Source organism: Bacillus rossius (genome assembly GCF_032445375.1).
Source record: "Bacillus rossius redtenbacheri isolate Brsri chromosome 4 unlocalized genomic scaffold, Brsri_v3 Brsri_v3_scf4_1, whole genome shotgun sequence".
In the NCBI taxonomy this organism is placed as follows: domain Eukaryota; kingdom Metazoa; phylum Arthropoda; class Insecta; order Phasmatodea; family Bacillidae; genus Bacillus; species Bacillus rossius.
The window spans coordinates 15,663,886-15,735,974 of NW_026962010.1; positions in this window are offsets into that span (position 1 = coordinate 15,663,886).

Genomic DNA, 72,089 nt, shown 5'->3' on the forward strand with positions numbered 1-72,089 from the left:
TCGTGTAATAACATGTTCTTGAGAACTCGATGGCATCTTTACCGACTTTAACGCCGAACTCGATGGACGTTGTACCATCGTCTACGGGAACCTTGACGTCAGCGACGACAATGGTGGAGCAGATCCCGTTGGCAACGACGACGACGTCGACATTGAAGGAGATTTCAACAGATGTGATACCACCAGCAGAAGATAGCTTAATGACTACTGAGCTGGATGTGCAGGAAACCACGACGATCGACGATACGACCTCGATGGAGACTTCAATGGATGCTGATTTGACAACTAGCGAACATCGGTGCTGTTACTGCGACAAGATTTTCTCAAACAACAGCAATGCCCGGCGACACGAGAGGAGCGAATGTGCCAAGAACCTATATCGTAAAATGTTTGTTTGTGAGAAATGTCATAAGCAGTTTGCCAGAAAAGATAATATGAAAACGCACATGAAGGCATGCAAAGGTCCTGCTGTGCGGCAGAAAGTAAAGGTTTCGGCGCAACAACGATGCATCGATGTGCATAAGAGAATGCCTGGAAATGGTACTACTGTTGCAACGTCTGTATCTGGATCGGGTCTGAAAGGATCGTCTTCATCACCACGGTATCCTTGCAGCTACTGTGATACGTCGTTCGCATTTTCCCATGATGCACGAAGACATGAGCGGAGCAAATGCACGAAGAATCCTTCTCGCATGAAGTTTCGATGTGATGAGTGCCTTAAATGGTTTACTCGAATTGACAGTTTGCGACATCATGCGAAAAAATGTAAAGGTGGAGTCTGTGCTCCTACTGCTGAACTACCTGCCGACATTTCGGCTCCTCGCTTTAGATTGGAGACACGAAAGCATACAACCAAAAAAACAGATGCCCAGCAACCGATTGTTATGACGTCTGAACATGGAACTAAACCTAAGACTGTGTTCGGAGCATTACAAGTGAACGATAATGGCTTCTACTTGGCGCAGTCTGCATTTCGTGGAACTTTGAAAGACTACTATTATCTAAATACGTTCGGTGAGTCGAAGGACATTTGTAATTTTCTTGACGATATCAGACAGAAGATAATCAATCAGCTTACTGATGATGTAGCAACAAACGGACCTTTGAAATATAACTTGTGGTTGGACTGTATATATGGAAAGCCATATCCGTTCGATGACAAAGTGAAGAAGTGTGCATTCAAGACATCGGCTGCAGTAATTTACAGTTCTAACGATGTGAAGCAAACTGTTAAAAACGGTATCCAGAAACTCTGTCAAGAAGAGGTGGACTATGTCTGTAAAGGTTCTGGCTGGACTCTGTCTGGTATAAACCGATTGGAGCTAAGAATTAGTCATTTCACACCGCTGCGGAACTAAATGATTATAAGATTGCTGGCTTTCGTAAGTGATCCTGTAGTAGAATAGAAATTATGTAATAAATATTATGTTTGTAAAAGAACTTGCGGTGTTTAATTCCTCGAACCTTACACTTTAGTGGTGCTTTTTTAAAATATTAAAGTTGTTTTGTATCGGCCTGGGATCGTACCAAGGACCTTAGTCGATCTAATTAATCAGTTTATTGATCGGAAATTTATTTAATGATTTCTGAACTTTTTCCCGGATCTCTAGCATTAAAATTACGCATTTCCAATATGGTGGTCTTGATGTCTGATAGGATAGTGGTCGTAGAGGATTTAGAGTCTCTTTACGAATGTTGAACATGGTTTATTGAAATTATTATTTTTTACATAAAATTAAACATTATTGCATCGATCGGGTATCGAACCAAGGACAGGAGCGGATCGAATCAATATGTAAATTAATGAGTGATTTATTTAACGAATTTAGAAATTTTTCCCGAATTTCTAGCTAAATAATTACGGATTTTCAATATGGCGTCCAAATTTCAAGATGGCGGGCACCTTAGTAATAAATGATTACTGCACTCTAGCGGATAAGAACTAAGCTAACATGGCGTCAGCGCACTCTCGCCGACGAAAACAAGATGGTGGTCTCCAGCAACGAAGACAAGATGGCGGACATGACGTCATACTAGGTGACGATATATCTGCTTTAAGAAAAGTGGTGGGAGTCAGTCTGCCTGCAGCCACCATTAAGGAAGGAGCCTGTCGCCATTTTTAATTTTTTTTTGCCCTCACCGGTTTCGAACCGAGGACTCCGAACTCCGTGTCGTTAATGTTTGTTTTTTATAAATGTTTTATTAAAATTTTATTATTTAATTTTTTTTTATAATTTTTAAAAAATATTTTATTAAAATCGGATAATAAATAAAAAAGTTAAAGATGGCGGCCGTAACGAAAAATGCATCGGTGACGACATAATCCAAGATGGCGGTCATGGTATCCTTATTCCTAGAAATGGCTTATAAGCGGCTATCTCTTAGGAGTTTTAAGCCAGTTTTAGGAATTAGGGTTCTTTCTAGGGCAAAACGACTTTTGAGGATTTTCGAAATCCTGATTTTCGAATTGAGGAATTTTTTGCGAATTTTTGGCGGAACTTTTTTCCACAGAAATGGAAATTTTGGCGATTTTTGAGGAATTTTGGGCAAATTTTGCCCAATTTTAGAGGATTTTGGCGATTTTTGAGGATCAAATTCAAGGTCAAGGTCAAAGGTCAAGGTCACAACCATCCAAGATGGCCGCCGTGACGTCACAATCCAAGATGGCGGACGACAATTATCAATCCACAGCCAGAAGCCAGTCCCAGAACATACATTCGTATACTACTAGTGTAAAAACAGTAAAAAAACATACTGAAAAGTATCTACATAAAATATTTCAGCGGTTTGAATAATTATACGTATTTTTGTTTGTCTTCAGTAAAGATGATGAATAATTGTTGTAATGTGTTTAAATTTATCAATAAGCTTTGCTATTGAATTAAAAATTGAAATTAACACAAATTAAAAAAATATATATCAGGAAATCACATTAAAATTTTCTGAAATAAAGTGAACCTTATAAAACACAGAAATTATATTTATGATAGACCTAATGTTTTTGTTCGCCCAGAAAATCTTGCTTATAATTTAGTTTAATAAGGTATTTTTAACATTATTTTAACTATAATATCTGGAAAACCAACTTTTTTCTATTTTAAACTCTTTGAAGGCCATTTTGCCTCTCTATAAAAAAATTAGAAAAAAGTTTTTGTTTTCTATTTAAAACGTTCTTGGTAACCGCACGTATTAGCACTTCGGCTTAACAATAAGACATCCTGGGTTCGATGCTCAATCTTAATTCTCAGATTTTTTCATTTGCTAAAAGTATTACAAGTTTTAAATAAAGGCCTGTGATGATTGGTGGGACACTTCAGTTTCCCTGATCTAAGCGTGTCACGACCTTGCTGCAAGGTTAGAACCCACACTTACATTTCAGGAATCCGGATGACTTCAGGAATATGAAGAATGCACTGCGTGGTGGTACATTTTTTCTACGAATATATATATTTACTTATTCATTTATTTATTTATTATGCTGCAGTTATAATAAAAGTGTGCCGACACAGAATAAATACAAATATACCAGTTTTCTGTGTCACTAAATTATAGCTGCGCTCATATTTTTATATCTTGTTTAACATTCTATTTATACAAGACCATAACCAGCATTTCATAAACCACTGCCCATTTTGGTGTTTCTACATTAATTCACTTTCCATAAATATGACTTTAATTTGATGGGCAAATCATTTACGTTTTTATCACATACTATTACGTCGCAAAGATAAACAACTTTAATTTTTCGGCAGTTACTTTGCACGATTTGTAGAATTTTCGTACTTCAAAACTAGAAAAAAATACCCACATATGTGTGTTGTGTATCTCAAGCCGAATACAAGAGTAGAATGAAACAGTTCAAGTATGTTCTCGCGCTATTCTTTAAGTTTAAAAACGGGGCAGTGGGGCGTAAAAAATAAAAACATTAAAATTATTCACAGCACATCCACGTTATCCCAGACTTCAATATACAGACGAATTCTCCCGTGGATTTCGTAAGGAATTTTCTGCCGTGGATTTTTTTTTTTCAGAAAAATTCCTCTGAACGTGTTTACAAGGTTGAATTTTCGCCGTGCTTTCGTTGTGATGAGTAGTGGCAGGATAATATATATACATATATATATTTCCGGACCAACGAGCCGTGAGCTGAGGGCTCCGGACGTGTAAGTTGCGCTCCGGTGGGGGCTCGCACACATTACGCAGCGCCGGGTCGCGTATACCGGCAAGCCTTCTTTTCACAGCCGAGAGAGCCAAAACCCGAAGTTCCCCGAAGTTCATGTTTTTTGACGTGCCAACGTCTAATAAATCGATGATCGCCGGCTGCACGCACGAAAAAGTGTCCCGTTACGCACATTTTCCCGTTACGCTCATTGTACGCTTGCGCCGCATCTATCTCTCTTCCCCTCGATTGGAACAACCATCGATTTGACTTTTTCGAGGCACATTAAATTTGAAACACTCCCATTAGTTTCCTACTTTTCCTATCATCGTACCCAGATTGCAAGAAGTTAAATAGCAAACATGTATAAAAGTTATATTTAAAATAATCTCTTCGTTAAAGTAATAAACATATTTGAATTAATGAGTGCAAATAAAAGTAAATTTATCAATTAAATTGTATATTTCATTTCATTCCTTCTTTGTATCCATAAAAAATAGTGATAATTAATAAAAAATAAATCAATTTTATTCATAAAATTATGCAATCATTTCATCAATGTTTTTGTGACGTCACGTTAAACTATCGTCCGTAAACCGACTTTACCGACAACTAATTTTTTCCGTATCTTTATTGTTGCTATCCTAACCAAATCATTCGTCCACAATGTTTTGAAGTTTTTATAATGTAGCTAACCTAACCTAATTTACCATTAGTATCCTTTTATCAACACCGCCATATTTATTTACAATGAACAAAAAAAAACCGAAGTTGCACGACCGGGCGTTTGGCTCTCTCGTCTGTGAAAAGAAGGCTGCTCCTGAATGCAGAAGCCAGCCTGGGGGCCGGGCAAGATGGCGGCCGCCAGGCCTGGAAAGCAACGAGCGTGATACTCGTGCCCGGATAAAACTTAAGGTTGCTCGCTGTTTCAATTAAAGCCCAGTTTACTGGACTGTGACAGTGGACGAGCCCTCGTACACTAATGTATATACATAATATTTTTTTGTTACAGTTATTTAAAAAATTGTTTACATTTGCATGAAAATAACGGTATCAATACATAAAAAAAGTGCTCGCATTTATACTGGGTTCAGATTGTTACCTGGGCATTTTATGCTTTGTGTTGTCCCAGTACCTCCAATATTTAAATTTATTTGCAAAACTTTCCAGGAATTTCACATTAATAAGCATATAATAAAGCAAATTAAGTTCAGTGATTGAATATTCAATTACCTTTTCCATGGTTGAAAAAAAATAATGCTTGAATAAACATAAACTAAAGTACATATTTATGCCCCAATTTTCGTAAGAAATACTCAATATTATCTCGATAAACGTAATTCATTTATGCAAATAACATTAGCCATGTGTTGTAGTATTACAAAATATTTCTTTGAAACTGGTTTCCGAAGGTATCTTTTGTAAAGTAACAAATTATTCTGTGTATTTAGAACTAATTTAAATATATGTGCATATATGCTCAAGCAAAAACAGTGATTTGGGTCAAATTAACTATTTAAAGGTGTTAATGGGCATAAAATATTTGCGTTAATTTAAGTAAATTCCTAAGGAAGCATTAAAAAATCTCTGTATCTAAACTCCAAATAACAGAAGTCTATAAGTGAACGTTATTTAAAATGATTCTTGTAATGGGAAAGATTAATTTATCATAATATGTTGGCCATACACCTATGCTAGTTAGCGCTTTCTTATCACAAATATATTAAAGACAGAACAAATTACATTACTGCATAAACGCCCGAAAATTAAGCCAACATTATCTGTTGTCAAAGTCTACGCCCAGACAACACAGAAAATTTCGTGAAAATAATTTATTCTGGAAAAATTGATAGTTCAGAGAACACAATTGGCTGAAAAAAACGAGACAGTTCCCACCTAAACAGTAAATACAGAAAAACAACAACCAGAGAACACAGTAGGTTTAAAACAACGAGACAGTTCAGCATGAACAGTAAATACATAAAAACAACAACCAGATAACACAGTAGAGTAGTATATAATAGCCGGTACTAGATCAGGCGCCAGGCGGTGGAGCCGAGAGCCGGCTCCGCCATCTTGGATTTGTGACGTCACGGCGGCAAAAATTCCTCAAAATTCCTCAAAAATGACTCAAAATGGCTCAAAATTTCCAGTTTTAAGAAAAAAAATTCCCGTTTTCGAGGGAAAAATTCCCGTTTCAGGGAAAATTTCCCGTTTTAGTCCTTAAAAATCCCAGCGGCTAGAAATGTCCTGATAGAGGCTTAAGCATCCTTAACTCATGCCTCAGTTAAGCCTCTATCAGGATGTGACCTTGAACTTTGACCTTGACCCCGACGGCCATCTTGGATCCACCATCTTGGATGACGTCATTTCATTTTCTCGAACATTCCGGCATTGTGTTATCCGCCATTTTGAATTATGACGTCACCGTTGCAATTTCCGTTACGGCCGCCATCTTTAAATTTATTATCCGATTTTAATGAAAAAAATTTAAAAAATAAAACAATTAAATAATATAATTTTTAATAAAATATTTAAAAAACAAACATTTACGACACGGAGCTCGGAGTCCTCGGTTCAAACCCGACGAGTGCAAAAAAAATAAAAATGGCGACCGATCCTTCCCCCGCGGTAGCTGCAGGCATACTGACTCCCTCCACTTTTTTTTCAAAGCATATATATATCGTCAGGTAGTATGACGTCATGTCCGCCATCTTGTCCTCGTCTGCTGGAAGCCATCATCAGTGTATCGTCGGCGAGAGTGCGCTGACGCCATGTTAGTTTAATTCTTATCCGCTAGAGTGCAGTAATCATTTATTATTGCTGTGACACCCGACATCTTGTCATTTGGCCGCCATCTTGAAAATCCATAATTATTTAGCTAGAAATTCGGGAAAAATTCCAAAATTCATTAAATAAATTTGTAATCTATATACTGATCGATTAGGTCGACTAAGGTCCTTGGTACGATCTAGGACGATGCAAAAAAAATTAAATATAACATTAATTTAACATAATAGTAACAGGTTCGAGGAATTAAACACCACAAGTTCTTTTACAAACATAATATTTATTACATAATTTCTATTCTACTAAAGGATCATTTGCGAAAGCCAGCAATCTTATAATCATTTAGTTCCGCAGCGGTGTGAAATGACTAATTCTTAGCTCCAATCGGTTTATACTAGACAGAGTCCAGCCAGAACCTTTACAGACATAGTCCACCTCTTCTTGACAGAGTTTCTGGATACCGTTTTTAACAGTTTGCTTCACATCGTTAAACTGTAAATTACTGCAGCCGATGTCTTGAATGCACACTTCTTCACTTTGTCATCGAACGGATATGGCTTTCCATATATACAGTCCAACCACAAGTTATATTTCAAAGGTCCGTTTGTTGCTACATCATCAGTAAGCTGATTGATTATGTCCTCTCTGATATCATCAAGAAAATTACAAATGTATTTCGACTCACCAAACGTATTTAAATAATAGTAGTCCTTCAATGTTCCACGAAATGCAGACTGCGCCAAGTAGAAGCCATTATCGTTCACTTGTAATGCGCCGAACACAGTCTTAGGTTTATTTTCCTGTTCAGACGTCATACCAATCGGTTGCTGCACATCTATTTTCTTGCTTGTACGCTCACGAGTCTTCAACCTAAACCGAGGAGTCGAAATTTCTGTAGGTAGATCAGCAGTAGGCACATGGACTTCACCTTTACAGTTTTTCGCATGTCGTCGCAAATTACCAATTCTAGTAAACCATTCATGACACTCATCACATCGAAACTTCATGCGAGATGGATTCTTCGTGCATTTGTTCCGCTCATGTCTTCGTGCATCATGAGCAAATGCGAACGACGTATCACAGTAGCTGCAAGGATACCGTGGTGATGAAGACGAACCTTTCAGACCCGATCCAGATACTGACGTTGCCGCAGTTGCACCATCTCCAGGCATACTCTTATGAACATCAATGCATCGTTCTTGCGCCGAAACCTTTACTTTCTGCCGAACAGCAGGACCTTTGCATGCCTTCATGTGCGTTTTCATATTATCTTTTCTGGCAAACTGCTTATGACATTTCTCACAAACAAACATTTTACGATATAGGTTCTTGGCACATTCTCTATTCTCATGTCGTCGAGCATTGCTGTTGTTTGAGAAAACCTTGTCGCAGTAACAGCACCGATGTTTGTTAGTTGTTGTCGATTCGGCATCCATTGAAGTCTCCATTGATGGCGAACCAGCGTTCGCCGAGTTTCCCTGTGCAGCCAGCACTAGCGGCATTAAAGTCTCTTCTGCTGGCGGTACCACGTCTGTTGAAGTCTCCTCCAGTGTTGACATCGACGTTGCCAACGGGATCTGCTCCACCATCGTCGACGCTGACGTCAAGGTTCCCACAGTCGATGGTACAACCTCCATCGAGTTCGTCGTTAAAGTCGGTAAAGATGCCATCGAGTTCGCAAGAACAGGTAATTACGTGATTAATGCACCAGAAGAAACAAACTAGGTGATCCTTACACCGACGACGTCAGTAACAAACTGAGCGACCTGCTGTCAAGGACTCACTTATATACATGCACTGTATGGAATAATACGCTAGTCAAATCAAGAACCATTTACAATAATACTAGAGTCAAAACAACATTAAAAATAGAAGGACCATCAACGAAAAGGCAGCACATTTGGAAGCACCGACAACGAAAAGGCAGCACATTTGGAAGCACCGACAACGAAAAGGCAGCACATTTGGAAGCACCGACAACGAAAAGGCAGCACATTTGGAAGCACCGACAACGAAAAGGCAGCACATTTGGAAGCACCGACAACGAAAAGGCAGCACATTTGGAAGCACCGACAACGTAACGGCAGCACATTTGGAAGCACCGACAACGTAAAGGCAGCACATTTGGAAGCACCGACAACGTAAAGACAGCACATTTGGAAGCACCGACAACGAAAAGGCAGCACATTTGGAAGCACCGACAATGTAAAGGCAGCACATTTGGAAGCACCGACTACGAAAAGGCAGCACATTTGGAAGCACCGACAACGAAAAGGCAGCACATTTGGAAGCACCGACAACGAAAAGGCAGCACATTTGGAAGCACCGACAACGTAAAGGCAACACATTTGGAAGCACCGACAACGAAAAGGCAGCACATTTGGAAGCACCGACAACGAAAAGGCAGCACATTTGGAAGCACCGCCAACGAAAAGGCAGCACATTTTGGATGCATCATCGAATAAGGAAGCACATTTGGAAGCTCCATCAACTAAAAAAGGCAAAAAGGAAGCACAAGTTACGAGATCTAAGTCTTAGTAAGCAATCATAATACAAGAAATAAAAACATTACATTCTTTTCGTTGTCGGTGCTTCCAAATGTGCTGCCTTTTCGTTGTCGGTGCTTCCAAATGTGTTGCCTTTTCGTTGATGGTCCTTCTATTTTTAATGTTGTTTTGACTCTAGTATTATTGTAAATGGTTCTTGATTTGACTAGCGTATTATTCCATACGGTGCATGTATATAAGTGAGTCCTTGACAGCAGGTCGCTCAGTTTGTTACTGACGTCGTCGGTGTAAGGATCACCTAGTTTGTTTCTTCTGGTGCATTAATCACGTAATTACCTGTTCTTGCGAACTCGATGGCATCTTTACCGACTTTAACGACGACGAACTCGATGGAGGTTGTACCATCGACTGCAGGAACCTTGACGTCAGCGTCGACGATGGTGGAGCAGATCCCGTTGGCAACGTCGATGTCAACACTGGAGGAGACTTCAACAGACGTGGTACCGCCAGCAGAAGAGACTTTAATGCCGCTAGTGCTGGCTGCACAGGGAAACTCGGCGAACGCTGGTTCGCCATCAATGGAGACTTAAATGGATGCCGAATCGACAACAACTAACGAACATCGGTGCTGTTACTGCGACAAGATTTTCTCAAACAACAGCAATGCTCGACGACATGAGAATAGAGAATGTGCCAAGAACCTATATCGTAAAATGTTTGTTTGTGAGAAATGTCATAAGCAGTTTGCCAGAAAAGATAATATGAAAACGCACATGAAGGCATGCAAAGGTCCTGCTGTTCGGCAGAAAGTAAAGGTTTCGGCGCAAGAACGATGCATTGATGTTCATAAGAGTATGCCTGGAGATGGTGCAACTGCGGCAACGTCAGTATCTGGATCGGGTCTGAAAGGTTCGTCTTCATCACCACGGTATCCTTGCAGCTACTGTGATACGTCGTTCGCATTTGCTCATGATGCACGAAGACATGAGCGGAGCAAATGCACGAAGAATCCATCTCGCATGAAGTTTCGATGTGATGAGTGTCATGAATGGTTTACTAGAATTGATAATTTGCGACGACATGCGAAAAACTGTAAAGGTGAAGTCCGTGTGCCTACTGCTGAACTACCTGCAGAAATTTCGACTCCTCGGTTTAGGTTGAAGACTCGTGAGCGTACAAGCAAGAAAACCGATGTGCAGCAACCAATTGGTATGACGTCTGAACAGGAAAATAAACCTAAGACTGTGTTCGGCGCATTACAAGTGAACGATAATGGCTTCTACTTGGCGCAGTCTGCATTTCGTGGAACATTGAAGGACTACTATTATTTAAATACGTTAGGTGAGTCGAAAGACATTTGTAATTTTCTTGATGATATCAGAGAGAACATAATCAATCAGCTTACTGATGATGTAGCAACAAACGGACCTTTGAAATATAACTTGTGGTTGGACTGTATATATGGAAAGCCATATCCGTTCGATGACAAAGTGAAGAAGTGTGCATTCAAGACATCGGCTGCAGTAATTTACAGTTCTAACGATGTGAAGGAAACTGTTAAAAACGGTATCCAGAAACTCTGTCAAGAAGAGGTGGACTATGTCTGTAAAGGTTCTGGCTGGACTCTGTCTAGTATAAACCGATTGGAGCTACGAATTAGTCATTTCACACCGCTGCGGAACTAAATGATTATAAGATTGCTGGCTTTCGCAAATGATCCTGTAGTAGAATAGAAATTATGTAATAAATATTATGTTTGTAAAAGAACTTGTGGTGTTTAATTCCTCGAACCTGTTACTATTATGTTAAATTGATGTTATATTTAATTTTTTTTGCATCGTCCTAAATCGTACCAAGGACCTTAGTCGACCTAATCGATCAGTATATAGATTACAAATTTATTTAATGAATTTTGGAATTTTTCCCGAATTTCTAGCTAAATAATTATGGATTTTCAAGATGGCGGCCAAATGACAAGATGTCGGGTGTCACAGCAATAATAAATGATTACTGCACTCTAGCGGATAAGAATTAAACTAACATGGCGTCAGCGCACTCTCGCCGACGATACACTGATGATGGCTTCCAGCAGACGAGGACAAGATGGCGGACATGACGTCATACTACCTGACGATATATATATGCTTTGAAAAAAAAGTGGAGGGAGTCAGTATGCCTGCAGCTACCGCGGGGGAAGGATCGGTCGCCATTTTTATTTTTTTTGCACTCGTCGGGTTTGAACCGAGGACTCCGAGCTCCGTGTCGTAAATGTTTGTTTTTTAAATATTTTATTAAAAATTATATTATTTAATTGTTTTATTTTTTAAATTTTTTTCATTAAAATCGGATAATAAATTTAAAGATGGCGGCCGTAACGGAAATTGCAACGGTGACGTCATAATTCAAAATGGCGGATAACACAATGCCGGTATGTTCGAGAAAACGAAATGACGTCATCCAAGATGGTGGATCCAAGATGGCCGTCGGGGTCAAGGTCAAAGTTCAAGGTCACATCCTGATAGAGGCTTAACTGAGGCTTGAGTTAAGGATGCTTAAGCCTCTATCAGGACATTTCTAGCCGCTGGGATTTTTAAGGACTAAAACGGGAAATTTTCCCTCGAAACGGGAATTTTTCCCTCGAAAACGGGAAATTTTTTCTTAAAACGGGAAATTTTGAGTCATTTTTGAGGAATTTTGAGGAATTTTTGCCGCCGTGACGTCACAAATCCAAGATGGCGGAGCCGGCTCTCGGCTCCACCGCCTGGCGCCTGATCTAGTACCGGCTATTATATACTACTCAGTAGGCTGAAAACAACGAGACAGTTCCAGCCTGAACAGTAAATACATAAAAACAACCACCTGAAACAACACAGTGACAGATGGACCATGTGATAAAAATAAACAGTCAAACGGGACGACAGAACGACATCATGGAAGAATATATAGTAGGTTTTCTATGACAAACATTTGCGACGTTGGCACAAAACCAACAACTTAAGCTAGTTGGGCAGCAGCCATGTTTTGAAATTTTAATACGAGAGTGATGTTTGTTAATAGCCCCTTGAACTAGGTTTTCCCTATTAAAGTAATTAAAAATGTATTTTTATAACATCCACAGTCGCAAGGAGCCGCAAAATTCTGGAGCAACCTCAGTACTGTTCTATAAAAATTTAAGCCTTAAAACACTATAAGAAAGTTGTATGTTTATAAAAAAAGAAAATTGAATTTACTATATATAAATTATTCCCATCATAGTTTTTCTACTCTCACATCATGTTTGTGTACACAAATGCCCACACGTTTATTTATAAACGGTTCTTACATAAATATGTGCCGTCTAAAAATCTTTACAGTCTTAATCGCAATATTTCTAACCCGCGTGCATACAAATCGTTTTATGTAAAAACGTAGTACTGTAAATTCATTGCAATAAAATTTCAAAGATTTTTTTTATTAAGGCGTCTTATTATATCTGGCCTTGTTAACGGCATATTTAAGTACACTACTGTTTTACGTGTCCAGTTTATTGGATGACGCCAATGTCAGATATTTGAGATTTGTATCGGAAATCTAAATGTAAAAGTTGGCCTTAAGCTTGTGTACAAAATTTATAATTTTAAAGCTATCCGCCAAAAAAAGTGAAATAAATATATGTTAAATTAACTGCTAGACATCCGGTAAACTTTGTTTCGTACGCTGTTAAAATTCTTAAATTCAAGTAAAATAACGGCGACAATCATCCCAAGTATCTTCGAAAATATACCGATGCCTTCGTTTTTTTTTCTTCATGGAAGTGGAGTTTACTTGCTTTAAGGGGCCCGCCTAGTCAGGGGTGTATCTATGTTAGTTAGACGGGATGATAAGTGCGACGCTCTCTAATGTTACTCGCACGATGTCGCCTTTACGCGCAAGGCTGTAGACTGGTGCGAAGTCTTCTCGGCATGCATTGGACAACTATAACTTTAGATGTCAGAGAAATAAAGATAAAGGTGTAATGAAATATCCTGGATGCTCTCAAGAATCTCTACCGGGAATTTCAGTATAAATTTTTTTAGCTCTTTTCTCTCCCCTAAAAACAAAGTTTAAAAACAAAATACGGAAACATAACCATCCATCCCCCCTCAGCACATTTTCAATGCTTTTATTAAACATATGCAACTCGGTATCTTGAGAAGTTATCAAATAAAGTGGGTTCTCTGAAGCTCGCCACACCGTATGTGTACCTAGGTGATCACATTCTAGTGTTAATGTGTCCAAAATCTTTTAAAGTGTCCCATAGAAAAAAATCTCACATCTTTCTATAACGGAAGTTTTTATTCAGTTTGAACTGGAGCACGGCACATGAAATTTGGGATACACCAAAAACGAAGGTTGCTTGATTTACAAACAAAATATTGTATTTTATTGAGATGCAGTGACTTTCATTCCCAACTCTGTATAACAAGGTTTTATTGACAAAAACATATTTATTTTTATAAACTGTTTAAGTAACTTAGTGTGTATTCATGTTTATAGTATGCACACGCACATGTATTTTCTTCAAATAACTCTTGCAGAAGTTGTTTTTGACCATTGAGCTTCTAGGGCTCATTTTTGACCCTCAATTGTTTTATTTTATAATTACTGTTAGTCTCGGAAAGAAAACATTTCTTTTTTGTGAGTTAATTTGGCTGTGGATCTGTCGACGTGCCTTTTTGAAAAGGAACGTTTACTGAATTTGGTGAACTGTGAAACTCTCTGTGATAACTTTGGAGCGTGTTTTTCTACTTTGGTGTTTAATTTCTTTCACTAAGAATTAATTACAAAATCTTAGAGTGCAATAAAACCTATTCGCGACGTCTTGATTTAAAAATAATATATTTAGGGCTCCAGCCAATAGAAAACAATGTTTGCGTAAACACATTACTCCTTAATTACAACCTACAGGTATTCAACCAGCCTAATATCGAAGTATTCAACTATTTATGAGTAGAGAATTCTGCGTCTTTTTTAATTCCATGTCGATGCATTTGTAGAGGGGATTACAATTGCCAAAATTTTACTGGCGTCCTTCACTTGAAGATATTTGGTTGTTACACAACTTTTGCCTTAAACAAGTGCTTCTCAAATTTCTTCTGCAGAAGTAAAAAAAAAAGTAGTATTGTGAAAATCTGGCGTGAAAATCTTTTGAGTAACTTTGAAGTTTTTTTTTTTTTTCATTTGACATTCAGTCTGAAATAAATATTGATATGTACACTGAGAAACATGAAAGTATAAAAAATACACTTTCCTAAGCATTTAATTAAATTTATTGACCTATACAATTGTGCACAAAATTAACCTTTGAGATATTATAATTTTCCAATAATTTTTACTTATTTCCAAACTAATTTGAGGGAGATGCCAAATTTGTGTGGTGAATTTCAGATATAATAGTATAATTATTCACGAATGTTATGAGGATGAAGATCGGAGTGCGCGGGGAGAGTTGCAAGGTGGTTGAAACAAGGCGCGAGGATGGGTCCGCTGGGAACACGGACGACGCCCCTAGGCGCTCGCCAGATCATTTGCCCTATCCGTCACGCCACGTGCAGGCAGTTGCTAGAGGTGCGCGCCCGGGGATGAAAGGAGTAGGCGCGGCAGTGCCTCTCTCTCTCTCTCTCTCTCTCTCTCTCGAGGGCGAGTCGTCATTCAGGAAGGTTGATCGATGGCTGGCGAGGCCCGTCGCATTCCCTCCCACAACTCCCTCCCACACTTCCTCCAGAACCCGCTCCGCCGGTCCTCTCCACTGCGCTAACTTCGGGCGTGATCCTGTGACGGGACTTCATGATCATGATGGACCATATTACGCCGGTGAAAACTTGCGCCGCTGACCGATGCGTATCCTGCCGCCATCTTGTCTCTCTGGCTCGTTCCTCGCACACAACAGGAAAAAAATGTGTTTTAAATACTCATTACCAACAAATATTGTAAGGGCTAAAATAAGTTACCACCATTCAAAGACCCGCCGCTCAACGACAGATAGTTTTCATTGCTAGTTTTCAGGGGCCGTTCTCCGTGGTAGTCTCTGGTTCTCACACTGATTATACATGGTGCAAACGCTACTTTCTGTAGTTCTGAACACCTTTTTGGTAGTTTGTTTGACACGTTAAACTTAGTTAAATTACCATTATTACTTTAGTGGTTTGTATTTTTTTACAGGTTTTTCCCTTTTTATGAACGCTAATTTATGCCTCAAGATAATAAATAGTTATGAAGTAAGGTGTTATATTTGTTTTATTGTAGTGATTTTTTGAAACTTTGTATTAGTAGCCCGAAAAAAATCAGATAAAAATAAATCAAATCTATTGTGATATTAAATACAACCGTAGCAGTATAGGATATTAGCCGGTCCTGCGCCTGGGTTTATCGCTAGGAGCTGGGTTTGGTCAAGGATCTGCCACCATCTTGGATTCTCACATCAAGGTGGCCAACTTGTAATATCTTGACCTTTGACCGCCATCTTGAATTCTGCCATTTTGGATTATGATATCACAACCGTCATTTTGTTTTCTAGATTTTTACGCCATTTTTAATTATGATGTCACGGTTAGAATTTTCGTTACAGCAACCATCTTGAAAATCCGTAATTACTATCAGAAATAATTGGAAAAAACTTTAAAATTTATAAGAAAATAATTTATCAAAATTAAGAAAAATTTAATTAAAAATGCACTTATGTCATGGAGTCCTTGATTCAAACACAGTGAGAGTAAAAATCAAAATGGCAGTGGTTTCTTCCTCCATGGAAGCCACTGGCAGACATACCTCCCACCATTAATACCAAGGCAGATTTTACGTCAGACGGTATGAAGTCATAGTGGCCACCTTATATCGTTGGCTGGAGGCCTCCATTTTTGATCCAATATATAGTTTTCTTCTGCTATAGAGCACTGCATTATATTTGTTTATACCCGGTATATTCCAGTATTCATTTAATACTGTGGCGTCTACCATTTTGAAATTTGTCCACCACATTGAAAAATTTTAATTATTAAGTTAGAATACCAGGAAAATTCCGAAATTCATCAAAATAAAAATTTTTGAATTAATGATTGTTTCAATGGCCTTGTTCGATCTTTGATGGGTGTAAAAATTACAAAAAAAGAAAAAGTGACAAGTTCGAGAAATAAAACAACAAATTTACTAATAAAAAATTAATTAAATAATTTCTACAAAAAACCAAGATCAAACAAATTACCAAGCGTTTCTCGATACATACAGTTTTCTTAGTTAGAAGCGAGTTTTTTGCATGATTTGACTTTTTTTTTTCAGAGTAGTTCCACATGATAGTTGATTACCACATTATTTCACACTGCACAGTGTTCTCAATTTAGTTAAAATTACAATGATTTATTTCATGATGCTTTGTAAGTTTTATGCATACAAATGTTTTGCCGCAGATTGTACCGTTGGATTCTGATGAATGTTTAATCTGTCCATCACAATTCCTGATCCGTCTTTTTAATCTTCCGTAGCAAAAAAAAAATTACTACAACACCTGTTGCAATGCTATTCAATGCGTTCAGAGTTATTATTATAATTATGTATTATGTAATCACGAATTTTCAAATTTTTTATTTTGTCACAGTACGTACAGTCAGGTGATGGAACACCATCAGTTGCTGCTTACTTTAACGATGTCACTGGCAATGTTGTCATCCAAATCTGCATCGCGATCAGAGTTGCTGCAGACAGTCCCCGATGTTGATGAAGGAGTTGACATTACCTGTGTTGGTGAGAAGTAGAGGAAAAGCAAGAAAGGGTAAAAAGCAGGATATGGGAAGAGCGAGAAAGGGATAAACAACATATGGAATAGCGAGAAAGAAAGAAACAGTAGAATCCATTAGAAAGGAAGAATGGAAAACGCGAATTTTTTTGAAAGCATGTCACAAATGTTACATACGTCTACAGAACAATCGAAGATTCAAAATCAACAATTGCGAGCAGAAGTATAACAGAAGTTCGATAATTTAAAGGAATGAATTTTATTGATAGAAGACCGCGTTCCAGGTATATGATAGGAATTTAAGGAAACTACCGATAGTCAAGATAACAAAATTAATGCGTTATGTTTGAGAATGAATGAGGTGCAGAAAGGAGCACGTATTGTGCGCAGCTAGTAGTCCAACAAACAACCGAGCGTAGAAGTGTCGAAAACCATTCAGAAATTATTGTCGGAAATGTTGGTGACAAGTAAAGTAACACACGCTTAGCATCCGACCCTGTAATATCTTTATATCACCCAGCGAAACGATGGGTAAATAATATTCTTACTTATACAGGAAAGAGCACAGAAAACCCGAGGAAGTTTCTAAAACAGTTCGAAGATTACTTACTGGAGAATATTTAGCCAAACAGTTAATGAAATTCTCAAGAGTATGAGTAGTTGTCTCAAAAATTCGGCATACTTTTAGTGGGAGTTTCGGCAGGAGACCATACCCGAGTATAACTTATTTCGAAATATGTTTTTACAAACGTTTCGGAATCTTATAGTACAGAGTAAACTTAGGGCTTATTTACACACCGAAAAATTCGACAACAGAAAGGGAAGAGACATAGAAGCACATTTTATCGAAATGTATTAAAGAACTCGTTGTATGAATTTCCCGATGGAGAACGAAGAGTTCATAGCTTTAATAATATCTCGGTTACCAGTTCGGTATCAGCTACACTTAGTAGGAAGAGCATACTCTGGCATCGTAGAATTAAAGGAGCAGCTCTTGACATACGATCGGCTAGATAAATTTTATAAGGTTTCTTCTCAGAAAGAAATTACGAGAAGAATACTAATAATAATCGTACACCACCTTTGTATCAACCTTGGCATAATCGTAAGAACGACCAGAATTTCATCCACACTGGCCATACCGTGCTAATGTTTTGAGAGTACAGTATAATAAATTAGCAAATGCAAATACTACTATCGGGGAAAATTCCAGTATAGGAATAATCAGCAAAACTAACGGGATAAAAATCGCTTTTCCGAGCCAGGCCAGGCTGAATCATACAAAAAAGAAAACAAATTAATACAGTAGAAACCATTAACCCAGGGGTAAAACAACAATGAGCGTAGAGAAGTTATACAAAATCAGTCAGATACCATTCACAAATCACACGCAACAGTTAAATTCAAAATATTATTACCCTTCGTTTAAGATAGTGGGAAAATTGCTAAAACATATTTTCAGCATGAGAACAAACGAGGTGAGATATTACACGATATGAAAGACCAGTTGCAACATAACAGCATGGTGGTACCATTCCCAAACAACACGTCTTCTACTCATGGCAGCAAGGTATTTAGGTACATCCAGGTACACCTAACTGAAGTAGGATAATCCTGCGTCATTTCAAGTACATTAGACCTTGGTATGCTAACAGGATGTAACGAATCACGACCAAGGATCAGTAATTTTTTGAGAATATGTTAAGAAAAAACTTTTAATAGCTAGTATGCGACGGACTTTACAAAATCACAGCAGTAATCAGAGATGAATGTTACCAATTGTCGAACATTGAGAACGACCAAGTTATCATGAAACTATCTCTTCGCTGAATATTGATATGTACGTGAGATATAACGGAATATGTTTTGAACTGTAAATTGAGCTAAATTAATTTTGATTTAATTATAAACTACGTATCAGTAGGAGGGATGTTTTATAGTTGTTTCAATACACCAGAGAGTTAGCGAGATTAAGAGTCTATTAAATTAATTGTTGTCAAGGTAGGAGAGTTAATTTATTTATTATGGTCAATTCATTGATGCGATAAAGGCATGATTTGTAGTTATTTGTGTAGTTCCTGTGATTTGGTATTGCTCGGAGTAGCATACTATTTAATGTTGTTTCCCAGCTGAAATATGCTAGGGTTTATGTTTAAATAGTCTTAGAATTAAATATAAAACTATGGTGTACGAATTTAGCGTATAAAAAGTATTTGGCTCCAAAAAGTAATATAACACGGATCTTTTGAATGCATTTTGCAGCTAAATGGTTCTTTCTTTTGCATAAGAGCCTTTCTGTCCTGTAGGTCATATATCTCGAAATAAATCTTCCACTTTATACTCGTATAGTATTGGAACTAAAAACACCGTCATACAAATTAGAGTGCATCAAATTATTAATCTCGTCAAGAGGATTAGGTATTATTAAAAGGTTATGAAAAAGGTAAAAGAACTCTGTACAATAGAACCCTATCCCAGCCATTGACAATTTATGTCAACAGTTGTTTGATATTTTATTCTAATACCACATCAATAGTTGAAAATCAACAGTGAATATCAACTATTAATTAATATTAAAGGATTTTATTTTGTTAATTTATATTAGATTAAATTCGTTGAATTACAAAGATATTGTTATAATATAAATAAATAAATAATATGTTTTATTAAATATGTTGTTATTCACTTGAAGGCTTATTATTGATGAAGTTTACTGCTCAATTTTAGATTTGATTTCTTTGCCGAGATTTCTAAATTGACTACTCCAGACTGTAAGTGGCTTACACATGTTAAATATGTCTTAATTTTCATTATAAATCAAATCCGAAATATTGTTTTGAGTTTCCAAACAATCTTCATACGTGTATAACTAGGCCTATATCAGCCTTTATCTTAATCAATTTTGATTGCATAACTAAACGAACTGTGTACGACGACGAGCGGCATGTGTGTTTCCAAATGGTTTTAATTTTTTTTTATGGGAAAAAGGGGAGAGTAGGGTTAAAGTGAACGTAGCCGGGTTGCCACAGTTCTGGAGAGGGGATTTAAGTGCTCGTATCTCTAATGGCCTCGAAACACAATTCATTAATCAAAGGATTAGTAATTGCAATATTGCTCGCGACTCCAACGAAACAGGGTAATTAAACTGAGGTGGTTAATAGGCCCACCGCTACCCTTCCGCTCTTCTCTCCCTCGTTCGATATCACACTTTCTCTCTCTCTCTCTTTCTCTCTCTCCACCCCCTCTAGTGGGGTGGAAGGTACCCCGACGCTATCAGCGGGGGCAGTTTGAATAATTCAGGTTAACCTGGTCGCCAGAGGGGGTGGGAGGGGTGGGGTCATGACGGATAAAAGGGAGGGGGCTCTAGAAAGAGTTATGTTTTTATCCGTAATGAAACTCCAATTGTGGCAAGCGGCGATAACGTCTGTGCGAAATTTCACTGGCCACAGCGCGAAATCGGCCTTGAACTCATGGGTGGGGTAAAAATGGTTTTGGTTTTTGCGTCCGCGTTTACTCCGCTATTTCGGAGTTGCGAAATGCCTTTCTCTTCGTTGAGAGATGGGTGAAAATACTCGCGTGTTTAATTTATTAATGGCCAAAACCCAACATTTCCTAAATAGCCGAGATTTAGTACGTTTATTTGATGCCGCATTGATAAAAAATGAAGTTCACTTTTATCTGGTTAGTGAATAATGCGATCCTTTCCACGATATATAGTACTCAAATAAATTTACAACACTTTTAAACATTTCAAAATATAAACATGTTTAAGGTTAATCCTGTATCTAAAAATATTTCCCTGTCGTTCCCAAGGAGCAATATACCGCTGCTAATTAGGTTTTCAGTTGTTTTGACTTCAATAAAATGATGAAAATTCAATTTGGTTGATAATAAAATACAATCATTTATTTATGTGACATACTTTTTTTTTAAATAAAACAGTTCTCAAAAGCAGTACGAGTGGTATCACTTTTTTTTAAATTTCACATGCAAAGCAATATATGATGTTGGTTTTAGAACACTAATAATAATGTTAAGTGTTTACAAACACTATTGGGAGAACATCAGCATCGAAAACACTTGATGCGGGTGGAGTATATGGACATACGTCATTGCTGATTACAATTCATGTCATAATAATACTGAATAACAGGCAAGAAATAATAATATGTAAACACGAAAAAACAATATAACATCAGGAATTATAAAAAAAAAATTTAAACATAGAGAGCACAGAAAATCCCGTGGAAGGAATTACTCAAAATGTTACAGCGCATTCGGACACACTGGGCTTACAATGACAAGACAGAAGCTACAAAAACAATAAGTAATGACTAAAACCACCTTGGACCACACAAAAACAACGAGCATCACTAAAAGATGATACTAAACAGTTGGTTTGGTCAGCACAACGACAACAGAGGCGCACAGACGAACCCAGCGATGTGACCAAACAGATAATTTGGACACCACAACGACAACAGAGGCGCACAGACGAACCCAGCGATGTGACCAAACAGATAATTTGGACACCACAACGACAACAGAGGCGCACTGACGAACCCAGCGATGTGACCAAACAGATAATTTGGACACCACAACGACAACAGAGGCGCACAGACGAACCCAGCGATGTGACCAAACAGATAATTTGGACACCACAACGACAACAGAGGCGCACAGACGAACCCAGCGATGTGACCAAACAGATAATTTGGACACCACAACGACAACAGAGGCGCACAGACGAACCCAGCGATGTGACCAAACAGATAATTTGGACACCACAACGACAACAGAGGTGCACAGACGAACCCAGCGATGTGACCAAACAGATAATTTGGACACCACAACGACAACAGATGCGCACAGACGAACCCAGCGATGTGACCAAACAGATAATTTGGACACCACAACGACAACAGAGGCGCACAGACGAACCCAGCGATGTGACCAAACAGATAATTTGGACACCACAACGACAACAGAGGCGCACAGACGAACCCAGCGATGTGACCAAACGGATAATTTGGACACCACAACGACAACAGAGGCGCACAGACGAACCCAGCGATGTGACCAAACAGATAATTTGGACACCACAACGACAACAGAGGCGCACAGACGCACCCAGCGATGTGACCAAACAGATAATTTGGACACCACAACGACAACAGAGGCGCACAGACGAACCCAGCGATGTGACCAAACAGATAATTTGGACACCACAACGACAACAGAGGCGCACAGACGAACCCAGCGATGTGACCAAACAGATAATTTGGACACCACAACGACAACAGAGGCGCACAGACGAACCCAGCGATGTGACCAAACAGATAATTTGGACACCACAACGACAACAGAGGCGCACAGACGAACCCAGCGATGTGACCAAACAGATAATTTGGACACCACAACGACAACAGAGGCGCACAGACGAACCCAGCGATGTGACCAAACAGATAATTTGGACACCACAACGACAACAGAGGCGCACAGACGAACCCAGCGATGTGACCAAACAGATAATTTGGACACCACAACGACAACAGAGGCGCACAGACGAACCCAGCGATGTGACCAAACAGATAATTTGGACACCACAACGACAACAGAGGCGCACAGACGAACCCAGCGATGTGACCAAACAGATAATTTGGACACCACAACGACAACAGCACAGTCGAACACATTAGGCTTCCTAAGAAAATATTTGCGACGTTTCAGGAACTGATATGTTTACATCATTAGACAAAACAGGCTGATAAAGAACACTGGAAAAAGGTGGTAAACCCCCCTCGCCATCAAAAAACCAGCATACTTCTTGTGCGGCCAATGACAGACGAGTAGTCCTTCAATGTATGTGCATCAAAATTCACAGGAGATCTAAAAAAAAAAAAACAGTTGTGACATTTAATCTTATCCCTGGTTAGTTTATCTCTGGTGGCTCGTAATTGTATAGTTTGAATTGAAAACTGTTTTTAGTCCATGTTTGTTTCCCACTAGTCTTATTTAATATAATAAAAGCACAGACATAAAGAATAACTAATACCATACTTGGCTTTTCAGCAGATTTTTGTTGAATGATGGAGGACTTGTAGGTTGTCATGTGTTGTTTTGAACCATTTGCCACTCATAGACACAATCTAAACACACAATAAAATTAATGCTGGGATGCCCTACTGTGTTTTCCAATTTTTTTTATGAAAGAAAGAAATGATGTAATTATTAAACCATGCTATCTATATGACTGAAATTCAGCTACATCAATCATCACAAGTGTATGCGTACAACAGGATACAAGCTAAATAAAAATAATATTGAAATTAGCAAACACCAAGAAAAAATTTAAAGCTTCATCAAAACGTTCTGACATTTACCCAAGATTATAAAGCCATAAATTACAATGGAAGAAAAAAAGAGGCAATGCAAGTTTCCTTACAAACGATTTGCTAAATTGATTACAAATGATATATAAATAACGAAGACATTTCATATTGGCAAAAGTTATTCATAGTGTATAATGTGCTGCGAATGGAGCGTATATATGCAAATTCCAGAGAATATTACTTAATACATGAGCTTCTAAAGAATGAGCCCAGTGCAAAGTAGAATGCCTACAATTACCCTTCTGACCAGAGGCTCGATGCTTAAAATGCACTCCACGAGTAGGCGGTAGGCGTCAGTGTTGTCGGGTTCCCCGCCTGCCGGGCGGGTTGTGACTTCCACAAACACCAGAGACAAGCCACGGCCGCTCTCTACAACCAGAGCGGCATTTAACAAGCTCCCAAGTTGCGAGGCTATCCCCAGTTCTGCAGCTTGACTAGTTAATTCAAGTCACCAGTGATTGTATCCTCGTGCACAGGAAGATAGGTTGTCGGTGACGAGTTGCGGTCGAACTCCCGCCTGTGGCTTGTCGTTAGTATCTGAGAATACCACAGTGAGGGCCACAGGCGGGAGAACCCGTCATCGCTACCGCCGAACTGAAGTCGTTAACATGGTAGACCCACGTGTTGCAGCATAAACCTATATATATCCCAAATCGTAAACATTGGGGAGGCTGATAAATCGTATTGATGTGCCAAATGAAATTTTTTTTGTAGCAAAACTATTCTCAAAAACATATTTAAACGTAAAAAATCATCGAAAAGAGTAATCCCAACTTTAAAAATTACGTTAGAAATGTGGCATTATTCCTTTAACTATCAGCAATCTCTATATGTAATTTTGTAATGTGTTTTGGTAGTTTATTGGCAAAGTATGCGCCTCAAAAGCAGGAGTAATTATTTTTATTTGGGTTCAAATAATAATCACCGGAAAAAAACGTTTTTATATATAATATTACACTATACAAGTTGTAGGTACTTTAAGCAAAATTATATTGGTTCAATTTGTGGATTCTTCCCAAAAAAAAAACTATAGCATTACACTTTAAACTATGTTCTGACACATCCCACAAAAGTGCTGGCCCATTATTTACACTTCAATGCATTGCCATCTGTGTGCAATCACTCTACATAAAATTTAAAAAAAAAATGGAATTGGTAAACACCAGTTTAAGAATGATTTTATTAGGCTCAAATTAAATTTTTGGCGTGAATCTTGGTAAACTTAGAAAACTTTACGTTCTAAGGGACCAAATTAATAAACCTCCAGTCATCCATCCCATGATAAAAACGATTATCTGAATTATAGGTACTATGTAAAACTATTTCTGCAACATTCGCAATTGTTATGAAATATTGTTCTAAATGTTCTGTAAACAGATATTCTGTAAATGGTAACAAATTTTGGATATTGTTTTTGTATAAACCTATTACAAAACAGTTCTGCTATGTCTTCCCCAAGTAATTTTATTTTATTGTAAAATCACTAATTAAATAATTAGTGAGCATAAATTTAATTTTGGGTTTCAGATCAATTCTAAAACGCTTTCAACATCCTATTTCGATACACAAACATATCGGAGTAACCAATGGATTAAATTTCATGTTAGTAATTTATAACCATTCAATATTGTTTAGGTGATTTTAAACATTTATGTTATCACCTATTTGAGACTTTGCGTATAATTGGATGACATTTATAGAATAAATCGTTACATAACTTGATAAACCTTAATATACATACTGAAATGTAAAAAATAAATAAGAGTTTAAAAAAACTAAAAAAACACGCTTTTATAGATAATCCAACTAAAAAATAGAAAATAAAATTGAATAAATTTAATTTAAAAATAGTGTATAATAAAAAATGTATTTTATTTAAAAAAAACGTGGGGTGCATGGTATCAATAGTTATTGGCCTAATTATTTTACTGACAGATATGAGTAAAAGGATTATCATTTTGATAATATCTTTAAAAGAACCCCACGCTTTTTTTAAATAAAATACATTTTTTATTTTACACTGTTTTTAAATTAAATTTATTCAATTTTATTTTCTATTTTTTAGTTAGATTATCTATAAAAGCGTGTTTTTTAGTTTTTTTAAACTCTTATTTCTTTTTTACTTTTTAGTTTTGTTTATTTATAAAAGCGTGTTTTTTTTTTAATTTTTTGTAACTGTTATTTGTTCTAATCGACTATTGATTCCGTGATAACTATAAGAAACTGTAATTAGTTTACAAATTACTCGTATTAATGTGTACAGCTGTATTGATAGTCAAATCTCGATTTTAGAAGCCATTCAAAAATTTTAACGTTATAAATAAATACAGGGAGACTTAATGGTATAAGGTTATTGACGAACAAATGATATCGACCAGTCTTACATACTGTACGAAATTAATGCTGTGAAGCAGGAAAGGATGGGAGTTACGGATTAATTATTACGTGAAGCGTTCCACATTTACGTAACAGGAATTTTGGGAAGGATAAGGATTGAGAAAGGATGAGAAAAGGACCTGCTCAATGAGAGTTTATACAATATGTAAGAAAAATTCGGATAGACCGGACTGGGATTCAAACCCAGAGCCTTCCGATGACATGTCGGCTGCTCTACCATCGGGCGCTCGATGTACGATAAATATGATACAAAGCGCCCCACGCTTTTATCACAATAATACTAGTATTTTTCATTCATTATTGTTTTAAGCTTATTTTAAAAATTATTTCCTCAATTTCTTCCAAGTAAAAATCCTTAAACTGTAAGTTTTGCTCTCTATCCGAATATTTTTTGATATAACATCTGTCAAACTTATCCATATTTTCCTTGTTTGATGTTTTTTATTTAATTAGTTACTGACCTTGGCATAATTTGGAGTATTTGTAACTGCTTGGTGTAGATTTGCAGGTTGGTGTTCGAGTGGAATTTAAAAAATCTGCCCATCAGGTGTAGCTATTGAGGTTATGCATATGGTGTTTTATTTCCCATCTGCTGTTGGTTTCACAGCAAAATCAAACTTCAATTTTTCCATGCTTCGTGAAATATAAGCACAAAATGTTGTTTTATAATAATGTTTCACTCTTGGTTAATTGGTAAAATGAAACAAAGACGTTATTGTGTTTCTCTATTTAACGAAAGAAACAACATTTAAAGCCCTTATTTCAGGTTTTTTTCTTCATATTTTTACGAATATAGATAATATTCTCTTCAAGAAAGTATATTGTTCACAATAATCATAACCAACTCTCACTTATCATTTAATTAAATGTCACAATATTTAGTAGGGTTTGTTTATATCGCGCCAAAGACAAACTGAAAGAAAAGAGTGTTGCGTGTGCTCTGCATACGCACATCAAGATATGTCGCGCGGCGCCTAACCGCGCGCCGATGCAACCAGCACAAGCCAAGTGTTTGCGCGCTGCGCGCAGGACGTTCGGAGCTGCTCGGGAGCCCTCGGGGAAGCTCGTTTTGGCGGGCTGCCAACCGGACATAGCCGAAGGCGCCGGTTCCGGTTGCCCCGACCGAGAACAATCTGCCATGTTTGATACTAGCAGTTCGCAGAGTATAAAAGGGGGCCCATTTTGCGGTGAAGGAGGAGACTCGTCGCGACCACCAGGGATATCCAGCCAGCAGGCTGCCTCGCTGCTCCGACACCGAGCGCCGCATTCGCGAACGTCGTTGCGTAGTTAGGGAACTTGTGCATATAGCTGTAGTAGGGTGTCGCCGGAAGCAAACTCCTATCGCCGTCTCCGTCGAGCTCACGTCGTCTCCACTGGGTGGCAGCATCGGCCGCGCGCCGTGCTGCCGCCTATCGTGCTGCTGCTCAACTACTTCACCCTCGCTGGCATCCTGGATCTACGACTGCTGTTTTGCTGTTCCTCTGCTGGTCGTCCCTGCTTCTCGCTGTTTTCGCTGTTTGTCTGTGTGGTGTGCCAGTCCTTTTGCTGTTTGCGATGTCACTTGCACTTCGTCTTTTCGTTTTTGTTGGTTTTCCGCTTTGACTCCGATTATTCGTCGCTGATGTTATTCTCCTCCTGCTGCTACTTCTACATGCGAGTTAGTGTGTTATGTATGTTACTATCCAAGTGCTGCTTGCTTTCGCCTCACTTGTACAATCCCTTGTTGCTTAGCGCCGTATGGTTTCTTTTCTTTTGCTGTGCATTGTGCTGCCTGTGCTTTGCTTATGTTGCGAGTTCGTATAAATTTCTGTTCTGCTGTTCGCTGCTTTTGTTTCGTGCTCCTGTTTTTGCTGTCTGTTCTGCGCTGGATCCTGTTGTAGTCTCCTGTTGTTTTTTGCTCTATTGTGTCTGTTGCTGATTGCGTTTTCTGTCGCCTGCTGTCTGTGCCACCTATTGCTGTTCGCTATTTGCGGCTGTGTTTTGTACTTCCATTATGGCTGATCGCCCATTTCGGAGGCAACCGCATGCTGCTCATCCGGCCGAGTCCATCCCGGACTCTGCGCCGACCTTTTTGCTGCCCACAAGCAATCAATTTGCGGCGCTTGCTGACGATGCTGCCAGTCATGGCTCCGATGCTGGGTCTGCGAAGTCCGCCGCTGCACGCCGTGGGAGAGGACACAGGCGTCCTCAGGCGCCCTCCACCTCCGACCAGTTCGATGCGGCTGGCTGTGGCCGCGTCCCCACTCGCCCGATATCGCTGCAGCCGCCGTCGCGGTCTCACTCCAGCCGCACATCGTGCAGCTCGCCCGACATTTCCCGTGCAGCTTCCTCGTCGTCCCTGGATGAATCGGATGGTGCTGCCCTTTCCCAGGGGGCAAGGAGTGCTGCCCCTGGCCCGCATCACGTCTCCGTGTTGCCATCATCTGTAGCGGGGGACCTGCTAGTGCCAGCCTCGTCGCCCACGACTACACTGACAACGAGCACTTACACGACCACTGTCTGCTCCACGCGCATGTCTGCTGCTGCGTCTCTCTCTCAGCCGTCCACCAGGTCCTCTACTGTTTCCGATCAGTCTCCTTTCCTGTCGCAGACGTCTGTGTCGCTCTCGGTGACTGCTCCGCACCCTTCTTCCGAGTCGCACGGCCTCCCTGACCCGAGTCTCTCTTACCCATGCCAGTCGACCGCCCCTTTCCTTCTGCCCTCGTCACCTTTAGAGGATTTTGTCTCTGCCTTGCCTGCTGGTCTTGCTGTTCCGGCTGCTGCGCCGCTTGGTGTTGTGCTGCCCCGACCTCTGCTGCGGCGCTCTCTCCATTGCCACTGACACCTACGCAACAGGCTAACGCTGTTATGGGCCCACCCGTGCCACCTGCTTACCGCTACACCAACTCATTGGTCCAGCTGCCTGATCCTGACCACATGGATGTGGCCGAAGGGCGGCTTGGCAAACGCCCAGGCCCGACAGCTTGGTGTGATGACTCCGACGACTGGACTGCCTCTCAACCCAAGCACCAACGTGCCAAGTCTTCCCGAGCAGCTCGGGCGTCTGCTCGTTCGTCTGCTGGGGCCCCTGGGGCCGGAAGCCGTGATGTCACGCCGGCGCGTTCCGATTCTCCTGCTTCTCGCCGACCATCGGCCAGTCCTGCTGGGGCCCGTTCCACGTCTGCCCATGCTCCCGACCTGCACGCAAGGGGTCGTGCTGTCTATCCTTCTGCCCCTGTTGGCTCGCGCCCTTCTCCCTCTGGTACTCTTCCTGGACGTTCTCCCGCCGTCCATGCATCCGGTCCGTCCTCTTCTGACTCCCGTCGGGTTGCTCCATCTCAACAGCCACGCGCCCCGCCCGCGGACGAACGCTTGGCGCGGTCGCGCAGGCCACCTCTTATTGTCTGTCGTGGTGGCTTACCACCTACTGCCATAAAGGAAATGTCTGCCTTGCGCGCCGAGTTTGGTGCGGATTTCGTTGCTGCGCACTACAATGATTCCTCTACCTTCCAGATGGCCAACAAGGCCGACCATGTCAAGATGACGGACCTCCTTCGGCAGCGCGGCATTCCTTATCATACGTGGACTTGCCCCGAAGATAGGAATGCACGTGTGGGCATTCGGAAGCTACATATTGAGACGCCGACGGATGATATCTCGGACAGTCTCCGCGAGGCAGGCATTCGGCACTCCCGCGTTCTGCGCCTTGAGAAGTTGGGGTCGTATCGCGAACCATATCCACTGTTCCTGGTCATCTTGGAAGGCACCGACCAACTTCAGGAGGTGCTGAAATTGTCCCACCTCGGCCACGTGGCGGTGAAGATAGAGCTGTTTCGGGGTGGTGGCCGGCTGGTCCAATGTTAACGTTGCCAGTCCTTGGGACATACATCCCACAACTGTAACGAGCCTGTTCAGTGTTTGTGTTGTGCAGGAGGCCACACAGCGAAGGAATGTCCTCGGCCTCTGACTGAAAAGCCCACCTTTGTCTCTGCGGTGGTAACCACCCGGCCAATTATGCCGGCTGCCCCAAGCGTCATGAATTGACTCAGCGGAAGGCCCGCCGTCAGCAGGCCCAGGCAGTACGAGCTCCTGCGCAGATTTCTGCTCCCGCTTGGCGTGACCCAACACGCTCCTTTGCTGTGGCCGCTGCTGGTCTCCCCCGGTCTTCTGGACTCCGGGGTCCTGCGGCATCTGCCTCGACCGAAGACGTGCCGATTATGGAATCGTTACGGGAGCTCTTCGCCTTCTTCCGTCAGCTGGACCTTTGTGCGTGGCTCGGTCGTCTCCGACATCTGCTGGCTTCTTTTCGAGTGGCGCGCTCTCTGGCGGACAAATGTGACGTGGTCCTCGTGGCCCTGTCCTCGCTGTTCGATGGGTGCGGCGATGCTCCTCCATCGTCCGATGATGTTGCCAGTCGCCATGCCTGACAATCTCCTGTTGTGGAATGCCCGTTCGCTGGCCTGTCGCCGCGCAAAATTCTCGCTTTTGCTGGACACCTATCGCCCTCTGGTCGCTGGCGTCACTGAGACCTGGTTCACACCCCGGATCTCTTTCTCCCTGGCTGGCTGTCATCCACCGTGCTGACCGCTTGGATGCGATGCGCGGCGGGGGTCGCGCTTTTCGTTCGCCGGGATGTGCGCCATTATCGACGTGTACTGCCTCAAGTCTTGCCTTTTGAGGCCGTTGCTGTTCGCATCACTGGCACGGCACGTCCTTTCACGTTTGTGGCGGCCTACCTCCCGCCTCATGGGCCGTTTCCTTCTGCGGGCATTTCGCTGCTGGCTCAATTGGATGCAGCTGTCATTATCGCTGGTGATTTCAACAGCCGACATACCCGCTGGCACTGTGCCGCCACGGACTATCGGGGGCGAGGCCTACTCCGTGTCGCTACGGCTGATGGCCTCCGCATACTCGCTCCGCCATCTGCCACTTATGTGCCCGTGCATCGCGACCAGCGACCTTCCACGCTGGACTTGTTCTTGACCACGCCTGGTGTTGCCCTATATGCCGTTCGCACTCATTTCGGCCTTGCCTCTGACCACCTGCCTGTAGTGGCCGAGCTCCAGGCTACATTTGACCTCTCAGACGCCACTCTCCATTGGGACTTCCACCGTGCCGACTGGCCTTCGTACAGGCGGTCTTTGGACAGGCAGCTCAATCTTGCCGCTTCGCCTCGCTCGCCGGCCGCTATCGACGCCGCTGTCCAGGTGCTCTCAGCTGCCGTCTTCCGTGCTGCGGACCTGGCTATTCCTAAATGCCGGCCGCGGAACGCTGGGATGCCTTTCCCGCGCGCCATCAAAGACCTGATTCGCCACCGGGATCGTGCTCGCTCCCGCTGGCAGTTGTTGCGCACGGAGGCCGGACTGGATGATTACCGCAGGGCCCGCCGTGCTACCAACTGGGCGGTCTCTCAATGGCAGGCGGCTGTCCAACTTGCACGCCTCCGCTCGCTGTCTTGATGGTGCTTCCAAATGTGCTTCCTTTTTTGTTGATGGTGCTTCTATTTTTTTAATGTTGTTTTGACTCTAGTATTTTAGTAAATTGTTCTTGATTTGACTAGCGTATTATTCAAACCGGTTAATGTATATAAACGAGTCCTAGACAGCAGGACGCTTAGTTTGTTACTGCCGTCGACGGTGTACGGATCACCTAGTTTGTTTCTTCTGGTGCATAAGTCGTGTAATTGCCTGTTCTTGAGACCTCGATGGCATCTTTACCGACTTTAACGTCGAACTCGATGGAGGATGTACCATCGACTACGGGGACCATGACGTCAGCGCCGACGATGTTGGAGCAGATCCCGTTGGTAACGTCTCTGACAACACTGGTGGAGACTTCGATATGTGCTGTTCCACCATCAGCTGAAGTTTCATCGTCAGCAATGGATTCTTCAATTAATGAAGAGCGTACTTCGCATCAGTGCAAATACTGTGGTGCATCATTTACTATCACCTCAAATGCTCGCAGACATGAAAGAAGCGGTTGTTCTAATAATGTTCAAAGAATACAATTTCAGTGTAATAAGTGCAATAAACTAATTTCACGTCTCGATAGCTTACATCGTCATTATAAAAAATGCTCCGAGACGTATAATGAACATGGTTATTGATTTCACTCATGTGTTGTACCGGCTAATGAGACTATATAAGTGATATGAACTTCAGTCCGTCTCTGGCTGTGGTGATGAACGGATCGGATAGACATTTAAAGTCATGTAAAAGGCTTAGTCCGTACAATAAGAAGACTGTTTGAACCGAGGAATCTAAAAAGACTTTGTTAATTTGTCAGTGTTTTTTTGTACTTGTAGTAGTGTATTGAATTTATGTAATAAATTTTTTTAAAAGAACTTGTGGCGTTTTTATTTTCTCAAACCTGTCGCTTTTGTGGTACTTTTTTAAAATATTAAAGTTGTTTTGTATCGTCCAGGGATCGAGCCAAGGATCTTATTCGATCTAATCAATCAGTATATAGATTACAAATTTAGTTAATGAATTTTGAACTTTTTCCCGCATCTCTAGCATTAAAATTACGAATTTCCAATATGGTGGTCTTGATGTCTGATAGGATGATGGTAGTAGAGGATTTAAAGTCTCTTTACGAATGTTGAACATGGTTTATTGAAATTATTTTTTTTTCATAAAATTAAACATTATTGCATCGATCGAGGATCGAACCGAGGACAGGAGCGGATCGAATCGATATGTAAATTAATGAGTGATTTATTTAATGAATTTAGAAATTTTTCCCGAATTTCTAGCTAAATAATTACGGATTTTCAAGATGGCGGCCAAATTTCAAGATGGCGGGCACCTTAGTAATAAATGATTACTGCACTCTAGCGGATAAGAACTAAACTAACATGGCGTCAGCGCACTCTCGCCGACGAAAACAAGATGGTGGTCTCCAGCATCAAAGACAAGATGGCGGACATGACGTCATACTAGGTGACGATATATATGCTTTGAAAAAAAGTGGTGGGAGTCAGTCTGCCAAAAGTCACCACGGGGGAGGATCGGTCGCCATTTTTAATTTTTTTTTTTGCCCTCACCGGGTTCGAACCGAGGACTCCGAACTCCGGGTCGTTAATGTTTGTTTTTTATAAAAAAAATATTATAAATTTATTAAGTGAATTTTTTTATAATTTTTAAAAAAAATTCCGTTAAAATCGGATAATAAATAAAGAAGTTAAAGATGGCGGCCGTAACGGAAATTGCAACGGTGACGTCATCATCCAAGATGGCTGTCATGGCATCCTAGTTTTCAAGGTCATGACCTCGGCGGTTTAGAGCGACTCGCTCTTAGGAGTTTTAAGCCGCTTTTAGGAATTTGGGTTCTTTCTAGGGCAAAACGACTTTTGAGGATTTTCGAAATCCTGATTTTTGGATTGTGGAATTTTTTGAGAATTTTTGGCGGAATTTTTTTCCACAGAAATGTAAATTTTGAGGAATTTTGGGCAAATTTTGCCCAATTTTGGCGGATTTTGGCGATTTTTGAGGATCAAATTCAAGGTCAAGGTCAAAGGTCAAGGTCACAACCATCCAAGATGGCTGCCGTGACGTCACAATCCAAGATGGCGGAGCCGGCTCTCGGCTCCACAGCCTGAAGCCTGTGCCAGTTCCGTCATTCCTATACTACTATGATAGTTTGGGGAGATAGTCAATGGTAACCCCTGCATCGACGAATAAGAACTTGCCCGCAGAAATACGTGTCGACAAGAGTAATCGAAGTCGACGACCTGTTATATTAATAATTAGAGGTCTGCGTACCCTCGTAAAAACCTGTATAGTGGTGCTTTATGTATTAGTCATCTTGTGTATAAATAGTAGTATTTTAGATAATGATGTTTGCTAACTTGCGCATTGACAGAGGTCAATAATATTCCATAAGTCGAGGGGTTCTGTTAGTTATTTTCATTTGCACTCTGGGAATTTATGTACGTTAATTGTTTGTAACTTAGCTTTTCTTTTGACGGTGTACCCGGCGCCAAGCGGCGTGCCAAGTATGAGAGCACGGACAATTGTGAAGTGGATTTGTTAAGCTGCATTCACGTGTCTCATGTTGCAATAATTCTTAAACGTTTCTGTTCGCAGACTTTTGAATCAGAGCCACGCCGGAAATATCAACTGTTTACGTTTTTGTCATTAATGAAGTTGTAATGAATAATTTCATGTATAATCAATTAAAATTTGTGTTTTTACCATACAGTTGTAATAGCTTTAGATGACATTTCGCCACACTCTGTTCCATTCCTACTCCTTGTTCCCCTCGAGTGTTTAACACGAGAGGCTACAAGAGTTCGCACATGAGCGAAATGGTTTTCTTTACATATATATCTTTGTTTCATTTTACCAATAAATTGACAAAAATCTTATTTTGCAAATAGTTTAATGGAATTATCTTATCAAATTAGTGTATTGTCATCGGTCCTCGATAAATCTACAAAGTTTCAATGAAATCTGGCCGTTTAAAGTGGGTCAAAATCGCACCCAAAGGAGTCGGTTACAAACATACATACAAACAAACATACAGGTGAAGCTATAAAGCGTGTAAAAACAGTTGCCTTCAAAAATATCATTGGAAACAAACATATTTAGTCTAAGAAAATCGCTCGAAACAGCACGAGCCACTTTCACATATTTTATTCTGGTGTCGTTCCAATTCAAACATTAAATACAGTTGCTCAAACAAAAATTTTTTTAAAATTCAGGGGGGGGGAAATGCAAGAATTTTGATGGAATTTGTTTATTTCCCGAAAATTCCGGGATTAAAAAAAAATATTAGATATATTTCCTAAAAGTTAACAGTTTCAGTATGATCCGATTATAAACCAACACATTTTGATAGCAAAGTAGCAATTGCCATCCATGAACATTATGGTCTAAATAACTGTTAGATGACTGATAAGGCAAAAAAGAAAAATTTAAAAAAATAATTCTTATAAATTTAATTAAATTTTGGGACATTAGAATTGTTTCTGAAATTACAGTATTTTGTGTTATTTAGTGTAGGTATGATTTGTATTACAAGTATTGTAGTTTGGTAGATAAATGCAACAAAATGTCATGTTTGTCGAGGCACTAGACCGGACCGGGTGCACTTGTTCCTGGGAGAGAGTGTTTGGAAAGAGTGGTTGGGGAGCAGAGAGCCGTGGATGGGGGAAATCCATTACCGGAGAGAATGTTTGGCAGGAAGGTGTAATTGTGGGCCGTAATGCACTGCTCGGACGATAAAAAGGACGCAACAACACAGCCCTCGCGCGCATGCGTCGCGCTGCCGGTCCAGATGCGAAGATCAGATGAGAGCACACAAGCGAAATTGTCGAACGCATTTTTGAAGTTGGGACATCTCTTCCATGTTAATTTTTTTTAAACCTATTCTCAAACTAATATACCGGTGAGATAAAATATTAAAAATGTAAGTCTATGATAGCAAAAGTCTTCATTAGCACACACTTTTTCCTCTCGTGAGATTTTTTCTCGATTTCATTGTGTCCACCTTAAAAACTATTGTACCCACAATATAAGTATTTTGTGCTTAGCTTAAATGTTGTTGTAACCATTTTAAAAGTTAGTTATGTCCGCCCTAAATTTGTTGTGTCCATCTTAAAAGTTGTAGTGCTTACACTAAAAGTATTGATATTTACGTTAAAAGTCATTGTGCCCAACTTAAAAAATATTTTGTGTTCACCGTAAAAGTTGTTGTACCCACCTTTAATGTGGTTGTGCCCACCTAAAAAGTGGTTGAGCTACTTTAAAAGCTGTTCTACCCACCTTAAATTTATATGTGTTCCACCTTTAAAGTTGTTGTACTCACTTTAAAAAATGTGCCCACCTTAAAAGTCCCTGAACGTTTGGCGGGCATGGCATAAATTATAAATTACTGAATAAACTAATTATCAATAGCCCCGATTATTTCGGGTAGTCATTTCAATCCATGCTGGACTACGTTTGCTTATATGTTATCAAACCCTTTTATAGTTCTCATTGGTCGAAAACAAGGTCACATCCTTTAGCCGATTACATATTATTGGATAACCACGTCCCATTACTTATAACTGACTCGAGGTCATCAAGGTTGTGTCAAGAGCCACTGCAGTCTTGAAAAACAACGTGAATCAGATGTTTATTTTGCTACGCAATGTATACGAGGAATACTCGTGGTTTTGTCATTTGCTTTTATTAATTATGACAGATGCGACTGACCTTTAATGCTTTAAATTTCGAATGCTACATTTTGTCCTGTTAGTTGCTTTTAAAACCCTAAAACAAACTCATTATAATGTCAAAAAAATTCAAATTAGGGAGAGATTCGCCTTCAATATAGTTTCCAGAGACTTTAAAAGAAATAAAACATAATAGAAGTTTTATTAAAATATTACATTGCCCTACTAACTTCTCTGATTTTTACACTTAGTGTTTTCCCAAACTTAGACTAACCTGATCATAAGAAGTTTATTAAATTTACCTGCTCCTTTCGGAGAATTGAACCTTCGCCCTCCCTTTCATCAAGGGGCGAGCGAATCTGTTAGGCTTATTCAATCTGCTGACTACGAAGGTGATTTAAGAGTGGCAGTTTTGGTTAGGGTAAGTTAGAAGTGCTCACATATGTACGTAGGTAAATGATGAGACAAAGGTTAAATGAAAATTCAGCGCAAAGTCATTATCAACAAAGCGAAACTTTAGAAGCTCTAATCACCTAGAGAAAAAGCTCAGTGCTGATTCTTTGAAGTGGCAAAAAAATAGTTTTTTTGGTCTTAAGTGTAAGTATTGAAAACACTCCGGTACATAGTTTCTGGTTTAAATAAAACCATTTATCTCACCTCCGTGCTTAAGGGTCAGTAGAGTGTGTGACGAAAGTTTACGTCCTTATAATCTACTGTATACCAGTCATATGCATATAGTGAAGTAATTGCTTTGCTCAAACTAATATGTACCACTATATATATATATATATCTGTGAGTGTGTGTGTGTGTGTGGGAATTGCTGTATTGTAATAGTAGTGTAGATTGCAAATTCGTTAATTGTATAGCTTGGCGGTACACCAGGGATTTGTCGGACACTACACAACAATCAAATATAACTTACAGTGTTGATTACTGACCTTTTAATTAAAATAACAGGTGATATTAAAACATGCATCATATCTGACCGCAACAACATGACTCTATACGTATAACAATTATACGTAAGTAATAATAACTTACAAAAATGGTTACGGGTATAGCCTATACATTATTAAATTATTACGTTTTTGATAAGTGTTTTCCAGTTTTCAATTGTTCCCTCCCGTACACATACGTTGACATAATGTTTATTTATAACAATTACGGGAATTTTTTGGGGCACAATGAGTTTAAAAGTTCTTATTACATTCGTTCTTATTGTTTGGGGTCACCTAATTTCCAGATGATTTTGGAATTGCTCTCGGCTTTAAATCTCAGAGTAGTTTTAAGTGGAATCCGTTACAATATCTCTGGTTTACCACGAGTCATATGGAGCAGAAATATATTTGTTGATAAAAGTTTTAATTGTATGTATTCCTTATATCTTGTAGGGTCTTATGGTCAAACAATTGCACGCAGAACACGAAAAACAACAATACGTGTCTGTCGGACTTATAATTTTCTTACAAACACCATGGTGTCACTATGCCTTAATTGCGTCAAAGCCTTAGGAGCCGGTAATGATTTTGTAGTTCTCTCACTCCTAAGTAAGCTAACGTGAGATATCTGCCTCAAATTATAAAACTTACACTTCTAGGCCGCTAAAGCACAGTTTTATATCAATTGATGCCTATTAACTAAACGATTATTCTAGATACAACGTAGCGTCACATTTTACATGCAAGATGGACCTAAGCCTCTTTGGAAGTTATTTTAAATCAACGTTAAATCAATATTACTGTTAAAAATAATGACGTCGTAGCATTATTATAAAAATACATTACAACAATGAAAAAATACAAGCAATTATTGGGCAAATAGAGATAGTGCAATCACAAATTTTAAATTAGTGTTTAAGCATATTAAATTTATGTTTTTAAAATGTTTATATTAAGTTAATGCCAAACGTAAACATAGCTCCCATATATGGACGTGACCATTTTTAAAAGGGTTATCACAACAACAACAAATGTCTCAGTACTAAGTTTATGGTAGTAGTTCAGGTTTTAAACACATAAAATTATTACATTTTAAACAATTTTAATGGTCGCAGTTATTTTATTTTATCTGCCGTATTCGCAAAATATTAAAAATAACCCCCCCTCCCAAAAAAAACCTATTATAATCGGTCTAACTCAGAAATGCTTCTAACGGGGTAGTATCGTAAATTTTTGCTTCTACATGTATGTGTTTTTGCTCAAGATATAGAAAAATACTTTTTACAAAAGTTTTGGTACATTTTATAAGCGTTTCATAAATTGCATGAATGTTTATATAAGGGTTAAAAATAGAAAAGGCAAATTAAATTTTCAACCATTAACGTGATTTGAGGGCACTAAAATGTTTCTTATACATTTTTTTTTATTTAACCTTTTGTACGTAGTTTCTCGTAAACACCCACGTATTCCTTTCAATTATTCATTAGTTAATACATATTTGATTTTCAAAAAGGAGTATAAACATGTGAAATCTGGTGCATGTAATACTTATGGGACTATGGCTTGGTGGCTTACTCAGATGTAGCTTACAAATCGTGAGGAATCGACCATGTTCGTGCCTTTCAACCACTATGATTTATGATCAGGACATTGGATGATGCCAAATCCGCCATTTTGGAAACCACAATTTTCAAAAATCGGTAATTATTTAGCTGGAAATTTGAAAAAAAAATCAACAAATCGTCTAAAAATTGGCTTATTAAAATAATTATTAAGTCAATCGATTTATAGTCCGTATTCAATCCTTGGCTAATGCAAACAAGTTAATTTCAGGTAGAAAAATTGTTCAATAAAATAAGGTAAAAATCCTAATAAAAAAAATTGGTTGTCTGTAAAGTCGGTTTACGGACGATAGTTTAACGTGACGTCATAACAAAACATTGATGAAATGATTGATCCAGAAGAAAAGGAAATATCATATTCTGCCTGAGGCTGAGCTGTAATAGGTTTTTGCAACCAAAACATTTAGGCATTAAAAATATTATATTATTTGAGGAAGAATTTTTTTTTAATTTTTCTATCTTTTGTATGATAAAATCTACCTCTGCATACTTTTTTGAATAAAATTGAATCATTTTTATGGAATTATCACTATTTTGTATGGATACAAAGGAGTGAAATGAAATGTACAATTGAATTAATAAATTTACTTTTATTTGCATTCATTAATTCAAATATATTTATCAATTTTGAAATGTTGCGTGCGCCGTATTTATTTTTACAAGTACAAAAAAAATTTCGCAGCTGCCGGGATTCGAAACGTCAACCTTTTGAATTGAAAATCAGTAATGTTAACCGCGTGGCCACGAGGCCATACTTAAAATATTGTAGTTTTAGATATTATATATATATATATTTATAAAAATTTTGTTCACGGTAGGGGAGTAATATTATTTGGTTTTTATAACACGGTTTTATAACAAATAGCATCCCAAATTCACCAAACTTATTTATAATGTGTTACAATATTTTTTAAAACATTGTGCAAAAGATTCCGGGTGTAATTTGAATTATTATGTGTAACTGTAAAACACCATTGTTGGTTCAAAACGTATTTGAATATTCAACATTACTTTTAAATAACTGTACCGATTGTGCTGAAAATCTGTAGACGATCGTTAAATTACATAATATTAATAATTCAAACTACGAAAATATGATTGAAAAGTCAAATCGATGGTTGTTCCAATCGAGTGGAAGAGAGATGCCACGCATGCGTACAATGAGCAAACAGGACACATCCGTAGTGGGACATCCGTAGTGGGACATCCGTAGTGGGACAATTTTTCGTGCGTGCAGCCAGCGTTTATCGATTTATTAGACGTTGTCACGTCAAAAACTTTAATTCTTCATCCAACCAGCAGTCAATAAGCTACGATGCCATCTTGGCGGCCATCTTGGAAGTTAGTAATTATTTAACTAGAAATTTGAAAAAACAAATCATAAAAAAATTCCTTTGTTAAAATAATTATTGATTTAATCGATATACGTCCTTGTTTCAATCTATACTGGGTACAAAAATTTTTTTAATCAAAAACACTAAATTAAATTTATATTACGGAAATAGAACTACAAAATTACAAATAAAAATTTAATATGTAATTTCTACAATAAAACATGCAAGTAACTAGCGTTTCTAGATTTCTGCAATATCTTAGAAAGCGAAGCAAGTCCATTGCATGCCTTGACATTAGTTTTCAGGGAAGCTCTAATGACAGTCGATTTACCAGGCACGTCCAATCAGCGGTCAGGCACATCAAGTCGGTGGCCAGCTACGTCCAGTTGGTTTTTTTAGGAACATCAGATAGGTTTGACAGACTTGTCAGTAGGTTGGTCAAGCTAAAATGTCAAGTTGGTGGCAAGGTGCGCGCATTTGGTAGCCAGGTAAGTCTATTTAGTGTCCAGGAACGGACCTCCAGAAATGGCTAGATGCATCAAGTTGGAATCTATGCATGTCAATTCATTAGCCAGGCACGTAATCGGTGGCAAGGTACATCCAGTTTGTGGCCAACATGTCCAGTTATCAACTCGGTATGTCCAGTCAGCGCAGCGACCAGGCACGACCATTTTTAGGCTACACACATCACGTTTTTTGGCAAGTTAAGTCCAGGCGGGGGCAGGCACGTCTATTCAGTGGACAGGAACGAACGTCAAATAGGTGGCAATATGCATCCGATTGGTATCTAGGTATGTCAATTTAGTAGCCAGGCACGTAATCGGTGGCTAGGTACATTCAGTTTGTGGCCGACGTGTTGAGTTATCAGCTAGGCATATCAAGTCAGCACCAGGAACGACCAGTTGTTTTCTAGATACATCAATTTGATGGCAAGTTACATCCAGTTTGTGGCCAGGCATGTGAAATCATTGGCCAGGAACACACTGTCTGTAGGTGGCAGGTTGTATCCAGTTGTTGGCCAGTCACGTATTCGATGGTCAAGCATGTCCAGTAGGTGGCAAGGCATGCCTATTCGGTGTTGAGACACGTATTTAGTGGTTAGACACATCCATTAGGTGTGAGGCCGCACCCAGTTGGTGGTAAGGTTACTTCCTGTCTATCATCAGGCAAACATGATCCATTGGCGGCCAGTCACATCTCTTCAGTGTCAAGGAATTCACATCCAGTAGGTGGCAAGAAGCATCCAGTTGGCGGCCAGGCATGTATTTGATGGTCAGGCACGTCTAGTAGGTGGCCAGACGGGTCCTTTCGGTGGCCAGGGATGTATATTTAATGGCCAGGTACATTCAATTAGTTGGCTAGACACATGCATTTGGTGGTAAGGTACTTCCATTATGTGTTGAGGCTTACACGATCTGCGTTTGTTGCTAGGCACATCTATTGAGTGTACAGGAACATCAAGTAACTGTTGGCTTAACACCTTCCAGTCTGTGGCCAGGTAGGTACATTAGATAGGTTGGACGGACACAACTGTCGGAATATCAGGCTAAAAAGGCTAGTTGGCCAGACACATCCATTCGGTGGCCAAGCGTATCCAGTTGTTGGCTAGAAACCTCAATTCTGTGCCCAGGCACGTCAGACAAGACAGGCATGTCCATTTGGTGATCTTGCACATATAGTCAGTCCCCAAAAGATGTTATATTTCGATACTTGTTATACCTTTCAAAAAAGGCATGTACAATTTCAAACGCGTAGGCGAAGCTCTCAGAACCATGAGGTTCAGAGATGCTCGTCGATTCTAGGCGAAAAATACCTCTTGGTACGTTGATACTTGGCCTTCATGTCTGACTTTGTACAGATCTGTTTATAATGTTCTCCGAGTATCGACGAAAAATAAACCTCTTGGTTTGGAGATGCTTGGCCTAAACGACTAACATGTATATTCCTCAAATATATGGTATCTGACTGATGAGTCCAAAGTAAGTTGGGAAAAGATTTTAAAGAATATTTACATGAGTATAAAGATAATTCCTTTAAAACGTTTTATGTTTAGAACTATTCGCGAATATTACTTTTTTGATTTAAAATAAATTTATGATTACTAACAATTTTATCTGGTTATTTTTAAGTAATCACAGCACTCTAACGTGTCCTAACAGTTAATTTGCATGGCTACAAGGTGAAGAACGTGTTTAGTTTTAAATAGTTCTTATTTCCCCAGTAAAAAAGCTCAATTTGTCGATAAAATAATATAGTTTAGTAGTTGAACATAAATTTAGCATGTATTTTGTAGTAACACAAACTTTGGTCTCTAGAATTCGAGGTGACTTTAAGTCTCTTCTGGTATTTTTTACGCCTCTTATATAACCAATTCTATCAAGATACAAAACGAACAGGGAAATGGTTTTTCTGCCTTCTTTTCCTAGGTTACAAAAATAGTTGTAAATCCTTAATATCATTATTTTAAATATATGTTATATTTGAAAAGAAAATTGGTTATAACATAGTTATTTCCCTTCTATCTGGAAATTAACAGTAGTGTGGGGGAATCATTTATGTATAAAGAAAATTATACATGTATGTTGGTACTGTGTGTTAGGTTTATTTCAGGTTTCTTACATATATTTTAGGTGTCTACTGGGCTAAAAACGACATGTTTATTTATTCATTATTAAAAATCAAACACTTTGTTCATAGCATATTTCCGTTTAACCGGACACTTCCGGTTGACTTTACGGGAAATATTTGTGCACTGATAGTGTTATTAATATAACTAGCACTGTGTGTACCTATTGGAATCTATCATTAATAGATTAGAGTATAAAATAACTATAAAAATTTATTTACTAAAGAAACTTTTGTTTAAGTTTACAACATATTTTATTAAAAATTACTCAAAAAAGTCTCATATTCCTAAACTTTCTAACATTATTTTAAATCTTATTATTTCTTTTTAATGCATTGGCGTCAAAAATGAACCTTTCATTTAAATTCCTAAAGAAGTAAATTATTTTATAGAAGTTTTTGCGTACCGCTAAACTGTCTCCATTAGCTAAAATGTTCAAAAAAGCAGACGCAATTTTAAGAGAACAGCAGGCTCATCACAAGATTTTTTTTTGCTCTTCAGAAATCTGAATCCCTCCGCTCTAGTCAGAAGAGGAATTACATTTTACTTTTTGGGTCGAAGAATTTCGTTTAATTCAGAGCACAGTCGCGTTATCCGCTCGAGCAGAAGGCCGCTGGTATTGGGGGAAGGGGGGTCAGGAGGGGACCCGAAGAGCGATATAGAGAGGAGGAATATAACCGAATACGGTAGCAAAGGAAGCGAGGAAAATGTGGGGCTTTGGGCGCCTTGCAAATCGGAAGTGGTAGGGGTTGTTTGGAGGGTGAAAGGGGAGCGGTGGATGCGACACTACAGCTTGAACTCTGGAGGGTAGAAATTACGTTAGTTGAAAAACTTAAGGGATGGAAACTAATAAAGTATGCTCGTGAAAGCGGAAAAGGAATTTCGGTGGCCAAGAGAGCGGGTAAAGTAGAGCGCAACCGGGCTCTGTTATGTCAAGCGGTTTCTCAGAACGGCCGAGTCGTCAGCCCGACCACCCCCTCCAGCGCTAGGAGCTTCCTTGTCGTCGACTTGCGGGAAAGGATCTAAGAGCGATGTTCCCCACCCCAATAGCTGGGAACGCCTTTAAATGCTGTGGGTTTAGGTACCGGCCGGCGCGTGGAATAAGGGATAAAGAATGACGCGGCGCTTCCTCCTGGAGGGGGTGGGGGAGGGGGAAGCTGTGAGGTGGAGTAATGGTTGCTCTTGGAACCGTGCCTCGTTCTAATTAAGTGTTTGCGTGAAAGGAAGAAGAGGAATTCGCGAACTACATGCAGGATGGGTTGCTGGAAGAATGCCCAAAGTATAGCAGTATTTACGGCGAAAGGAACAGCTTTAAAGCTTTCAAGTATATCCTGGAGTTATTTAGCCTAGTTGCTTGGAAGGAAATTTTTTATGGTGTTTCTTGGAGAACATTCATTATTTGCTCTTTATTAACTGACCCAAAATAATATTATTTTAAGAAACTCTCGTTAATACTTACTAAAAATTATGTAACTGCAAATGGTGTACTTGAAAGTGTAATTTTATTTAGTTTACAGTTTCTGGATTGCATTAAAAGTATTTTATTAGTTTATGTGTGTTTCAACCTAAAGGAAACCAAAGAAGTAACAAATAGTATATTGATTTTGTAAATTTTTATATAGCTTCTGAGAGATGAGCTATTCATATATGCTAGTTGGCCACATGTGGCTCACTCCTGCAATTGTTTGAATTGTTCCAACTGCATTTGGCTTCAATTAGCTACAGTGGTTCCAATTATTCCAGCTTATTCCAAGCACATTTTTGTCTCCTCTGGTTTCAATGACCTTAATTTATTTCCTATTACTCTAATTTTTTTAAGTCATTGGAAACTTATTTTTACAACTCTAAGTTATAAATTATTTTACTAGGGAAATAACCCTGAAGCTAGAAGTTAGGTTATGAGATAATACCTTAATTAAAATTTTAATTTAATTAATTATCAAATTCAGGTTATAAATGCCATTCTGGTATTTATCTCGTACTTCTTAGTTGATGAAAGTATAGTCGTAGATTTTTTTATGACGGATAAATTTTCGGCATTTTGCAAAGCAATTAGAAGTCTTGGCATGTCGATCAATATGTTATGATTTTTCCAATAATCTTATCTGCTTCTGTCCACTGCCTTACATGTTTGTTATTAATATTCATAATATCTCTAAACTTAAACTATTGATACACTCTCTGGCACCTGAAGAGTGGTTACTGTGAAGTTGAGTTACACACCGAGGATAAAGAGAAAATTGATTTTACAACGGGAATAGGGTTGTTCCAGTTAACTATGTTAACATTTGCGTTATGTAATTCTCCTGCAACGTTTTAGAGATTGATGGAAATTGCCCTTCATGGCTTGGCATAGAAAACATGCCTAGTATACCTGGACGACATTATTGTGGTGATTGTCCTGCATGGCTTGACATAGAAAAATGCCTAGTATACCTGGACGACATTATTGTGGTGGAAAATACTGTGAAGGAACATTTTCAAAATCTCCAGGATGTATTCAACAGGCATCACTGTGCCCATCTTAATTTAAGTCCTAAGAAATTCTAACTGTTCCAGCATTAGGTAACATTCCTGGGACATATTATATTGAAGGATGGAGTGAGAACAGATCATGAGAAGATCCATACTGTTAAGGAGTGGCCTACAAATAAGGATAAGCATGAAGTAAGGAGTTTATTAGGACTCTGTACCTACTATAAGTGGTTTGTGTCTGGGTTCTCGATAAACGCAAAACCCCTGCATCAGCTGACCAAGACCAAGAGACAAATTATATGGACTTCAGCATGTGAAACTTCCTTTCAAGGCCTCAAGGCATCCCTCTGTACTAGCCCCATACTTGCCTACCCCTGTCATCATGTCAAAAATATCCTTGACACAGATGCAAGCAAAGATGGGTTGGATGCTGTACTTTCCTAGTTTCAAGATGGAAATTAACGAGTAATAGCATACTACAGCAAAGTTTTGTCTTAGACTGAAAGCATCTTTTGCATCACAAGAAGAGCAACATTTCCACAAATATTTATATGGGAGAAAATTTCTTTTACGCACTGACTATGCCGCACTTAGTGGCTACTTAAGTTCAATGAATCCAGAGGGACACAGGTTGCTAGGTGGATTGAACAGATATAGCAATACGATTGTTGGAAATAAGAAAGGAAAGGCCGATTATCTCTCCCGAAGACCCTGCAAGGTTGACTGCAACCATTGCAAAAGGGCGGTAAAAAATGAGGAAATCGAAGATATTCAGCGAAATACATTAAATAACTATTAGGATAAATTGGATAATTTCAGCTTGTAATTAGCACAACCACAAGATCCTTACCTGGCACCCATTATTAGATGGCTAGAGAAGCGTACTGGACATTCAATATGGCATGAGATATACAGTGACCGAAAGGCTATGAAAGCTTATTGGGCAAAGTGGGATCCCTTAAGGGTTGTAAATTGGCTGCTAATGAGAGCATAGGAGAGTCCAAATGGAAAAGTAGTTACCATGCTACTACTCCTTCCAAATGGTCAAATGACAGAGGTGTTGAAGGAAATCCATGATGGTAGCTCTGGTGGTCATCTAGGGGTGAATAAAATTCTAGCAAAGATCTATCAATGCTACTATGGATTGAGGCTTGGTGCAGGCAATGTGAATTATGCTCAGTTAGAAAACGGCCACAACACCGGAGTCGTTATGGATTAACTTTGCGGGATGTAACTTTGCAATATGGTTTCCATGCATCTTGATCAGTCTGTTGAATGAAGGACAGTTTCCTTGTTCACTTAGGTAAATTATTTTGGCACTGCACAGTTCACTTACGATACATTTTTGTTCATGACCGAGAACGTACACTACATCATCTTCTGAGTCGATGAGGTCCGAAAGCGCTGATGTGAGTTGATCATTATCTACATCACCTTCATTCCACTAGAGTGCATGCGCTTCATATGTTAGTTTATGATTATCACTTTGTAATTTTCTATCTAGATCAGTCCACTCACATTAAGGTTTAAAGACGTGTTCGTAAGATTTGGTTTCGTAACCACCGACGACAGAAGTAAATGCAAGTTGCTTAAATACGTACCTGTTTTGGGACGTGAGACACTGGAAGTTGCAAAGAAACAGTGTCATTGTCAGTACTCACAGTAACACACACACACACATGGAACTGGAGTCCTGACTGTTTGGCTGGCTGGAGTGCTGACTCTGCGAGGTCAGGAGAGCAAGCGTCTAGATGATCACAGTGGTACAGCACTCAGGAACCATCCTGCTGCATGCTTCTCGTCGCTCCCAGCACCACGACCTCTTGTGCACTGTGTCGGGCACGGAAGACATGTCTCTGTATCACTCGGTGCAAGGGCGTCGCCAGGGGTGGGTAGGGGTAGGGGGGCATCTGCCACCCCAAGAGCCCTAGAGATTCAAAAAAATGTAGCCAAATGCAAAAAAATACATACTTTTCCCTCAACTTACCCCCCCCCCCCCCCTAGGACATCGGCTGGCCATCGGCTGGCGACGCCCTTGACTCGGTGCATGGAAAGCAGTCTTGAACGTCCTTGTCCTGCTGTAGGTACACTGGCAGGGATTTGTAGACATATATTATATCTTGAGACGCGTAAATAAGAGGAAATCTTTCGGTGAATACACCAACTCCGTCTCCTTGTCAGAGCTGCTAACGAGCATACTTTACCGAACGCTACGATTGCCGATATAGTCTTTGCCCCGCTCGCACAACAAGCAAACTTTGTAATCACCAGGTACAATGGGTGAGGAAAAGCTGCAAACTGAACGGCCCCCCGGACTAGCGAGTCGGTATTTATAGTTTAAAATTAAGCCGGGGGTTGAGGGGAAGAGTAAACAGGAGAGCCAATCGGAAATGAGCATAGTGGGGGTGGTAGACAATGCCTTTGCGATTATTACGAGGGTGGGGGTACCAACCAATCAAATGAGCATAGCGGGGTAAGAGTTAATAGGTTTAAACCTTGAAAAGTGGGTGCAGGAAACAAGTAATTTCTAGGAGGGAGAAAATCAGTTTATATATGCTTTGAAAAAAGTGGTGGGGGTCAGTCTGTCAGCTGCCACCACAGGGGATAGGGATGTCCTCACCGTGTTCGAACCGAAATCTCCATAAGGCAAGTGTGATTTTTATGTTAAAATATTATTTGAATTTTTGATATAATTTTTAGATATTTTCCCTATTTTCTAGCATTAATAATATGAATTTTTAAGATGACATTCATAAATAAATTTCGTTGGTTATTTCATAATAATAATGGCGATTTTTATATTAAAATGTATTAATTAAATTATTTTATTTATTTTAAAAATTTTCTTATAAAACATAATAATTACCGATTTTCAAGATGCGGCCGTAACGAAAATTGCAACGCTAGGGAGTGTATAATTTTATTCCAAGATGGCAAAAAGTTCTAGAAACACAAATAGCGGGAAAGCAAATGGCGGTATCCAAAATGGTGGAATTCAAAATGGTGGATCCAAAATGGCCGTTAGGGTCAAGGTCAAAGGTCAAGATCATACAATGTGGCCGTAGTGACGTCATAATGGCTGGTCATTGACTGTCACCTCGCACCACGCACCGGTACCATCGCATCGTTAGAACCACCATTCCTATACTACAATTGTCATTTCTGAGAAGAAAAAAAAAAGCATTTATCATTTGACATTTTAGTTCAGGCTTCACCTTTTTACATTTCGAGTAGAATAAATGTTCATGCGTAAGTATTTTTCTATTTTTAAATAAATCACATGCAACCAAAAATCACGAATGATTTAAAAACGATGTTTCTAACAATGTGTCAAATTAAGAAAGGTACACCCCAGGATAACATTTATGCCCCAGTCTTTCACTTAAAAATTTTACAAAAAAATATCATAGTGTGCTTTTATCAAAAACATTAAGAATAAAATATTTTTTCTCACAGGGGAATTTTAAAGAATTCTAAGAGAAAAATATTTTGCCACAGTTCACCTATAAATCAAGTGTCAGAAATTCATCTCTGGTTACCATTTTGTTAAAATAATAAGTTTCGTGATTTGTGTAATCATTTTAATTTCATATCTGTTTATGCATAAAAATAATTTTTTTTCTTATACTTAGAAAATTTTACACATAATTTATAAATAATTTTTTTTTCGTATTAAAATTTAACGAGCATGAATAATATTTAAAATTCGTACTGATTGTGCTGACTTCGCGTATCAGTTTTCCATGCTTACATGATTCCATTATTTACATCGTAGTCAAGGGAACTATTTCCGAAGGAATTAGGACAGCAGCTCACTGTGTTACTATTTACAGTTCTGTGATGTTGGCTGCGCTGCAAAACGGCTCATGAATATGCAATTGCATCTGCACTTCGGGCGTTGCTATGGGGACTGCGTAGGGACATTTGTTGAATTATCTTCAAGTGGAAGCGCTTATCTGAAATGAACAGTGGCGCAATTTGCAACCAATAATGAGAGCCAGTGCGCTGTTTGTGGCTCGGTGTGGTGACCAGTGAAACAGAAACTGAATTCCAGGACCTAAACTGCGTATCACATTTTGCTCATACGTAGGTTGCTGCAGTTAACACAGAGAATATGAACATAGTATCGATGAGTTTCGGTTACCTTAAAGCAAAAAGAGCCACCCAATTACATAGAAGTTATTTTAATATTTGAGTCATATGGCTTTAGGAATTACCGCTTCTGCCATACGTAGTAAACATATTTTAAAACAGAGTTACGTATGATAAAAGTGGTTTTGAAAACACGTCGGTATGGTTAAAAATTGAAAGTTAATTATATTGACGGTGATAGGATACGTAATATATTTTCGCGTTTTGTTTTTTTATAAAATATCGACATTTTGACTCGGCTTTTACAGTCGCAGGTTCTGTACGCAGGCAAAACTTAAGTTTACTAAAAGATAATATAATTTTAAAACTGTAAAATTAATTTATTTTAAAACCTTTTTTGATGCCAGTTTATTACAGGCTAAATTTAAATAAAATAATTTGGTCAATCACATTTGCTTTTTTTTTTTTTTACTTTTGGAGCCATTCGACCTAGGTATTTTTATAAACCTTATAAGCATAGCTGTAGTAAATATAGGTTTCACGAAGTAAAATCAAACGTTCGTATATGAAAAATAAGTTTTTGATTTTATACTTAAAGAAATGCTTAAAGTATACATTTTATCCCCAAAAATGTTGTGTTGAGTAAACGAACTGGAGATGTTCGGTCAAAAATGTGTGCTTTTTACCAGAAAAAAGTTTAAACAGTTAATTTTCTGCCTAGGCCTACTTTTTATCCGTGACCTTATTTAAAGAAACAAACATTTTAATAATTTTCAGATGCATCACTTGATTAACTTAAAGAATACTTATTAAAAATAACAAATTACTATTTAATCAAACTGAGAGTCCAATAAATTAACGAAATTATTTTTACTCTAACAGTTAACATGTTTGTACTATCTGAAACATATTTTACTTTTTGTAGCTTAGAGTTGTTATTGAAGAAAGTGTACTTTAGATTAAATGTTCATGTTTGTCCTTTTCTATGACAAACTTATTGCTTCCTATATTCTCAGTGACCTAACGTTGGATGGAGCTAACAACATTCTGATTATTGGTAAGATTCTTAACCTCACGACTTTACAACAATCGTGAAGAAATAAAAATAAGACTTTTGTAACATAATGTAAATAAAATTGGTTTTCATCAGTGTGAAAAGAAAAACCAATTATATGTTTGTAGTAATTTGGTTGTTTTAAATTTACAATGCCTTTTAAATGCACTAAAACAATTTTGTATGTGCATGCACATCTACAGTGTATTGACAAATAAATAGGACATTGATAATTATTTTAACACTTGTAAGTGGAATCCTATACATATTTACGCTCATCACTAACTTATTGATTGCGTAACGCTGCAGGCTATGCATTTTTTATTGCTTTTTCTTAACCTATGCCTACTAGCATTGCTGCCGAGTCCGTGGCGCAAAGATAATATTTTGATTATATCTTGGTGTTGGGTAAGCAATTTTCCTGCACATAATCAGGGTGTAAAGTATCTTAAATGTATGATTCTAAGGGTTAGTTCATTTGTATAATTCTGCGTGTGAATGATTATGTGTTGGACCATTATCTTCCCATATAAATGACCATTATATTTCCATACGCATGCCCATTATCTTCCCTTATGTCGTTCTGTGTTTGAATGGTTGTCATAAGGTAGATTCAAGGTCTTTCTTTGGTATGCCTAAATGGTTTTTGTTGCCGATTTGTTTTTTTTGCAGTTACATTCTTTCTACACTTAATTTCTTGCTGATAAAATTATCTATAAACACTGAGATGCACTTAATATACATTAATTTATTTTTTTCAATTATATACGTATATTAGAAAAAAATTTTGTACAATTATAAAATAAATTAAATTTTTAATAAAAATTACCTGTATATGAAATTCATGGGTTCGTTAATTTATCATTTTTCAACATTTTTAAAACCTGTTGTTATAAAGTTAAAACAACGAACTTAATATAGTGAGGGTGAGAGGGTCATTAGTAACAGTGGATATTTCAAAACATTTATTACACAATTGCAGAAAACATTGATTACCATATTAACCACGTTGCAACTAAAGCAGGAATTCTGTCTGGAGTTTCTGAAACGTTGGTATTTCGCAGTGATTTACCCTGAAATCAAAGTTAACCTGCGTTAATTACAATGAATAAAGTTTTTTCTTCATGAACAGTGATCCTTCTTAAACAATTTTCCAATGTTAGCCAAGTTATATAAATTAATTTAAACAAGCGAATGTCTCTTGGCATATTGAACTGCCTTACACTAAACACAATGACGAATATTCTCAAAACTACTTAAAGCAGTGTGAGTAAGTGTACTGGGTAAATAAAATAGAGGGGGGGGGGGGGCGAGTAGACAATAGAGTAAGTTTATTATGGCATGAATGTAATGAACATAGGAAACATGAAAATAAACCAGAGGCTCTTCTACAAGCTTGTTCCTCGGATAGTGATGACGAAAAATAGTGCAGCATATAAACGTAGGCATAAATAGTTTATGTATCACAAAATATTCTACCACTTATAATGTAAAGCTTATACTAAAACATTGAATGCCAAAATACTAAGAAATTTAATTAAAATTGAAAACTTATATGCATTTCACTCATAACATTTACGGAAGCAGTTAGCAAAATACAGCTAGTAAAATAACAATAAATATATATTATTAAAAGGGCTGCTTAAAGACGACTCAGGTAAAATATATATCAAGGCACTATCTCTAAAACCAATTACAATATGAAATGCCAAAAACAAATCAAAATATTGTAATGAAACCTCATCTTTTAAAAATATCAATTAATACACAAGCAAAAGTGAGATAGGACAATCAATATGTATCACTGCACCCGAATACTGGTGCAGTTATTCAGAACAGTCAGCTTGCATCAGAATTCAACTGCCTGGTAGATGGAAGGAGTCTCCACGAAGCTAGGTGACAATGACACGAATCGTTGACCCCAGGAATCGCAGCTCACAGCAGTTTCGGGGAAGAGGTGTTGTCTTCCTCGGAGAATCACCCCAAGGAAAACTTCTGGTTCGGCGGCTCAACGCGAGTCTGCCTCCTATACAACACTTAGTAACTGATTAATCATCGGACCGGACTTAACTGAAGGACACACAATATCTTGAACTTCACAAGTACTAAGTTCCACAGCAATAAAATATTTTAACGATAATAACTTTCCACCATCTGTTTCACCACCTCCAAAGATCAAGTCCGCTTCACCACCTCCAAATACTACGTCCCACTACATATATAACATAAGTAATTGTGAATGTAGAAGAAAATTGATAAATGTTATATAGTGAGAAAAGATGATCTTAAATAAACAAAGCACCTTGTCTTATGTAAACGTAACGTAAGGGTGTTACGTTTCTTAATTGTCTCTCGTTATTGCCAAGTGTCTCAGTTGCAAGTCCAGATAAAGTCAGTCTTTCAGTTGCTAACACTCCTGCACCTCCAGCTCAACAGAATAAAAAACTAGTGCTGCTGCCACAGGATACTAATTCCTCTTTTAACGCATCTATCAATCACTGAACTCGGAGATCAAATCAAAATGTCTATCATCACACGACACTTTACTCCAAAAATATTCTATCACCTGTGTATGACGGCAATTTCAGTCCTACACTACTGATTGCCACAGAATGGTATCTCCACACTTACAGTAGTGATGAAAACATAACCAGGAGTGTTATTCGTTAAAGATGTAAGCACAGCACGGTGACGGACATAGCTTCGTTGTTCTGGAACGAGGGCGAGTGTGGCGGTCTTTTATCGGCAAGTCCCTCGGAGGGCTTCTATTCGTACTCTCTCCCCTCTCTGCAACAGCTCTCGAGGGTCTATATATACTCGACCAAGTTGGCCAGAAGCATAGGGAAGAACCTACTCAAACCTTCCATAACCGAATGGCAAGATATCCATTTTCAGGTCACATCACGCAGACAATTTTTTTTTTCAGTAAGCGGGTTTTTTCTTTCTATAAAATATTTTTATTGAGGCCTTGCCAGTTGCCTACATCCCACTGATTATGCACTGCACTAGCCCTATTACAAATCATCCAGACCACAATAAAATTAAAAAATTAGAAAAAATGTAGAGGGGGCCAATAGGCACAACATCACATTATAAACATTAAACATCTTTTTTGGGGTAAGCGACAAAAAAACCCATCCCTTTCCTAAATCAGTTAGAGTAATACTCCAAAACTTTTGAAATAACCAATGAGGAAAAATTAAAATACATTTTATTGGTATGAGATGTTGCACACAAACCTACATCGTATATACTTTTTAAGGAAGCATTCAGACTGGAGTTTGAGAACACAGAGCAACCTACACAGAGAGATATGACCCTAAAAGAGGCATGTCATTGGAGGCCCATCTATCCAATATGTACGACAGAACTCGTTATTTAGATCTTGTCATGACCGATGACGAGTTCCCCACTACTATGTATACCGATGCAAACGGCACTAAATACGAAATTCAGTTAACCAGCAGGACATGCAAGGAAGTCGGTGAATTTAGAGAGTAGCTGTTGACATTCGACAAGCTGGAAAAACTCAGCCACAGCCAGACACCACGAGAGTAGCTAGAACGCAACAAGGACAACCGGCCTAATGATGACAGACAAGCAGACGTGCGCTACCTAAACTGGCAGTACCGGTATGAACCGCCAGGTTACAAGCATTCCTTCAAGAGATAGTACATAGGACAGAACCAGGAATGTGTACTCCCGCGCACAAGAAGAAACCATGGTGGTCCAGCAACATGAAGTACAGCAGAGTAGTATACGAATGACGGAACTAGATCTGGCTTCTGGCTGTGGTGCCGGTGCCGGTGTCCGCCATCTTGGATTGTGACGTCACGGCGGCCATCTTGGATGGATGTGACCTTGACCTTTGACCTTGACCTTGACCTCGACGGCCATTTTGGATCCGCCATCTTGGATCCGCCATTTTGGATGACGTCATTTTGTTTTCTCGAACTTTCAGGCATTGTGTTGTCCGCCATATTGGATGATGACGTCACCGTTGCAATTTCCGTTACGGCCGCCATCTTTAACTTTTTTATTTATTATCCGATTTCAACGAAATTTTTTTTAAAAATTATAAAAAATTAAATTAATAAAATTTTAATAAAATACTTATAAAAAATACATTTTTACGACACGGAGTTCGGAGTCCTCGGTTCGAACCCGACGAGTGCAAAAAAAAATAAAAATGGCGACCGATCCTTCCCCCGTGGTGGCTGCTGACATACTGACTCCCACCACTTTTTTTAAAGCATATATATCGTCATTTAGTATGACGTCATGTCCGCCATCTTGAAATTTGGACGCTATCTTGAAAATCTTTATTTATTATCCGATTTTAATGAAAAAAATTCCAAAATTCATCAAAAAAATCACTCATTAACTTACATAGTGATTCGATCCGCTCCAGTCCTTGGTTCGATTCCCGGCGAGAGTAAACCGTCGATCCTTCCTCCATGAAAGCTACCTAGACTGATCTACCACCAACAATACCAAGGTATATCGTCAACTGGTATGACATCATGTCCGCCATCTTGTCTTCATCCGCTGGAGACAACCATCTTGTTTTCGTCTGCTAGAGTGTTCCGATAACATGAAGTATAATTATCTGGTCACCATACTATTGTCCTCAACTGTTGACACTGAACATTGACCTTGAACTTTGACCTTGACCTTGAACTTCGACCTTGACCTTGAACTTTGACCTTAACCTTGAACTCTATCTTTGCTCAACAATGATAAGTTTACAAGCTAGCAGAAACTGTTTATGCAATTTTTTTATTTTTTTATTTTTTTATTAATTTATTTTTATTTTTAAATATTTTTTTCCTGTAATTTTATGATATCAAGGAAAACAAGTGGTGGTTTTCTCCGAGTACTTCTGATTAATCTGGTCAATATTATGATGGTTTTCTCCGTGTGCTCCTGATTATTCTTGCCAATATTATGATGGTTTTCTCCGTGTGCTCCTGATTATTAATGTTAATAATTTGATGGTTTTTCCCGTGTTCTTGCAATCATTCCTGTGGTTTCTTCAAGTGTTTCTGACTATTCTGAGGAACCACTCTCTGCATGGATTTTTTTTTGTCTATTGAGACATGTCATTTTAATTGGAGTTACATTTAATTCGATAATTTCTGCTACTAAATCAAAACTTGCAATATTTTTATCAGGTGGAATTGACAAATATCATTACTCAGTCAAATTAATATTACGCCATGAGACATCTGTGGAGCACCAACATGCAAGACGAACTTCCTTTTCCTTGGAGTCTAGCGAAGCCATCCTTCTTTTGCGATCGTTAGTGAGCATCCTGCATCCCGCATAAAAGAACTAAATATTATTTACCTGCAAGCAACATGTGGCGACATCTGTTGTTGAAAAGCAGAACTACATGCATAAAGTACTTTTGCATGGGATAACCTAACTCTCACCACTGAGTGGTGCTATTGTAATCAGTTAGAGTCATGTAGTCTCGTAGCCATGTAGCCTCGTGTCCTGGAAGCTTCGTAGTCCTGTAGCCTCGCAGTCTCATAACCCTGTGTTCTGGAAGCTTCGTAAACATGATGCATTGGAACCTCGTAGACCTGTAGCTACGTAACAAAGTATCCATGGAATCATATAACATAATGCTGTTGGAGCAGTGGGAGCAAAAGAGAAAATGCTGACGAAGACAGATGTGATAATTGGAGCCTTGTAGATGTGTAGCTTCGTAGTCAAGTAGCCTTGTACTATTATAACATAATGCTGCTGTAGCAGTTGGAGTCAAAGAGAAAATTCAGCCGAAGACAGATGCCGTAATTGGAGCCATGTAGACTTGTAGCTTCGTAGTCAAGTAGCCTTGTACTATTATAACATAATCGAGGTGCAGATCGAAGAGATGCTGGCGGGCGGAGTTGGAGTCAAAGAGAAAATTCAGACGAAGACAGATGCCGCAATTGGAGCCATGTAGACTTCTAGCTTCGTAGTCAAGTAGCCTTGTACTATTATAACATAATGCTGCTGAAGTAGTTGGAGCTTTGTACGCTTGAAGGTAGTTGGAGGAGTCTTGTACACTCGTAGAATTGTAGTCTCATAGTCTCTTAGAGTCGTAGCATTCTAACCAAATATCATTGGAGCTGATGAACCAAAAGGCCGTTGGAGACAATGACTGTTGGAGGCAATGACTGTTGGAGCCAATGACTGTTGGAGTCAATGACTGTTGGAGTCGATGGCTAATGGAAATATAAACTGTTGGATTCATAGACTGATGGAGAGATTATATCCTAACTTATCATTGAAGATCGTATCCTACCAAGTTGAATGAACGAGAGAATGCGCCTCCTTTTCGTTAAATGAGCTTTCGTTTTATAGAATTTCCGTCCAAACGTGCTTCGTTTTCATTAAATGCTTGTCCTGCGCGAACGAAGCGTAGTCATTGTGTGTACATTACATATATATTGCGTACATTGCGTACATTGGGTGTACTTTGCGTAAATTGCGTGTACACTGCGTGTACTGTGTGTCAATTGCGTGAATATTACGTGTTCGTTCCGTTTCCTGTGTGTACTGTGTGTACGTTCCGTTTCCTGTGTGTACTGTGTGTACGTTCATTTTCCTGTGTGTACTGTGTGTCCGTTCAGTTTCCTGTGTGTACTGTGTGTCCGTTCCGTTTCCTGTGTGTACTGTGTGTACGTTCCGTTCCCTGTGTGTGTACTGTGTGTACGTTCCGTTTCCTGTGTGTACTGTGTGTACGTTCCGTTTCCTGTGTGTACTGTGTGTACGTTCCGTTTCCTGTGTGTACTGTGTGTACGTTCCGTTTCCTGTGTGTACGTTTAGTTTCCTGTGTGTACTGTGTGTACGTTCAGTTTCCTGTGTGTACTGTGTGTACGTTCAGTTTCCTGTGTGTACTGTGTGTACGTTCCGTTTCCTGTGTGTACGTTCAGTTTCCTGTGTGTGTACTGTGTGTACGTTTAGTTTCCTGTGTGTACTGTGTGTACGTTCCGTTTCCTGTTTGTGTACTGTGTGTACGTTCAGTTTCCTGTGTGTACTGTGTGTACGTTCATTTTCCTGTGTGTACTGTGTGTCCATTCAGTTTCCTGTGTGTACTGTGTGTCCGTTCAGTTTCCTGTGTGTACTGTGTGTCCGTTTAGTTTCCTGTGTGTACATTCCGTTTCCTGTGTGTACTGTGTGTCCGTTCCGTTTCCTGTGTGTACTGTGTGTACGTTCCGTTTCCTGTGTGTACTGTGTAATCATTCCATTTATTGTGTGTAAATTGCATGTATTGCGCGTACATTGCGTACATTACGTGTTGAAGCTGATGGAGCTGTTGGAGCACTTGCAGCTAATGGTCAATTGAAGCATAGGAGCAAAATGTAGTTGGATCTGATGACGTGAATTGTAGCTCTTGGAGCCGGGCGTATATTGGAGAGATCGATATTTTTTTCGATCAAATGATCCTCTTTTTTAATTTGTAGATTTGACTCTAGTATTATTGTAAATGGTTCTTGATTTGACTAGCGTATTATTCCATACGGTGTATGTATATAAGCGAGTCCTAGACAGCAGGACGCTCAGTTTGTTACTGACGTCGGCGGTGTAAGGATCACCTAGTTTGTTTCTTCTGGTGCATAAGTCATGTCAATTAGCTGTTCTTGAGACCTCGATGGCATCTTTACCGTCTTTAACGTCGAACTCGGAGGTTGTACCATCGTCTACGGAAACCTTGACGACAGCTACGATGGAGAAGGTGCAGATCCCGTTGGCAACGACGGTGTCAACATTGGAGGAGATTTCAACAGATGTGATACCACCATCATCCGAAGTTTCATCGTCAGCAATGGATTCTTCAACTAATGAAGAGCGTACATTGCGTCAGTGCAAATACTGTGATGCATCATTTACTATCACCTCAAATGCTCGCAGACATGAAAGAAGCAGTTGTTCTAATAATGTTAAAAGAATACAATTTCAGTGCAATAAGTGCAATAAACTAATTTCACGTCTCGATAGCTTACATCGTCATTATAAAAAATGCTCCGAGAAAGTTAAGTGTGAGTATAATGAACATGGTTATTGATTTGACTCATGTGTTGTACCGGCTAATGAGACTATATAAGTGATATGAACTTCAGTCCGTCTCTGGCTGCGGTGATGACTGGATCGGATAGACATTTAAAGTCATGTAAAAGGCTTAGTCCGTACAATAAGAAGACTGTTTGAATCGAGGAATCCACAAGACTTTAGTAATTTGTCTGTGTTTTTTATGTACTTGTAGTAGTGTAGTATGTATGTAATAAAAGTTTTTTTAAAGGAACTTGTGGTGTATTTTATTTTCTCAAACCTGCCACTTTAGTGGTACTTTTTTTAAAATATTAAAGTTGTTTTGTATCGGTCAGGGGTCGAACCAAGGACGGGAATCGAACTAATCAATCATTACTTTAATGAGTGAATTATTTAATGAATTTTGAACTTTTTCCCGAATCTCTAGCATTAGAATTACGGATTTTCAAGATGGCGTCCAAATTTCAAGATGGCGTGTGTCACAGTAATAAATGATTACTGCACTGTAGCGGGTTAGAATAAAATTATCCAGATGGAAATGTACTCTATAATACGAGTACACACACAAGATGGCATACTCCAGCAGGTGGTAGCTCCTGGTAGCATCTACTGAACGTAAAATGTCGGGTCCGTGATGGTCGACAAGGACAAAGTCAAATTTCAAGGTCAAGGCTAAATTTCAAGGTCAAGGTCAAATTTCAAGGTGTAGGTCAAATTTCAAGGTCAAGGTCAAATTTCAAGGTCAAGGTCAAATTTGAAAGTCAAGGTCAAATTTCAAGGTTAAGGTCAAAGTTCAAGGTCAAGGTCGAAGTTCAAGGTCAAGGTCAAAGTTCAAGGTCAATGTTCAGTGTCAACAGTTGAGGACAATAGTATGGTGACCAGATAATTATACTTCATGTTATCGGAACACTCTAGCAGACGAAAACAAGATGGTTGTCTCCAGCGGATGAAGACAAGATGGCGGACATGATGTCATACCAGTTGACGATATACCTTGGTATTGTTGGTGGTAGATCAGTCTAGGTAGCTTTCATGGAGGAAGGATCGACGGTTTACTCTCGCCGGGAATCGAACCAAGGACTGGAGCGGATCGAATCACTATGTAAGTTAATGAGTGATTTTTTTGATGAATTTTGGAATTTTTTTCATTAAAATCGGATAATAAATAAAGATTTTCAAGATAGCGTCCAAATTTCAAGATGGCGGACATGACGTCATACTAAATGACGATATATATGCTTTAAAAAAAGTGGTGGGAGTCAGTATGTCAGCAGCCACCACGGGGGAAGGATCGGTCGCCATTTTTATTTTTTTTTGCACTCGTCGGGTTCGAACCGAGGACTCCGAACTCCGTGTCGTAAAAATGTATTTTTTATAAGTATTTTATTAAAATTTTATTAATTTAATTTTTTTATAATTTTTAAAAAAAAATTCGTTGAAATCGGATAATAAATAAAAAAGTTAAAGATGGCGGCCGTAACGGAAATTGCAACGGTGACGTCATCATCCAATATGGCGGACAACACAATGCCTGAAAGTTCGAGAAAACAAAATGACGTCATCCAAAATGGCGGATCCAAGATGGCGGATCCAAAATGGCCGTCGAGGTCAAGGTCAAGGTCAAAGGTCAAGGTCACATCCATCCAAGATGGCCGCCGTGACGTCACAATCCAAGATGGCGGACACCGGCACCGGCACCACAGCCAGAAGCCAGATCTAGTTCCGTCATTCGTATACTACTCAGCAGCAACCATGAGGGAGAGCAAAGGCGGCCGAACCATTGGAGGAAGGTTGACAGCAGGCGATCCCCATCTCCTGAGTCAAGGCCACCCAGGGATTCTGCAGACCACAGGCGACGTGCGTGCTTGAAGTACGAGTACGAAGAAGTACATAAGTCCCGCAAAACTTCCGAGCGCCAACAAACCTATCATCGAGCAGAAGACAGACTGCCACAACCCAGGTTCCTAGCTGAACTAGAGTTCCCATACATATCGCATGGTGGAGAAGCCAACTCTATCAGCAATCAGAAATCCACATTCGTTTCCCCCGCCATTCTCATCGCCATCTCCGCAACAACCACTCAGCTACTTTTCCAGGGAAAAAAAGCTGTTAAATCCGGTTTCAGCCAGTTTTCAGGCCGCAGTGCACAACTCAGCCAATGATGGCACCTGGGTGCAATATGTTTTCAGAGTGTTGCCATTTGGTCTCTGCAACACAGTTTCCGAGATCACCAGATGTTTGTATGCCACTCTAAGCCCGAGTATAATACCTAAGTGCGAGCATATGTTGATGGCATATTAATAACATCAAGCACATTGAAGAACATGTCACGTATATCCACACATTTCTGAAAAAATTACAACAGGCTGGAATGACCATTAAAATGAGAAATTCTGTGTTCCGTAAAGAAAAATTATCGCTTCATAGTCATGTGCTAACGCCATACGGTATTAAGACATCTCCAGTTAAACTTCAGGCCAAAAAATAATTCCCTACCACTCGGCATGAGGCAACTCCGAGCATTCCTAGGTGTAGTGGGATTTTACAGAAAGTACTCTGACAAAGTAGCCGGAATAGTAGTACCGTTTTTTGAACAACTGAAAAATAAATACTGATTGAGCATGGTCAGAGAAACAGGAAGAAGTCTTCGTGGGACTGAACCCCTATTTCTCACAGAACATGTTATCTACCACCTTGTTCAGAAGCGTGAATTCAGATAGTATACAGATGCTTCGGACACCGCCCTAAGCTACAAGTTATCCCAGTACGATGACTTAGGGGAAGGAAAGACTGCCGCTATGGCAAGCCGCACCCTACATTCCGTAGAGAAGCACTACACATTGACCGAGAGAGAGGCACTGGCCGTCGTATGGTCGCTCCAGAAGTTTCGTGACTTACTGCTGGGACAGCAAAATAACACTCCTATTTGATCATAAGGCATAACTTGTCTAAAATCAGGTCAGCTTTTTGTCAGTAATTTAACAATATGGGAGATTTTGCTACAAGAGTACGGCCTCGAAAGTAAATGCATCAATGGCAGTGAAAATATGGTGGCAGACTACCTTAGCCGAAAGGAATGATCCAAGATAACATCTGGAAGCAGTGTGAAGAAAATAAGAGAATTCTTAGTAGCTCCCATGGCAGCTGATCTACTTCAAACGAATCCTAAGTTACAGGATATACTCAGCAGCCCAGCTACGAATCACAGTCAATGATGGATACTGCCTGAAAATTGGAACATAACTCAAGGAAAATTCTACTGATCGCAAGCTACATCAGCATTTTCATATTTCGCCAGAAAACATACTATTTTTCCATACTCGCCCAAAAAGCCCTTACGATGATAACTGGAAAACTGTCGTACCATTGGTATTGCGAGAAGCTACTATATGGGAAGTGCATGTCAGTCTATGCCATGCAGGAAGTCGAAAACTTTACGAGACGATAAACTGACAGTTATATTGGCATACCATACTCAAAAATATCACATAAATAACAATGTCGTATGATTTTTGCCAAAAGACAAACCAATTCCTGAGCAGTTCATGGCGAACTGCAACCCATTATACTCAGTAATCGTCTGGAACTGATATCCCTGGATCTTTGGGCCTTTTCCTCTATCAAAAGATGGTGCTAAAAATATTTTTGTTATAAGGGATGTGTTTTCAAAGTATATGCGACCTTATGTGATAGTTGATACAACTGCAAAAATTCTGTTGAAGTTCAAGTCACTTGTTAATGAAAGCAATGTGCACAAGTGTGCGTTGTCAGAGCAACACAATTTGTAAGCGAGGTGTGGGCAACAGGGCATACAGAAAATAGGACCTATTCCTACTGCTATATTCGTAATGCTCCTTCAGAGTAGCAGTTGTAAAGGCGAATGAAAAATCTTGCAAACCTACTCCGCATTTACTGTCACCACGCACAGCAGTCGTGGCGAGGCAAGTTGCCATATATAGAGTGTTTATTGAACCGCAGTGTACATTCATCGACAGGACGAACTCCCCATGAAGTCCTTTGCCTGGACAGATCAGTGGCAATTTACCAAGACTATCTACCGAAGTACGACATAAACCCAGAACAGGAGAACCTACCTACGGAAAAGAAGTATGAGAATTCTTACACCAGAAATTAGCTCCTGAAGCAGCAAGGAAAAGGAAGAAGCCTGCTTCCAAGAGAAGAAGTTTTCAGTTCGGTGACCTTGTCTTTCGCAAGACATCGCCAGTTAGCAAGAAGTGGGAATTTGTAACCAAAGAGCTTTTTTTGTTGTTTACAGGTTCCTATGAAATTACAGAAATGGTAAATGAAAATGGTTACCCGCTAGCAGAACCTGTTACAAAAAAAATGTGATTGGCAGGTTATAACAACACACAGTTGCGCGAGTATAAGGCACCGGTAGTTGTAAATGCCTGAGTGTCAGATCGAAACAATGCGAGAGTGTATCGTGAAGCTAATGCAGAAGTACAGTCAGCAAAGTTAAATTGTATAATAAGTGTAGCGTCGTTTTTAGAGATATCAGCGATATCGTGTATCTTGGGGGTTTTCTTAAGGTTGTCACACGCCGAGTAGTCGCGTGGAGAGGTGACTTTTGAGTGTTTTGGTCGATTTAGGTAGTATGCTAGTCGATGTCGGGCGTGTGTTGTTACCTACGTCTAGATTGTTCGTGTCGCAGTACGACGAAGGTCAGAGTACCTAGAGCCTTGATGCTATTCCTGTGATTTGTGTGTCAACCCGCGGGTTAAACATGACACTACAGCACCTGCAGCACGAAACTAGCCGGCAACAACAAATCCAATACCAGCGCATGAGAGCACATGTTTACATTTTGGAAGAATTTATTGCCAAGTATCAGCTGATTTTGCTGGACTGTGTTGTCTGAATAATAAATTGTCAAAATCTGCAGAACGATCATGAAGCTATTCTCAAGGTGCACCTAAACTCAGGATAAGTGTTAACTACTTTGTGTGCATGTTAGTGTAAACAGAGACACTGCTAAGGGTTAGTAAGAAGCAGCTACAAAAAAAACATGCACATATTTGTAACACTTTCATTTACCTTGTGAGTAAAAAAATAAAATTTTTAGAAAGGCAGAGGTAACACTCTCTTCTATAAACTCAGTAGGTTGTGAAACTGTTAGGCTGGCCTTCTCACGGGAATGCAAAGTAGGGAAGCACATATTGCTTCTTGTGCGAATTTTTGACACCAGTTAATTCAATTTTAATTATTAACAAATGAAGAAAAACTAAAATTTAGGTTATCATGGATTTATCAAAATGAAAGACTAAAACAAAATTTTCGTTTTCTTTTTGTCAATTTTATTGGCATGTAAGAAGACGACCATATGCACTATTATTTAATCACATGTTACAAACACACGCATTGTAGTCATTGTTTTGGTTGCTTTGTTTATCGACAAGATGAGAAGTAGGGTGTCTTGTACCGTAACAAATGGGAACAAGTGTGTAGATGCAATGCTCCCGCACATATAACAAAACAACACTGGACAACACTGGACAACACTGTACTGCTACAGTATTATGCAGTGAAAACCACAGAGACGTAAGTGCAAAGACACACCTAGGAGAGACGTGGGAGCGCCTGCTAGCCGGAACAGCACGTCAGCTGGTTGTTTACAATTTTTTGTTTCGCCTTCAACTGTAGCGAAGGCGAGAAAATAAAATAAAAATACATGAGGAAAAAAATGTGAGTTGAACCTGAAAAAGAAACAAACAAGGTCAGGCGAGGAGCTATATGACAGCTCTCTTTTATAGCCCAGGAAACAAAGGTTTCAACCTGTGAAAAATTTGTCCAAAGCTGAATTTTTGCACAGTGGTAGAGTCGACTATGCTTAATAACATACCGAAAGTTTACCGCTGTAGACCTTGTGCGTATCACTGAAAATTTGCATTTAAGTCCTAGATGACAGCGACTTGCAGCAGTTCATTAAAATGCTTCCCATTTTCGCACTTTTAACCGTAGACTCTCGATAGCTATATGAAAATAATCTTAAAGCACTACTACGCACATTTATAATGAATAAAGTTCTAAAAGTTAATATTAAAGGTAAGAAATAAAATGTTGAATTAATGAAATAAGTTTTTTTACATCAGTCAAGGCAATAAAAAGACAATTCACTTACACATAAAGGGTCTTACGCAAATATGTCTTTAACAAAAGTTGTTGTGTAGTTCTTAAGCTTTACAGGGACATATCTCTCAAAAGTCTAGCTTAATTTATAGGATCACTAGAGACTCCCGAGCTTATCAATGTCGTCTACGCACTGCGACAGAGCCACAGCCGCAAGCGCTGTGGCCACTCTCACTCCCACGAAATCGAAGATTTTTAATCTTTGTAAAATTTGCTCCCAACTGAAATTTAAAACAGTGGTAACATTCAAGTTTACCTCCGCAAACCTTGCGCGGAACACCGAAAACGAGAAGTTAAGTCCTAAATAATAATTTATTGACCACTCAACAATATGGCACAACAACATAATTACTATAGTATACTTTCAGAATAGCAAACCAAAACTTACTCAAAACATTATTCTCAATGATTAAATTTAAAAATCTTTCACTACGTTTGACTAAATATGATATTTATTCAATAATATTAGAAGAGAGTTGTTCTGAAAAAAGGGCACAAATGAAAATACGTATTACAAAAACACATAGAGCCCGATGTGAAAACATTAAATAAAAGTAGTTGCAAAGTTCTTAAACTTTAAATTAGTTTACTTGTTAAGAGCTTGGTACAATGTGTCTGACCGCTAAAGCGATCCGAGCCGCGTAGTGTATACTACTGCGAGGTTGTCGAAATAGGCTCGGGTCGGGACGAATTTCGCTGTAAAGAAACAAAGGTTTTTAATACATGGAAAATTATCCCAAAGAAGAAAATTTGTACAGTTGTAGAATGAACGTTTCTTAGTAACATATCAAAAGTTTACCGATGCAAACCTTATGCGTCACGCCAAAAACGAGCAGTTAAGCCCAAACTTTCAATTTTTTGCAATGATCCACAATAATGCATAATGCAAATGCAGTTTATGGAGTAGACTGACAGTATGGAACCCAAAATAATCTAGAAACATTGCCCTATCTGAGGATAGTGATAAAAAGTACAAAGTTTAAACATCTTTCTATAAAATAGACAATTTAAATCATTAAAGTTAACGAATTCACTTTCATTCAATTTTTAGGAAATATAAATACATTTTACATAAACTTAAAGAGCCCAAAATTAAAATCGCTTAAAGTAAACGTTGTTGCATATTTATTCATCTTTAAATCGGTATATTTGTTAAGTGTCTCATACAATTAGTCTGACCGCTGAAGCGATCCGAGCCGCGTAGTGTATACTATTGCGATGTTGTCGAAGTAGGCTCGGGTCGGGACGAATTTCGCTGTAAAGAAACAAAGGTCTTTAATACATGGAAAATTATCTTAAAGAAGAAACTTTGTACAGTTGTAGAATGAACGTTTCTTAGTAATATATCAAAAGTTTACCGTTGCAAACCTTGTGCGTCACGCCAAAAACGAGCAGTTAAGCCCAAAATGACAATTTTTTGCAACGATCCACAATAATGGATTATGCAAATGCAGTTTATGGAGTAGACTGACAGTATGGAACCCAAAATAATCTAGAAACATTTCCCTATCTGAGGATAGTGATAAAAAGTACAAAGTTTAAACATCTTTCTATAAAATAGACAATTTAAATCATTAAAGTTAACGAATTCACTTTAATTCAATTTTTAGGAAATATAACTACATTTTACATAAACTTAAAGACCCAAAAATGGAAATCGCTTAGAGTAAACGTTGTTGCATATTTATTCATCTTTAAATTGGTATATTTGTTAAGTGTCTCATACAATTAGTCTGACCGCTGAAGCGATACGAGCCGCGTAGTGTATACTATTGCGATGTTGTCGAAGTAGGTTCGGGTCGGGACGAATTTCGCTGTAAAGAAACAAAGGTTTTTAATACATGGAAAATTATCTTAAAGAAGAAACTTTGTACAGTTGTAGAATGAACGTTTCTTAGTAACATATCAAAAGTTTACCGTTGCAAACCTTGTGCGTCACGCAAAAAACGAGCAGTTAAGCCCAAAATGTCAATTTTTTGCAACGATCCACAATAATGGATATTGCAAATGCAGTTTATGGAGTAGACTGACAGTATGGAACCCAAAATAATCTAGAAACATTGCCCTATCTGAGGATAGTAATAAAAAGTACAAAGTTTTAACATCTTTATATAAAATAGACAATTTAAATGTTTAAAGTTGATAAATTCATTTTCATTCAATTTTACGGAAAAGTTAATACATCTTACATAAATATAAAGAGCCCTACGTGAAAATCGCTTTCAATAAACGTTGTTGCATATTTATTCTTCTTTAAATGGATATATTTGTTAAGGGATTCATACAATTTGTTTGACCCCTGAAGCTATCCGAGTCGTGTAGTGTGTACTACTGTGAGGTTGCCGAAGTCGGCTTGGGGTCGGGACGAATTTCGCTGTTAAGAAATATGGATAATTATCCCAAAGCAGAAACTTTGTACAGTTGTAGAATAAACGTTTCTTAGTAACATGTCAAAAGTTTACCGATGATCCCTTGTAATCACACCAATAACGAGCAGTTAAGTCCTAAATGATAATTTCCCAAAAGATCAACAAAATTGTGTTTCGTAAATAATTTAATAACTCTATAAATACTTTTTTTAAGTAGGCTCCCAGTATACAGCAAACTTGGTTTGTCCTCAAACGCCATACTACTACGGTAATAGGAATATGAAATCACTACAGACAAGATTTTGTTCTGGTGAAACCAGAGCTTACCGAGAAATGAGCGAACGTCCCGGAAAGTTGTGATATTTGACGATATTGCGCGAGTAGCACACCCGTACGTGACTACAGAGAATGGATAGTTTCCTTAGCCGTTAGGATTTCTGGTACGAACACCCTCTCACAGGTAGCGTCATAAAATACGGTCAAACTCTTGCAAAACCATCCACCACCGCTCTTTGCCACTAGCAATCCAACGACGTCAGCTAGGCGCAGCACTCAAATACATTAACTTATTTTAAAAAAACTGAATATGTAATGAGTAGGTGTATTTGGTTCATATGGGGACAGGGGAGGGGGGAGGGGGATACGGGGATTCGAGGCGACCATCTTGTATGACGTCACTTCCAGCGGCCATCTTGGATGACGTCACTTCCGGCGGCCATCTTGGATTACTTCACTTCCGGCGGCCATCTTAGATTGCGTCACTTCCGGCGGCCATCTTAGATTGCGCCCCTTCCTGCGACCATCTTGGATTACGTCACTTCCGGCGACCATCTTGGATTACATCAAGTCCAGTGGCCATTTTGTTTTCTACAACATTCCTCTATTTTGAGTTTCGTCCGCCATCTTGAAAATCTTTTATTTATTATCCGATTTTAATGAAAACAAATTTAAATTTTAAAAAATTAAATAATCAAAATTTTAAAATAAAATTAAAAAAATATTATTTAATAAAATTTTAATTAAAAACCTACGTATCGAACACCCCACTCCTCTAAATTACAAGTACATCATCTAGCACCCCCACCCCTCTGTTACAATGGCATCGTCATCGAACACCCCACTCATTCATGTTACAATTTTTCGTTACATCCACCATCTTGGAAAATCATAATTATTAACTTAGAAAATCAGGGAAAAAAATATATACCATCGTTGTCTGCTGGAGGGACCATCTTATTTAGTGGAGACTGCCATCTTGATTTCATCTGATGGATGTCGTCATCGGCTGTAGGTTTATAAAGTATGTTAGTGTATGTAAGGTCGAGTTACAATTCTCTACCAACATTGTTATGAACCTTATAGACCAAAATCCGCAAATCTCAAATTCGCAAAATCCACAGTCATTTTGTTGTTGTAACCGACAGTTTTTTCTTAAAGTCTTATCACTTATAGGTTTTAACTAAAATATATGTTATCAATACTATCGTTGTGGATGCGTTAGTTAAAGTAATGATAATTTAAAAAAACATTTATTACTCCATCTTAGCTGGCCAAAAAATTTTCAGAGTCCTAACTCACAAGTAATAATCTCTTCTCATGTTTGCGTACATGTGTTTTAAAGCTGCATGGAAGCAGATATTTTTAATGTCTGCGTTCAATTTCACTTTTATAAACAAGTTCATGTTTGCGTACATGTGTTTAAAAGCTGCATGGAAGCAGATATTTTTAATGTCTGCGTTCAATTTCACTTTTATAAACAAGTTCATGTTTGCGTACTCGTGTTTTAAAGCTGCACGGAAGCAGATATTTGTAATGTCTGCGTTCAATTTCACTTTTATAAACAAGTTCATGTTTGCGTACTCGTGTTTTAAAAGCTGCATGGAAGCAGATATTTTAATGTTTGTGTATAATTACATTTCACCATTCTGTAAGACATTTATAAGTATCAGTACCTCGTGGGATATAGGTTCTATATTAAAAATAATAAACAATATGTAGGTAAAATTGTATTTATTAAATTAAGAACATATTTTACACAACAAAAATGGAGCAAAAACAAAAACTACACATAAAAAAACTGAAACTTTACAACAAAAATGGAAACTATAAATCAAAAACATAAACTGTACAGCAAAAACAGAAAAACTATACAACAAATAGAAACAACTACCAAACTGCCAAACTATTTAATTCAAAAACTATTTACAGAAAAAAAATTATTCGCCGCCTCCAACATATCCGTGGGGTACTGTGTGGATACCATCTTCGCAGATCAGCCGTTTGTCGTCCTCCCACGTTATGGCCAGCTTATTGCTGTACTCAGTATAGAGTATGTGCTGATGGGAGCGAATTGCTCTAACGCCTGCCCTCATTGTGCGGTGGTCTTGCAGGGCTTCCAGGTAGTCATCGAATGTTATGTGGTTTTTGACCACACATCGCTGGATGCCCTTGGCCTTTTTCTCGCTCTTACCACCACACCTGTAGGCGTAGAGTTTGGCCCGTAGGCTTACAAACTCCTCCATCACTTCTCCCCCACATTCATCTTTGAATTTACCGACAACTTTCTTGTTGATGGGGGAGAAGCATGGGTGGTCGGAAGGGTAGCAGCTGGTGTCGAATTTAGCCATCAGTGTAGGGTCGGCTTTGAGGTCTGAGTAAAAGTCTGTTGTCTGGATCTCATACACAAAACTGTCTGTATCCATATACATCAGGTGAATATTGTCATGGTAACGGGGTTTCATGGTATTGTAGTGGAAGTCGTACATGAGAGTCTTTGAAAGATCTAGTACGGCCAGTCCGGCATAGATCGGCTTGTCGAAAATGATGGTCTCGTGATTAAGGTGGACTAGAGACAAATTCGGTTCGTACATTGTACGGTCCTTGAAGGACGGACGACACACCAACTTCTTGAACCTCTTCTCAGAGCACACCAACTCCATTTTGAGCCTCCGCCTTTTATTTTCCATCAGTTTACCAAATGTCGAGTTCACAGCGAGCTTAAAGAACTCCTTCTCGAACTCGTTGGCTGCTGCTTTCCGCTTGTTGGTATTCAGCCGAATATAGGGCTCCAACCATGCCGACTGCTCAAACTGCAGGACTCGATGTATCTTAGTCACTCTCAGCCCATGAGATACCGCTTGCTGGAGGTTTTTGTAGTGGACAATGTAGTGCTCTTTATTTTCAAGTGTTGTCATCAACTTTGATTGATTTGAGCCGGGCGGACACTGATTTATGGGGAGAAATGGCAGGTCTTTATGACTTTCATGGAGCTCGGGAGGGTACTCCACATCACACTCAATAATGTAGCCTGTAGGAGAATCATCTGGGACAGACACGACATCAATTGATGTGTCTGCCCATTGGAAATGCCGAATTGGAAGCGGCAGAGACATCGCCCACCCGTACAAATTATTTGCATCAATGTACTCCAGGAATGTGGATGGCTTGGATGCATCATATGTCTCAGGTATGTAGGAGTTATTGGCTACGCAATGACGTTTAATGCTTTGCGCTACTCCCCCCCTAATACCAGCCTCCACAAACATGTACATATCATAATCGGTAAGAAGCTCTAGCTGTACGCCTGTGGTTCGAAGCATCGCATCGAAAGCGAACCCTGGACAAGAAACATAGTGAGTCGGATCTAGGCTGTATGTCTCCAAACATATGGAACGGAAATTCTCGAATACATCCGCCAAAATCAGGACATCTGTCTTTAGATACAAGTCAGCGTACTCCCCCAAAGTAGCACACTGAAACTTGTCCCAGACTTTCACTGCATGAGCGTACTCCATCTCTGAAATCATGGAATCAGTCAGACTATTGTAGAAATCATCGATGGATGGAAGACGAGTATCATCTAGTCGAGCAAAAGAATCCACAAAATCATACGGGAAGACACCCTTGCGGGTAACCAACTCCAACTCATCAGGCGCGAAAAACTCAGTAGTACTTATAAACTTGTCTGCAGGCAAGAACTCAGCGAGCGAAGCAAGACCCCGACTCATAAAACGGAACGTATCGACAAACTGAATGCTGAACTTATCATGTAACTTCTTGGAAAAAGTTATCAGCTTCTCCTCTGAATTCGGAATGATGAAGATGTCTTTACTATCATACCCCAACTTCCTGATAATGAAGTTCTGATCGTATGCCAGGTTGTGGAAGAACACAATCAACTTTTTCGGTCTGCGCCTGAGAAGGTTGCAGTCATTACATGCAGGCCCAATAAATTCGCCGGTGAAGTGATTGTGGTCACGAACTTTCTTTACAGTTCCTCCGAACTTTCCTCCACAGTAGCAACAACACCTTGCTTGCAGAAAAGCAGTGTTTTGTGCATGTGTGAGCGGAGTCATAGGAACAGACGTAGAAAATATTTTCTGTACGTCATGTCCAATCTCCACAATGCGGGATATGAACTTATCCTCTGCGTCACAACCGCGATACAATTCAGGCTCTGATGGAAGTGCTGAAGTGAGGTGTGCAGGAATGATGGTATTATCAGCTTTCACGTAAATACAGTAGCTGTATGCTTTATGCTTTTGGTACTGCAGCGTGTATGACTCATCAGTATTCGGGTGACATGTATGGATTTTCTCTAGAATAGCTTCAAAGTCGCAATATACCACGATGGGCATCTTATCACTGTGATGGAAGTTTTTGAACTTCAGAACAGGTGGCTGGCCGTTTTGATCGGGCGATGGCATCTCCATCCTAACAGCAGCATGCTGTTTGCAGAGCTCACGGTGTTTTTCCAAACACTGAAGACCAGTGAGCCCGCTAACCCTACCCCGATCATCGTAATGCTTGAAGCATCTTTTACAAACATGAATAGCATTATGATGTGTAGTGATTTGGGACCGAACCAGAGCAGAAAAATTAGTGATGTAGGTGAAATGGGATGAATCGTCATTGACCAAGAGCAGAAGATCGAAATGATGTTCTTTTTCTTCAGGAGCGACTCGTGCAGGAACAACATTCAGATTCTCGTCGATACTGTAGATGTTGATGGAGACTCCGGGGTTCTGTTTTTCAAACAGTGGTATTTGCTTGATTGGAGTAGGGAAGTCAGTGTTGTTGAAGTTGAACTTCCCCTCCAAGTCATGGTAGCGCTGGTTGACACGTTCAGGATGCTCACCTTCCACGTACTTCACAAGAATCGACCACTTAAAGCACATGTGGTCTTCGAGGTTTTGCGGATTTATCACTGCGTATTTGTCTTTGATGGAAGTAGGTAATTCGATGTAGGAGCTGGC